Source organism: Xiphophorus hellerii, chromosome 19 (assembly GCF_003331165.1).
Source record: "Xiphophorus hellerii strain 12219 chromosome 19, Xiphophorus_hellerii-4.1, whole genome shotgun sequence".
NCBI lineage: Eukaryota > Metazoa > Chordata > Actinopteri > Cyprinodontiformes > Poeciliidae > Xiphophorus > Xiphophorus hellerii.
Genome location: NC_045690.1, coordinates 4,448,723 through 4,520,811, shown reverse-complemented (window position 1 = coordinate 4,520,811; position 72,089 = coordinate 4,448,723). Strand labels below are relative to the sequence as shown.

The window sequence follows — 72,089 nt, the reverse complement described above, 5'->3', positions numbered from 1 at the left end:
GTGTTAATGTGGCTTTACAGGTCCTGAGCGCAGTCTGTGCAGATTGCAGAGGATGTACATGACATCGTCTCTAAACATGCAAAGAGGGCCGCATCACCCTTAACACCCCTCAGACATGGTGTGTGTTACTGTATATCTATGACATTATATAAATGATTTTTTTTGTAATATCTGACTTACCTGCAATTCTCATATTCATCTAATAAAATGTTTCATATTAGTCGTCTCTAAATATCAGATTTAACTCATCCATAGAAATGTGTCATTTCTAAATAGCCTCTAAATGTGATTTATTTTCATATTGCATTTGAATATTTTTTTCCTATAGTTTTTTTATTTCTTATTTAAAAAAAAAATATTTACAGTTTTTAGATAAATTACAAGTGCAAGAATATTTCTTAATAAAAAGTGCAGTTTATCCGAAAAAATACATGGGAGTGAAATGTTTTTTTTTAATCATACATATATGATGCTTAATGATATACTTGTTGTTGTAGTTTATAGCGGTTTTTAAAATGTATTTCTTGTTGGAAATATATTTAGAAATCCGCTTGTGTTTTGTTATATATTGGTCAGGGATTATTGGGCGGCTCATTGATAGCTGATCAATGTTGCTGCTGTTCTCTGTGTCAGTTGTGCTGATACGCAGTATCGTTGCAACGCTGCGAAATTGGTCTCAATTTCACAAGAACAGACAATGAAGCCTCTGATAAGTAAGCATGCTTTATTTGTTGTGTGTGCGCGAAGACTTCATGCGGAGCTTATTGTTCCAGCTTCACACCAGCCCAAACACAGATCTAATGAGCGTTAAGTGTTTGTAACTTTTCTTCGATCGATCACTTTCTCCGTTAAAATCTGATTCTCTGGTCCCTAAAACCTTCGCTGCTGCTGCTGCTTCTGCATACACCCTGTCCCAGTTCCCCACCCCCCATCCCCTTTTTGTCAAATAAATTGCTATGTGACCTACTTCCCATTTTGCACCATTTCGCTAGCATTCAGATATTATTGTTTGAACATGAGTGATTTGCTTTGGGGCATACGGTATCAAAGAGGGCACATTGTACGGTATACAAAATAAGGCATGCTTTACTGTAAGTGGTTATAAATTAAATATAAAAATGTCAACTTCAGCGTGGACGGCGTTTTTGTTCTGAGTTTCATCTGTGGGTTGTTGCAGTGCTGCGGCCTCTTTTAACACGTTTTGTTTTTGAATTTTCTTGTGTGAATTATAATTAAAATACATGGTTCACATATTTTCTGATTAACACATGAAGTAATTCTCAGAGCAGAGAGGAAGTGTTTGTGATGACCATGGTCAGAAAATAAGGTAAATCAATTTTGCAGCCTAGCTAAGCAGAAAGCACACTGGTAATTTTTAATGATAAGCATTGCTAATTTATTGAGGCACGATGCATTTATAACCCAGTTATATCTGCACCAGTTGGCATCCAGTGTCCTGCCTTGACTTGTGGTGCAATTTTTAAAAACCCACACTGATGCGAGGATCCTGCATCCAAAATATAGTCGTGGAGTGCCGCAGCAACTTGATATTATTTTTGCACTCTTATTTTAGGTTTTGTTTGTTTTTTGGGGGAAAATTTTATTTCTACCTGCATGTTTAATTTTAATTTTAAACTGAAAAAGTCAAATATTTCCATGTGTACAGCTGTGAGTCGGTGTGTGTCTCTGTGTGTGTGTGAGAGATCAAGGTTTCTTCCTGCAGAATCCCAGTGATGGAGCAATGGCACCAGAGACCTCACTGACCCTGATTTATTGGGATCAGAATCCACATGACAGCAATTAATTTACGTCCATTAACCACATTGCTTGCTCTCCCCTTCTTGCTCTCTGAGGACGTTTTTTGAGCAACCAGTTCGAACGCTTTTCTCTTCTTTGACTTTTTTTTTTTTCATCCGCCAGCGGGTGATCCCGCTTTTCGTCAGTCACTACTACTGGTCCACCTCAACATGCAATGATTGTAACGTTGCTGTATTTTTGTTCTTTTCACAGAAACGCAACAGAATGAGGAACTTCTGATTTGAGATATTTTAAGGGGTGTATCCACTCTTTAATTAAAATGAAAAAAAACAATACATGGTGAAAAATGTGAATAACTTAAACACCGCTAAGCAAATTGACTAGAACTACACAAGGAATTGGATATTAACATTATAAGATGTGCATCTTCTGATCATGCCACGACGTTCTGCATTCTGTTTTATCATGAAAGCATCATTTCATTCAGGTTCTTATCCTCAAGGGCCTTTTTATTTTTCCCTTTACATTTAAGTTTCCTTATTCATCCTCACTGGCCTACATCTGCCGCCACTTCTGCAACTTTAATTCTTCTTTTCTACCAGTATCCGTCAGCCTAAGTGTTATTTTTTCTTTTTTTGGCCTTTCAACTCAAGATGGGAGACTTTGCTTGAGGGGGAATTTGCCATTTACGTCCACAGACAAAGAAAAAAGAAAAGAAAAAGAAGGGAGCATTAGCACTTTGGCTCTTTATTTGTCTCCTTGCTTTGTGCATCTTTGCTTTTTCTTTCTCCACCTATTATAAAAGCCTTCCTTCCTCCAACTCAGGCCTTCACATCTTCACTCAGTCCTCCAGCTAGAACAGAAATCACTAAATGCATCGGGAAGCCTTGATCAGGAGCGAAGACGGAAGGATGAATTGTTTAGTTATTCCGTCCCGAACTTGAGCATAAAAAAAGTCTTCATGGATGCAGACTTTCTATGTTTCACTTTGTAGAAATGAATAGATTTATTGTTTTATTTTAGCAAATTTCTGCAGACTGCCTAATTTCAGATTTATTCTAACGGAGGAGACAATCAGTAAAAAAAAATCCTTTGCAAGCATCTCATCGCTCGGGGACAGGTTCTCCCAGTGTCTGCTGAAGGATTGCCTGAGGACATGGTGCGGGAGGAAAAGTTGCAGTTGGCAGCAAAGACTCTGCAAAGGGAGTGGGGGTTTGCAGTAAAGGATTTTAAACCAAAGCCTCTTTGGTAAAGCAGAGGAAGGGAGGTAGGGTGGAAAGAATAGGGGCGTTGGGGGGAGGTGGATGAATACAGGATGACACAAGGTCCAGATTAACCCTAATCTCAGGTCTGCTGGTTTAGGTAAGGCCGGGGGACTGGAGGAGGCTGTGCCATGATGCCAGGTGGTCATGAGGAGGTTAAAGCTGGAAGAGGATGTGGGATCAGAGGGGGTGTTGCTAGGGAAGAAGAAGAGCAGCAAATAGAGTAAGGTTTTCGACATTTTTTTGCTATGAGCAAGCTTTTTTGCAGATTGAATTAAATTTTAAAAAATTAACAGACAGAAACCAGAATGAGAGAAGCTGTTGTGGTCTGGGTTTGGAGTGGGGGGAGGTTGTTCGGATATCAGCCCAGCAAGGGGGCTGCGACAGAGGCGGCAGGGTGATTGGGTGGTTCGTACATGGTGACAGTGGCACATGCCCCGGTGCATGGGATTAGAGGGACAGTCGGTAATCTGCTGTTTAGGCTGTATGTAGGGCAAGAGTAGCTTAGCCCAGCCGCTCTTAGCAAGGCTGGAGCGAGAGGGAGAGGAAGTGGACCGGCATTATGGAGCAGCACTCAGCTCACTCAAATCGCCCATCAGGTCGTTTTTTTTTTTTTTTTTTTCTGCTTTTATCCACCCGCTCTCTGTCTGGCTGCTTGTTTCACATACAGCAATGTGTAAAAGTCTTCACACCCTCTGAACATTTTCGCATTTTGTCACATCATAACCAAAAACTCGTAAAAATAAATTAGGCTTTTTATGTGATAGACCCTCATAAAGATAACGAGGAAAATGATGGATGGGTTCACATTTTTTAGAAATGCAAATTTGAGCCCCCTTTAAAATCCACATCAAACCTAATTAGAAAACACAGTCCGCCAATGTGTAGTTCAGAGAATAAATCAAGCTGTTCTCCGAAGGCCTCAGAGGTTTGTTACAAAAACATCATGAAGACCAAGGAACATAGCAGGCAGGTTTAAAGCAGAGTTAAGTTAGAAAATAATAACCAAAGCACCAGTAAACTTAATAAAATCATTTCTATTTATGAGCTTGTAAATTCTGCAGCATTAAAATGCATTAAAATAGCATTGTCACATTTCATCAGGAATATACCTCCTATGATGTTCAGGACGCTGCAGTCTCTCCAACCAGCAACCAATATTTTTTCCCAGCTGTTGTTTTCTTCGTGTTCTGCTTTAACATGGGTTACATGGTTCAGAAAGCTGCTGTTGTGTTCTCACACAGTAATACCTAAAATGTAGTTTCATCATTTATTTGCAACAGCAGTGATGAGCAGATAACATTCCAAAAAGGTCATGATCGAATCATCCAAATATATTTGATGACTAAATGCTTCATGGCATTCTGACAACTAAATGTTTACAAAAGTCTTACTGTGGAAAAATATATTTTCTAGAAAAACAATAGCTAAAAATGCTAACATTAGTTTCTGCTCAGTTGCAGTATGACCTGTTGATTCACCTTATATCATATTATATCATACTGTGTTAATTTTGGTGACACAAGATTAACACAGTTAATTTTGTGTCAACAGAACTGACACAAAAAATGGTTCTGTCCTCATAAATTTAAGCTTAGCTTTGAAAGTCATATATTTTAATGATTTTCATTTGCTCTTTTCCCACCACTCTCTCTCTCTACACACATTTAGCTGTCCAGGGATATCTTAACAGATCACATGACACAGAGATATAGCAGCAATCTGTTTCACTTGGAACATTACTGAGTGAAAAACTAGTAATTCCCAGATTTGTCAGATCAACAAAATAATGTGCTACATTCTTAAAAGTTGGCTCTGCCAGAGGCATATTGCTAGGCCTGCTGGGAGCTGCTGAAAAAACAGTCAACAGATATCAGAAGTTGAATTTGATCAGGGTCTCCAACACCAAGACCCAAATATGATCTGAATGTCTTACTTCATATTTTTGGCCATCTTTAAAAAATATGTAAAATTTTGTTTCTGAAGTCTAGAACATAAGAACAATATACCAAAATTACTAAACTGCAGATCTTGATGATCCTTGTGGTATTAAGTTTTGAGAGCACTCCAAATTTGAGTTAAACTGTAAATATTGACAATAATTTAAGAGTCACTTCATAAATGGAATTAATTATTTGAACTGCTGGGATAACAAATGCAAAACTAAGTTTAAAACGCTACTGCTACATGAGTCTAAAGTGAAGAACTAATTGGAAACCTGTCCTCAGAAGCATAGGAAACCTAAGGATACACTGCATAGGCTCAGTTAGTGTCAAATGAGAGGAATGCACACAGAAATATGAGAGCATGCCGTATGTAATCACTTTCAAACACAAGAGGTTGTGACAGCTTTCTTCTTTAGAGTGGAAACATTTCAGAAGTGACAGTAATACACTTCACTTAAGTTCAAAGTCGTTTTATATTTAAGAATATTTCAGAGGCAGTAATAATGTTACTGTGTTTTTTTTTATTATTATTTTTGCTTCATTTAAGTCTTATAATGATCAAATAGTTAATCAGTGGAACAACGGGACAAGCTCTGGGAAACATTTATATTAGAAAGGATTTCAATTATCCAACAAAGTCTCCCATTTGTGTCTCCTCTAGTTTCAAAATATGAACATGTCTGATTGATGGTTGAACATGACCAGTTTGATGGTTCAGAGATTAGAGCAGGGAGCTAACAGGACAGAAGGAAAATGGTTTGAATCCCAGTAGTAAGAACACCCCACGCCCATGCAGGGTTGGGTGGTTTTTTCCTGATGTGTCAAGTTCCTGCAGTCCAAAATTAAGCACTAGTGGACAATTGTGTTTCTGAGTTGGTTTGGTGGGTTGGGTGCATCTTTCTGCACTATTTTTGTCCACTTCTCTTCTTTAAAATAGACGCCTTGATAGATTTTCAGTGTTAGACTGATTTAGATTGCAGGCAGGCTGTTGAAGAAGTCAACCAAAAGAAATCCATATTCCTGAAGATTAAGAACAGTAAAAATGTCAGGAAGAAAACTGTGAAGAAATTTAAAGTAATGTCTGTCAGAGCTCTGCTAAATCCATCAACTGTAAATCTACCAAGGCATGGATGTCCACCAAAGCCGACAACCAGACAGGAGAGCACTAATCAGAGAAAAAGACATAAGGTAGCAATGGTAACTCTGGAGGAGCTGCAGAAATCCACAGTTCAGGAACGAGGATGCGTGACAAGAAAACTTATTTATGCACTCCACGAATCTGGCTTTTATTAAAGTCACCTCCTTCCAAGTTATTTCTCTCTCCCATTTATGGCTTTATCGCAACTAGCAACTTATGTATATTTGTAGACACCTTATGTTCACAATGTAGATTCTTCCTACAGAGCTGTGGGTTTCTGCAGCTCATTTTCTTACTCAGTATTTCAGTTTGAGAGGACTGACCTTGTCTTTGTAGGTCTGCATTTGATCCATCCTATGTGTATCAAGTACATGTGCAAAAAAATGAGGTACGATTTTCATTAAAACAGAAAATCTCAAGGGGAATATATGCTTTCTTAAATTACCATTTGTATTGAGCTAAACTTGTCTTTGTACAAATTCTAAATTTATTCAGATTTTATGAGCACAGGAAAAAAATCTTCCCTTGAATCTATAAAAGAAATGTTGAAAGTAAATCAACTTAACATGTCACTGTTTGCTGCATCATGATTTTCACTTTGTTACATTGTGTTGAGTGAGAGAAAAATGAGATTCTACTATAGCCAAAATGCAAGCATGCTTGCATTTCCAAGAATTTTCTGCAAATTCTTGGAAATGCACCATTGTCCAAACCACCCTCACCCTTCCAAGTCATTCAGACCAGTCTCCATCTCTTCCCATTCTCCAATAAGCCTGCTGATTTATGTCAAGCGAACTCAAGCACAGGCAGGCATATGAATGAAAATTTGTCAAGTTTGCTTTTCCCACTCTGGTCTGTGAATACTGCCAGAGAACCACATTGCCCCTAACTGCCTGTAGCAGCTTCAGCAGAGCAATCAAAGCCTTTGTTTTTTTCTCACCAGCCCACAATCCCACCTGCTTTGGCGAGACGAAATGATTCCTTTAAAAACACAGAGGCGGTATGATTTATTATTCTAATTAGTCAAAGTGAGACTTTTAAAAAGCCACAATTACACTAAACAAGCAAAGCAGTTTCCAGGTTGACGACCTCTTCTTCTGGTCAATTGCTAATATAAGTGCAGTTCTGGTCAGAAGCTTGCATCCACTCTTTAACTGCAGAAATGTCATGTTAATTTCAACTTTTAATGAATGGGGTTTAGGATGGATATTCAAACTCCAATTTCAGTGATGATTTTAAGCAAGAATTGTGTTCACAAGTCTGAATCTACTGTTGATTTTCATAAATTCATAGGGTCAAACTTCTGCATTGTAAAAACAAAGGTGGGCCAGATCTAAACTTTGCCATTGTATGCAAGTTTCTGGATCTAACTTATTTACTCACCTGAAATAACATCAAGTTGAATTTAAACATCACTGGTAATGGAGAAAAATCATCTTAAATTCAAATTAAGCTGTCTGTAGCATTAGCTTTGGATTAATGTTCCATTCAAACACCCAAGTGATCCAAGTTCACAACATCCAACTCTAGATTTGCTCTAGATGGAGTTAAAAAAAGTTGCAGGTAGTCTTCTTTCTTTCTAAACTTGTAACAGCCAAACAAACCCACAGCATGATGCTACCTCCACCATGTGACAATTGATACTGTGTTCCAGGCACGTGCAGAGGGGGAAGGCGTAGGGGGCTGGAGCCCCTGCCCCTTTTATCCTTGATGCCCCTATTGCCCTATTTGAGTTTTTTCTTTTCAAAATTTATATATTTTTATTTTAAATTTTTTTATTTGTATGTCAGAAGGCTTGCTTGTGCCCTTCAGCAATAATATTTAGCTAAATATAATAATTTAGCAAAATAAACTAGTCTGGCTGCCCTCAGTCTAATAATGACTCTCAGAGCCTCCATGTTGTTCAGACTCCGGGTCCATGGTGAGGAGGAGGGCGGATCTGTGTCCTCTAACTATCAAATTATGGGCAAGAATATTTTTTCATACACTGGTTTGTGAATAAAAACGTAGGTCTGATGTTGACGTTAGAAAAACTGTTTCTATTTATATTTTCATAATCGTCCTTGCAATAGCGGGAAAAACCCGCCTCGCCACTAAACACAGAAATGTTTCAGCTGCAGAGAAAACTTCTGACGTTAACTGAATCATTCTGCTAAAAGCCCGGTTTGCTACAGGCAGCTTGAGTCGGTCCCTCCGACAGATATAAAGAGTGTCTGTCTTTATATCAGACATCCTGATATAAGACACGGTACTGCGACTGTCACCTCGAGTCGCAACCCAGCTCAAAGCCCCGGTACCACCTGGTACCACCTGGTACCACCTGCTGACTGTTCGCTCTGCTTCTCCTTAACCTTACTACCAGGCAGGTTAAAGCTGACAGAATCTGGGCTTGGAGGTTTGCGGCTGTAAATAGAAATGATTGCAGAACTTCAAGTGGTAAAGGAAGTTTCAGCCCAGAGCATTTAGGGTTCACAAAATAAACATCAGAGAAAATACTGTAGCAATAATTAGAACCGCAGCATAAAGCCAAACTGGGCCTCAATTAAATGAATCAAAATGTCCCCAAAGCATCGGCAGACTGACATAGGGGCTACCGAGGGATTCCAGGTAGATTCCAGGTAGATTTCAGGAAGATTCCAGGTGGATTCCAGAGATGCGCATCGCAGCGGCTGTTCATGCAGGGCCGGCCCAAGGTTATATGGGGACCTTAGACAAACCCCCCGACCCCCGAAACCCGTCCTACTGAGAACCTCAGCATCACTAACATGTTTCAATATCAATAAGGTGAATCTGTGAGAGGGAGACCAGGTTTATTAGTGGAGTTTAAAATCAATCACTGATTATTGGTTATTTGCTGTGATGTATTTGTGAATAAACCCAACTCAAACACAAAGATTACGCCATATTGTTGCCATGGTAACACAACAATCAAACTATCAAGATGATTCTTTAAACTTTTACAAAGTAAACTTCCTAAATGTACAATTTTTTTTTCTCAGCTGAATGCATTAAATAAAATTTAATAAGATTGTCATTCTCTATAAATGATGCTACAGGTTTAAATCTATTGTCTGTGTTACAGTTAAACCATTTAGGGGCCCCTGAATATCTGGAGGGCCCCTACCAGCAGCTACTGAGTTTTCTCTGCCTTGATGTCCCAGTCTTCATATTCTAGATCTCAGAGGTGCTAACATCACACAATAATATAGAGTTAACCCCTTTGAGTCAAGTTGCTCTAGAGGTTAAATAAATATTATTAGGGCTTAATTAGTAAAATGGCAGCAAATAACTTCATAACCAGAGACCTTCTCTCCTCTCCTTCTGTTCAACAGTTACAGTCTCAGATCAGCTCAGACCTCCAGGACTGTCAGCAGCAGAAACAGCAACTTTATACCTGTTGGGGAAAATATACTACATTTACTTTGCATTGTCCCCACATGATGGCAGTGATCTAGTAGGATCCAATTAAATTCTTGATTAATATGGGTTGTTGCTATGTTGTTGTACTGTATGGTGTTTTTGTTCAATGTGCCCTTTTTTAAATTTGAGCCCCTCCAAAGGTCTCTGCATGGCCCTGCTGTGTTCTCAGTTTTGAAAGTCTTCTCTTGACTCCTATAAACTTACTTCTTGACATTTTGGCCAAACAAGTCAATATTTGTCTCATTTTGATCATAAAACCTTTCTCCAGAAACATTTAGGTTTGTCCAAATTTGATTCAAACTTGGAGAAGATGTTTGAAATTTGGATCCAGATGGTGATCCAATAGGTCCATAGGTCCAAGCCTGTTGAAAGCTTATTGAGTAGTCTTAAAAGAAGGGTCCCTCTTAGGAAATCACCAATTTAATGGAGCTCTGCCAAAACAAGAGTAATCAAAATCCATCCAGAATGATGCCAGAAATGTGTTGACTGTTCGAAAAAGTGTGTGGATTTTCTTCTCTTGCTACAAGGTATTAAAAAAACATTCACTGTGTGAATGTAAATATTTGAGCCTATATTTATCATTTGACACATTATGCATGGGGAAAAAATGTATGTTAAACTTAGACCTGTCCAACAATTTCTTGTTTTTAATATTTATTATAGTTTTTGATTTTAAAAATCATTCCAACCTGGAAAAGCAAAAGTTCAAATAAATCATTAAAAGCCCCAAATGAATTAAATTGATGCCAGTGATGAGTGAATGCAAACATTTGACAGAAACTGTATTTTGAGACATATAAAAAGTCTGTCTAAGCAGGGCTTTATGTCTTCATGAAGTGAATTACAAAAAGCATGTCGACTTACACCGCATATAGCAGGTATGTGACCTGGCTAACCAAGTGTCTCCCATCAAACCCGGGGCTTAACATGGAGTGATACCCTGGTAAAGTCTGCTGCAGTGTTTAATTCCAGGTCATTTCATAATCTCTTTGATAATCGCATCTGCACATCTCTCCTCATTCACTCTCTGACAATCAAACAGCTGCAAGCTGGCGTGCTCGCTAAATCTTCCGCTACTACACACCAGCTATGCAGTCAAATATATGCATGCAACCACTCCATGCATGCATGTATGCACAAGTGCTTGTAAGAAAGCATGTACGTACACTCATGGGCAAATTGCCTATGTGCACAAAAGCACTCAAGCACACACATATCCACTCCTTCTACATCTATTTGATCGCAGAAATTCCTTCACATTAAAGTAGATCCTTCTAAAATCACAACTCTGCAGAGGTTACAGAAATGATATTGATTGATTTTTTTAAAGTAGAAAGCGCATTTTTAGAAGCAGAGAAGAATGGGGAGAAAATGAACACAGTGTGTCTACTGTATTTATGTAGTGTCTTCACATCCCTTTGGTCCTCTGTACCTCATCCTTTCTTCTCTTCCCACACCGCCTCTCCAAACTCACAGTTACACCCCAATCATCCGGCATCAACAGGCATGTGAACCTAGCACTTGGTTCATCTCTCCTTCTGCCTTCCGCTCTTATTCTGGCTGCTCTGTTTTCATCTGTGTGCTTCCACTCTCCTAGCTTTCGGGTAATTACCTGGCATTTGCATTGCAAAGTCCCCCCGTTCAGCATTCAGCTCTTCCACAGGTGACTGAGCTTCATTTCTCTGGCAGATAAGAGAGAGGGAAAAAGGAAGACAGGGAGGAGGGAAGGGTTGTAGAGGAGGCTGTGATGTTATTTTGGCTTGCAGAATATGGGAACAATGCCCTGAGTACTTCTTTTTTGTTGTTGTTCTCATTGACTGGATCAGAGAACAAGGAATAATACTTTATGCTCCCACTGACAAACATTTATCATCATTACCGTCCCATCGCTATATCTTCCTGAAGTTCAAGTTGAAAGTAGTGGAGAGCTGAACCTTTAAAAGACTTTGATAGAAAATGTCATTCTTTGATATTCTGTTTTATTTACCCACTTATGATACATATATATATATATAATGTGAAAGCTCAGAGAATAGACTTTAAAATACTTCTGTTAGTTTATAAATCACTGAACGGCTCAGATCCAAAATATACTAAAGATCTGCTCTGGGAAGATCAACCTTCCAGACCTCTCAGGACTTCTGGATCTGGTCTGCTTCCAGAATCAAACATGGAGAAGCAACATTCAGCTTCTATGCACCACAATAAACTTTCCAAAAACTGTGAAACAGCTGAAACACTGAGTCCTTTTAAATTGAACCCACCTGCTTAGAGTTGCTTTTGAACAATAATAAATGAAACACTGACCAACATATTTGATATGTTGATGATTTTAACAAATTCACTTCACAAAACGTAATGTATGTTATTGGTTTTCACAATTGTTGACTGTATCATGTGTTTATTGATGAGTGTTTTATGTTTTCACAGCGTAAAGCACTTTGAACGGCCATGTTGATAAAATGTGCTATACAAATAAACTTGATTGATTGATTGATTGATTGATTGATAGTATACAATGTAGATATACCACTTTCATTAGCTTCTGAAATGATTGTTATCCAGCTTTCTGTTGAACAAATTTGATTTGGAAATGTTTCCTCTCAGTAAGTTTATATTTTAACTGTTATGTATTTGTGTTTATTTTTTACTCTATGAAACACCAGAATTTGCATAATTTTCTATTTTTGTCTGCCTAATGACATCATTTTAAAATATTAAATCAGATATTATTTACTCCTTACATGATCAAATAGGTACATATTTACTTTTTATAGTTTCTGCTTCACTTTTTTGTTGAGTAAAATTGTGTTCAAGTAGTGCTACTTTTACTTGGGGACAGATTTTGGCTACTCTAACCACTTCTGCTGGTTTCTAATGAAAACATCCAATTACCAAAACTTGCACAGACCATTAAGACTGGTATTTTATACATCTATACTTTAACCTGCTCCACCAAACGCACCTCCCACAAAACGGGAGCAGATAATTGGTGAGTGCTCATTTGCATGCTGAATGTGGTGGATATTTATTTAAATTTAATTTCGTTCCCGCACACGGTGCTCTGCAGGCTTTTGTGCCAAAGTCATATTAACCCCTTGACTAGTTAATATGCATCGCACGACGTGGCCCACGTGCCATGAATATTCATACATGATGGCCGTTTTTTTTTTTTTTTTCTCCCTTTCCGGTATCGCTCCCTCCCGTCCTCGCCGTTTAACGTAAGTCCGTGATGGAGGCCGTTATGAAACCTTCCCGGCAGGCTCCGCCGTACTCGGGCTGGTTTCCACAAACACTCAGAAAGTGCGCAGGGCTGCTGCTGGTGTACGTGTCGCTGCTCGCCGCTGACAGAATGACAGATAAGACCGAGCTGCCGAGCAGAGAGCGGGCTCTGAAGGGAAGGGAGGAGAGAATGGTCGTAGCAGGTAAATTGCAGAGTAACGTAAGTTTATAAAAGTTTATCAAAATTGCGGAGTTGGATTTTCTTCTGGAGCCTCGTCTGCTGAAACTATAAAGCTTTGTTATGTAACGTAGAAAAAAAAAAGACCCACACACACATTGACTGTAGAAGAACCGAGGTTCAAAATAATGCAAGATAACAACTTTATATATTTTTTTTCATTCAGAACTTTATAATATTTTTATGCATACCTAAATAACAATGGAAAGCTCAGCTTATTCATTTGCAGCAACAGATGGGCATGACATCATGAACTGAAACGACTTTAATAACCAACTCACTGGATATAAATTAGGTTAACCAACATTCTCCAAATACAAAATCCTAAATAGAATACGCAGCTCAGGCATAACATTATGACCGCCTACTGCACTAGTGTGTTACGCAGGCCTACAGGCAGATGGTCAATTAGATTTAGATCTGGGGAATTTGGAGGCAAATGCAACTCTTCAAAACTCCTCTAAGGCATTTTTGGCTTTGTGGCATAGTGCATTATCCTGCTGAAAGGAGCTACATCCATCCATGCAGGGTCTTGAAGCGCCGGGTCCTATCCAGCCTGTACAGATTTCCAGTCCATCATAGAAAAACACAGACAAACAGGACAAACAACAGTAAAAGCACAATAAGGTAAATTTTGAGTGTCATATTAACCTAACATATATACTTTTGAACACTGGGAGGAAGTCAAGCCATCCTCCCAAAAGATGTCCAGCTGCCATGTGTTTCCCAGGTAAACAATTCATGCACGCCCAACAATCTACTTCACGTAAAAGAACCAAGCCACCTTCTTCCATTGCTTCATTGGTCAAAGGTTTTAAGATGCTTTGATCCAAGTGTCTAGTCATCACAATTTGGTCCTTGCTAAACTCAAACAATCTCTTCTAACACACTAAACTTTCAGGACAATTGTCACTTCTAGTATATCCCACCCATTAGCAGATGGCATGTAGAGGTTTTCATATCAGTGGTCATAATGTTATGCCTGAATGGTGGTGTATATTGCTTGTCAGGGGAAGCTAGAAATGCAGTAGTTTTCTTATTTAGAAAAGTTGTGAAATGTCAGTTTTTATGGGTTAGCCTGCCCTGATATAGTGGCTCAAAGGTTCAAAACATTAAAAAACCTCAACATTTCTAAAACATCCCATCAAAACAAGATATCCAAAGGTGGAAGCAGCTGAAAATAATATTTCCTAAAATGTATTAGACAACAGTTCCTCAAAACAATCGAGGTCAGACTCCTGATGACTGTCCAATTCAGTGGAATATGATCATCATAAAAACACAGAAAAACATTTAGTTGTACTCTGTACGAACAGATTCAGCCAAATTTCATGGTTATTCTTTTCATAAAGGTTAAAGAAACATCCAGAGTAATGATCCAAATGAATCAGTTAAAGACAAATCATAACTGAGGATCGCTAATTTCAAGTTCAGTGAATACCGTTAGTTTTCTAGTTAAAATTGCTGTTTTTAATGTTCTATTATTAAAAAAGTACCTGTGTTCATGAATATATAAAAAAACGTGTATTCTGGAAACAAAAAGTGAACTGAAGCTACATTGATTTGATCAGCTTTCACCCTCTGCTGATGAACTTGAAAAAACAGCATATTTCAGTTTAAAGTTCTTTAAATCGAATGCTTCACTGAACAACACTGACAGTATAGTCAGTATCAGATCTCTTCAACAATAAACCCAGCATTGCAGTTGAATAACAAGGATGTGATTACATATTAACAGAAGATTAAACTTTGTTACACTTACTGCTACCTCTCTGTGTAGATATAAAACAGTTTGGATGCAAGCAATCACAAATAAGACTTTTTTAGTTTTGTGCAGGTGAGTTTAAAACACAAACTGGTGCATGATTGTGATGTGAAAATAGTACATGTTTTTAACATGTTTTACAAATGAAAGTCTAAGAAGTGTGGCATTCATCAGTATTCTGGCCTCTTTATTCTGATAAGCCTAAATAAAATAACATCCAATTTACTTATGGGTAATTTAACCTCAGTATAATTCAGGTGTTCTGTGTGATAAGTCAGTGATCAGGTTGTCAAAAAGTTTGGTTGTCACCTGACCAAATGTGGAAAGGTATGCTTTGTGATACTTCTGTTGAATATCTATCTTAGAATATGAGTAGCTGTAAAGTGTGTCCTGAAATTAAATTGGGTGATGTTGATTCACACATCTTTCAATCAACGGTAACTTCTAAAATTCTTGTCCAAAGTTAACCTTGGCAACCAACATGTATTGTAAAGTCTTTTGAACCATTGTAACTTTTTGAGATCTAATCTTTGGACACTGATAAACTCTTTTTTAGTGGTTGTAAGAGCCTACTGGGTTGTTTGCTGTTAGTAGTTGCTGTCAACAGTTTTATTACTTGGCTCATCGCACTGTGACACTTTCATTCACCTGCTTGGGTTTCTCTTATGAAACAGGATGGCCGGTTATGAGAAACATTATGCAATCTGAGTCGGCTGCTTGCATTTGTCACCCGTTCAGACACTTGCGTCCGCTAAGTGCATTGTGGGAGCCAGGCGTGAGTGCATAGGAGGAAGAGGTACTACAGCATCCAGGGGCCCATCTGGGCATTATGCGCATGAAGGCTCCACCCCGTCGTAAGTTGCCTCTCCGTCTGTCGAAGCAGCTCGGAGACACGGCATGGCAGAAATCTGTTCCTCCCCTTTCACCATGGGGGTGGCAGTTTAGATGAGGATGGGTTTTTTGTCTCCAGTGTGTGTGTGCGTGTGTGTGTGTGTGTGTGTAGTATCTCTGTGGTCCTCCAAGCAGTAATGATTTAAGGAGTGTCTTCACATGTGCCCAGTTCAGTCCCAGCCCTGTGGACCTGAGAGCGGACACCATTTAATTCCTCTCTGCATCGAACAGGACTCGTTTTCAGATTAACCTTTTGCCCTTGCACCCTGATAAAGTTACTCCTTGTCCCTGGTTCTGTTTCCTGTTGCCCTGCATTCCCTGCCTCACTGTGGTCTGTGTGATGTAGTCTGTGACCTTGGCAAGAATTATCCAATGACAGATTGCTACATGGTAGGGGCACAGTAGCTATTATTTTGAGTCAGGGCAGGATAGACTGCCAATATTTCTTCTAAACAGGATGGGGTGGGGGAGGCAAGCTGACTGAAATCAATTTCTGCTATGTGTTTCGCTGTAACTGTTATATACAGATTCATGGCAATGATATATTGCCAGTATTGTTTCACAGCTCTCTCTAGATGCCCTTTCTGTTTTTTATTCAGTTTGTGAGGAATGACAAAGTGGTGATGCAAGTTTACAAGATAGGCAAATGTGAGCCAAATAAAAAAGGAGGGTTTCCTAAAATGTAAGTTAGTCTTTTCCTTTTTGTACTGATATTGATATTGGAAAACCTCATTCAATCAAAAATATAGGTGAGTAAAAACATCACATAGATTTAACAATAGATGACAGAGAGCAAAAAATTCTAACTCTATACACAGAAATGGAGAATACGCTTTGTGACCTATAGTTGGGACTTCAATTTACAGCTCTGGTCAGAAGTTCATCCATCTTATTCCATTCACTTTCTGCAATCTGTTATGTGAAATATGTCTTTACATTATGTGGTCAACCCCATGCTTGGAAGTTGGTACAATGTTTTTAGGTTAAAGGCCTCACCATGACTCCTTCAGGAACACTTTCTCTTCTTTGTCTTATCTTGAAGTCAAAAGTTGAACTTAATTGTGTTGATTCTTTGATACTTTGTCTTTTAGTTTCTATACTTGCTGTAACATCAGTTGCCCATTTGGGACACAAATAAATCTGAATCTGAATGAATGTGAATCTGATTTTGGAGCTGGTACTTTTCAGTCCGTGTTGATGTTAAAAGCTGGCTTTGATTTGGACAGAGACACTGCTGTTCTAGTTATTTCCTGTTCAGGTTTTAGTCACTTGAGTCTTGGTGGCTCCAAGCGTCAAACCAGTCAAGCCACTGGGAATTCCAACTGGACAATCCCTCCAAACACACATTGATTCTTGGAAATCTCCTTTCTGTTCTAAATAACTATAGGCTCATCGCCAAGCTACTTGTCCAGGCCAAACTTCTCAATTTCCTTGTTAGTGATCAATTAATGGGGCTTTTAATTAACAACCAGGTTGTATATGACTTCCAGTCTGGGTTTAGAAAAAGGAAACATAGAGCAGTAACAGAAGCTCCTAAAGATATTAATAATTTTATCCATTATATTAACACACACTGAGCTGCCCTCTCTGTTGACCTCTCTACGGCTTATAGGACCACTCATTGCAAATGCATAATTTACCAGATCTGTCCACAGAAACTGTTCACTGGTTGGACCATTATTTGGCAGACAGAGCACATTGTGTACTAATGGTAATTCAGCTAGATACCTGCAGTGGTGTTCTTGGGGCTCCCATCTTTGGATGTCTGTGACTCCGATCTCATCGGAGTCACAGACATCCAATGACAGACATCCAATGTCACACTGCTTCCTTATAAACCTTATGAATACAAGTGATACACTGTGATACATTGCCCTGTGGTTGGCACTAAATACATCTTTTAGTTAGGCCTGTCACGATAGCAAATTTTGCTGAGCGATTAATTGTCTCAAAAAATTATTGCGATAAACGATAATATTGTCTGAAGACCTTTTTACACTGATTTAATGGAAATGACGTAATAATGCATGTGATTTCCTACCAAAGATAAATACACTTTATTTTCAAAAGAATATTTAACACTGCAACTGATAAACAAAACAACCAAAAACAAAATGGATTCTCAGTCTCCATTAACAAAAAATGTACTTGATAAAAACTAAACATAAAGCCAAAGTGGAAATAAATACTGCATTCAACCTAAAGACTGCAGATTATGAAGTGTGTATACTATGTTGCCCTTCAGTAATAATTAGATTTAAATAGAGAAGATGGGCACATCGACTACTTGATGCAATAGTTCACACTACATGATTTTTTGCTCCTATTTTTCCCCTTACAACAATCTTAAAACGTTGGTCTTTCTAAGATTGTGTGGTGTGTTACGGTAGATCCTCGTTGCCGCTCCGATCTAAATCAGGGGTTTTTCCCAGACTGGGATCTTAACGCAGCCTGTTGAAAGTGACAGGCAGCCAATCAGAAAGCGCGGATTCTCCTCGTGTTTTCTGAGGGGAAATTACGTCGGGGAATCCCAAACAGCTGACACAGCGCAACCCGAAGTCCAGCCGACGTGGAAACAACATTAATGTTTATTCAACATGCAAAGAATATAGAAATGACAAGAGGAGGAGTTGGAGCGAAATTGCTACCGCAGTTGATAAACCCGGTAACTTTTCAGCTGTTCTTCGTTAACGTGACGTAAATATGTTCTAATGATTTTCATTCAGTCAGGACTTTACTCTGACACTAGCCACATGCATTGCAGGTAGATTGTAGTAAAGCATTGATTAATGCCTGGTTTTAAAATTAGTTCACTGAACTTGCAGCCATTATTTTGTGCCCATTGTTGGACACCACACGGCAGGAACGAACCCGATCGAACCGTTATACCTAGGATTTCTGTCGGCTAATGTGTGATCTGTCAGGTTTTAAAAATGGGCCGACAATCGGCTGACAGCTCTAAAATCGTGTAGTGTGCGCTGGGCTTTACACTAAGGAAATGAGGAAGGGAGGAGTCAGTGGAGAGCACCGGAGTTGAGCCTTTTTTCATTCGGTGTCATTAACAGAAAGAGAAAAAGGCCGAAGAGACGATAATGCCGATAATTGAAATGACGTCGATAGTTTTAATTTATCGTACGATTAATCGATTTATCGTTTATCGCGACAGGCCTACTTTTAGTTACTATTGTGGGCTTTTCAGTGACATTGCTGTTTTATATATGCATGTTGTTGTTTGTCGCTGTGGTTTCTTGGTTCTTGTTTTTCTCTATTTCTGCAGGTGTTTACACAGATTCCTAGTATATTTTCTTGTCTTCTCTCAATTTGTCTCCCTAGGCTTGTCATAATAGATTTTACCGCACAATAAGTTGTCCCAGTAGTTATTGCAATAAATGATATTATTGTTTTGAGACCATTTTCAAGTAATTTATTGATAATAGCATAATAATGCAAGTTTGCTCGTCTCCCAGAAAAATAAACTAGATTTTTTTTAAACACTTAAAACTGGAACTAGAAAATATTTTAAATATCCAAAATAAAACACACAACAACAAAAAAAGAAAGAAAAAATAGGGAATAAAAACCACACACAACATAAACAATAATTAAAACTGATTATGTCTCTGTAAATGAAATTGCCCTAACATATTAACCATCAGGGTAGAAATTATTGACCTCAGTTTCAATTTATAATGTGATAAATTTATTAACTGCTTATTGCGACAGACTTACTTCTACCTCTCCTCTATTTTTATTTCCTGATTTTCTATTTATGTTTTACCTAACCTCTTTCCCCTTCTTTTCCGTATTTGTGTCCATTGGATTTGAAATGAACCCAAATCAATTTCTAATAATATAATATATTAGGGCTGGGTTATAATACAATAACGATATCAATATCAATTGTCACATGATCAATATTAGTAGAAAATATGTCAGGTAGAAAGACCTAATAAATGTAGCGAAATCTGTAATGCTTCACATGTGAAATAAATCTGTTGGGTTTCTCACTTAGTACTAAGTCATTTCTGGTTGCTACACTGCTGAACAGGACATGTAAAAAAAAAAAAACTGCAAAAAGATCATTCCTTGGATGTGGAGGATCGGCCGATTTGCATCATGGAAATCTGTACGATGCTGCTATCATGTCAATATGAATCAAAATCTCTTTGCCACTAATAATTTAGGCAAAAGAGGGCTCAGTCAGATACAAGCAAGGTGTACCTAATAAAGTGGCCAGAGCGTGTATGTTTAAGTGTTTCACAAAGTTCTCTGGGTTGTTGAAGGCCGCTCTCATTAGTTCCTTAATTTACCTCTTTGTGTTGTGTAAAAACAGATTTCAGTCTCCCCCCGTCTTTCCGCCCCCCTTTCCCCACTCTTTTCTCGTCCCTTCCCTTCCTCCCATCCAGCAGAGGGTAGTTGGCACCAGTATAAAGCATCAGCCTCCTCCGACGACTCGTGCCTGACTCCTTGCCAACCTGTGCGCAACTAGAAAGAGGAATGGCAAGAGGGAGGGAAGGGAAAGAGAAAGAGAGGATTTTTGGAAGGAAACAAGCCGAGCGGTCTGGAAATCAACCCAACGTCACCAGTTTGGCATGCTGGGATGGTACCTCTCCCCTGTCTCTATGTGAGGAGGCAGCAGCGCTTGGACTTCAGTTGTGCGGGTGAGAAACACAGAACCATAGGTTGAATCGGAAAGTATCAAAGGCTAAAAAAAAATTCACCACAAGACTTCAAACTGGGTGTTTGTTTTCCGCTGAGCACCAGATTGTTGTGCCCCTGAACAGTAGTCACCTTGATTCAAGCAGAATGGTAGGGCGTCCGGTCCAATGTTTTGGTTCTGATCCAGCCGCCTACAGCAGCTAGGCTTAAAGCAACAAAAGGTGACCAAAGGATTTTGCTTCATTCCTTACATGGCGTACACTGTGATCTGCACTTTCCAGATATCTGCAAAAACAAAGGTGTGCTAAAGAACTTAAGCCTGGATCCCAGTCCAAAACAGGAAAAAAACCTTTTCATGAGTCCTTTCCACATTTTCAGCCTGTTAACTTCTTTTGTAAACCCAGGCAATCCCCCTCCCCGCTTGTTTTTTATCGTCTTCTTTTCTTTCTTTTGCTGGCATAGTAAGGCAGCGTAGTGAGGGTATTCAGCCGGGTTCTTTCTCGATGCGTGTGTGTAAGATGGGGTAATTCTTGCAGAGTGGGGTGTGAGAAGGAGGGTGTGTTTGACTGGGCACAATGAAAAGTGCTAGCCTGGCACCAAGTGGATCCTCTGCCAGCTCCTCCACAGGAAAAAAAAAAAAAACAACAGCGGTTGATGCACCAACAGTTGTGCTGCAGATTGCATGCAAGTCAGCATGCAAGTGACTGTCAGAGCAAAGTGGTATTAGGAAGTGAGTGTGAAGTAAAGATGGAGAGCAGCTGAAACACTGCGGATATCATGTCAACAGGTTCTTAGCTAACTTGCCTTTTCTTTATTGTATATTTTCTCGTTTGTGTTTGTTTTCTCGGGGTTCTCACTTACATGAAGTGCTTCGTCTCTTTATAAGGTGTCTGAAGGTTTGGTTGTCTGAAAGCCAGGGGAGTCTTTCGCTTCCTCACCGGAACTTTAATATGTTGCTTCTAACTGGCGATTTACTTCTTTTTATCGTTTTGGCAGGCAGATATCTCCTCCTGCGACCATTCTTTCCTTTCCTCCTACTCCTTTATCTCACACTTAACTCCCTCTCACTCTCTCATTTTACCTCTCGAAGTCATTTGGCAACTCCAGGGGGTGATATCTAGGAGACGGAGAAAATGTTAGAAGACCATTTCTTCTGTTCTTCCACCGTCTGAAGTCGTCCAATGAGACAGAGAAGATTTAGCATGTCCGTCACATGGATGTGCTTTGATTCTGCAGCCGACTGTGCTTGTGAGCGTGACCTGGCAGCGCCAAACAACCTCCTGCTAAAAATAAAAAAATAAAAACACAGAATTGCCGCTCAATAGGAGTCCACGATGCGGCTGCCTGGGGGCATCCAGGCCTCCGTGACATTTTAGTCCTTCATGTGTCTGCAATCTGTTACTGCACAGAAAACCAAACGATTTTGTGAAATATCAAAAAATGCCCCAATACAACAAGACTTGTATTATCTGTTCAAGCGTTTTTTCTTCAAAAGCCCTTATCTTTAGAGTCCCAGCATGGGAAAACATTTTCTTGTCAGTGCTTCAGTGTGGTCTGTCTTTATCGTAATCTCCTTTAAGTCTGAAGCAACTGCAGGTAGCTAATGGTCTTTGGCCTTTTGTCACAGCTAAGGATCATCCCAGGCCTATCTAGGAAATGAACTATTCTGTCTGTATCAGATTAGTGATTATTAGTATTCAGGTCAGTGTCACACATAACGTAACTTAATCGGACAATAAGCGATCACCTCATGGAACTTGGAGTAAGCATCCATTACCGATATATAGCTAAGCTCTTAGTGTACGCTGTGGCCTGTTTATCTGGAGACGACTATTAGTGGTTGCAATACAAACCAGCCTTGCTGAGTGGAGATTTGCACGCTAAGTCACCTCAGTCTTCTTAAACCTTAATCCTCCTGACATATCTGAGGGCTACACACACAGACACGCACACACACCTCTCGTTTATTTCTCTAAATTCAGGCTGCACTGTTTCTACACTCTATTTATAGTTCAATATTTTCACTGTGATCAAGAAGCGGTTGAGATAGGACTACTCCATATAGCTGAAGAACGTATCAGTTGATATTGATAATTATTGATGAGTTTTTTTGTTTTAAATATTTGAATTAGTATAAAACTTATGGCAGTGACCTTTGCTCTTTTATCCACAGTTTACACTCAACATTATTAAGCATTTATGAGGCACAGTGGCAAAAGCGTAAACTGCTGCTGTGCAAGTTGCTCAACAAGTTGTTGCTAGGTAACCAGAGGGTGAGTGAGTTAGTTGATGCTACCAACCTTGCCTTGGATGCTACAACCCCTGCAGGAAAGGCTTTCAGCAACCTACATCCTTCAGAATGCTGTGTAGTTCTGGGTCAGAGTTCAGTGAATATTTTCTATACTGAATATTGAATATTCTATTAGACCTATTACCTGTTGATATTGATCACGTGTGTCGATATAATGTAAATCCTGGTGCCTTTCAAATATATTAATCGAACTTTACCACATTTTGAACAACAATAAACTTGAACTCATTTTTGTGGGATTATTGTGAAATGAAATGAAATCCCGAATAAAATCCTGAAAAGTGTGGTGTGCATTTGTACTTTATCCTCCTGAGTCAACATGTTGCACAACCACCTTTTGTTACAGTTACATCTGCAGATCAGGTGACACAATGGGGACACCTTGTTGTCTGAACTTTGACTGGACATTTGAGACATCTGAGTAATAAAAGCTGAACAATAATACCTTAAATGTGTGTAGTTGTATAAAGAGAGAACAGCAGGGAGAATCAGAGGGACAATCAAAGCTGTGTAATCTCTTAAATATCTCCTCGTAGCTCTGATCCGTCAGGATGTTGTTAAATGAGAGCCAGCTGAGGCCGACTCGACGCTGCTTTCAGGCTCTTTAACACACTGATAGTCACACTGTTTCATTTTACTGTTATGATCCCATAACACATTTTCCACTGTTTTACCTCACAGACAAGCATGCCGTTAACGGGAATCCCACTGTGGAGCCTTTTCCAGGAGGCATGGAAACCGATCATGTTTGGTGAGGTGGCACAGTCATCCGTTTATAAAGCCTGAAACTTCACTGCATTCATGAAATCTCTGTGTGACGCAGTGCAAAAAGGCCTAACTGTGCCTTGGTGTGTGTGTGTGTGGGCGTGTGTGTGTGTGTGTGTGTGCAGGAATGGGCTGTTTCTGGGGAGCTGAGAAGCTGTTCTGGCGGCTTCCAGGAGTCTTCTCCACCCAGGTGGGCTTTGCCGGGGGCTTCACACCCAACCCGACCTACAATGAAGTCTGCACAGGTATTGCACATTTTTTACTGGTATTTACACCTCCCACTCTCTGATTCCCGCTAACAGATCCTTCTACCTTCCTGCGAGGAAGTGAAACAGGTTGGCAGAATGTTTGACGCTGCAAGTGTCAAGGTTAAAGAGAATTTAAAGAAAAAAGGAAGCGGATGCAGAGGAAGATTGTTTTAAATAAAGCTCTCTCGTCTTGGTTCTTCCCTACATCCGCAGTCAACTACTCAGAATGCACTGCTCCAGATGGGCTGCACCCCCCCAACATCCCCACCCCCACATGACCTACTTGTGAGGATTTTGCTCTCTGCTATGCTGTATTGCGGTGTTTTTTTAGTAACAGAGGTTTCTGCGTCGAAGGCGCCATACATGGGCTTCTTTCCCACAGAATGTGATTTGCAGAAACAGATTCTGTTCTTGTTGATTGTAATGTTAAGAAAATTCCCGTTATGTTATTGTAGCAGTCAAATGGATTCGTAGGAAGGTGATGCATATTGAAAATGAAGATGATCAGCTGTTCGTTTGGGACTTTATGAGGAGGGGGGCAGCTTTGAGTCGAGGTGCAGACACAGGGGCATGAAGAGCACCGACAGGATGCTCTGTCACACGGTTTATACCAGCAGCCTCCCCTGTTGCTGCTTCTCTCAGCTTCTTAGAAGCACGATGGTCATCTGTGGAGGAAAATGGAGAAGGATGAGTAAAACGACGAGAATAAGTGCTCAAGCGGAATAAACTTTTTAAGGGAGGATTAAAAAAAAGCGTGAGAAAAAAAGCAGTGGTCCTGTCCATCGACTCAGAGAGTGCAGGCGTCGCTCCAGTGGCCATGACGGAGCAGAACACTGCGACGGCACATGGCCGAGGAGCTGTCAGCGCCGCCGTGGCAGGACAGACTGACTGAGAGGGCTGATGGAACTGTCAGACGAAACGGGAAAGAAGAGGCAGACAGGTGGATGGCCTGACTGACAGAAACAGGGGAGGATGGAGAGCAGTCAGAAATTCCCGTTGTAGAAGGAGGAGCATCTTATTATCAATCAGCATAATTTACCTCATTTATAGCACAAGCACAGTCTAATGCGCCAGACAATTGCAACGCAGAATGCAAAGCTGTGGATGGAAAAATGGTATTTACGAAGAACCTGGGTAAAATGATTGAACCAATAATACGACTTCCTGCCGTCTATTGAAACTGTTCTGTACTCTGCAATGAGCTCAAAGGCCCTTCTGGCATTTCTTTTTCTGCAAATCATTCAGAAGAGACACAAAACATGGTTGATGCCGCGCAGGTCAGGACCTAAATCTCTTACATTTACAGTTTGAAAAAAACACGAATCCTCATTTAGTTATGGAGAAAAAGGTTTCATGAACGAAGTTACATCTTCAATGATTACCAAAGTAATAAATTAAGATATATTTGAAGGCCCGCTGTTTAGAACAGCATAAGGTAAGGTAAAGTTACCATCTCTATTATAAGATGTTGCCTAAAATATGAAGCAGAATGTTTTTGTTGGAGATTGCTGTCTGAATTAACTGGGATTTGTTTTAGCTCATTTCCAGCTCAGTCTCTGGTGTTATTAATACTTTGGCTTTTTTATTTGTGAATGCATAAATAGCATTTTTATTTTATTAATTTTTGCTATGCTACATTGAAATATACTTGCTACATTATACATATATTTCAATTTTACTCTATACAGTGACAATTCCCAACAGGTGTTATCTCAAGGCACTTAAAAAGAAGGAAAAGATCCAATTTAGTAAAATCAATTCAATTATATAGTCACATTCACATTAAATTAAACACATTCCTTTTAATTAAATATATTCTAATTCAGTTCTTGCTAAAATACAATGCAGTCAAGTTCAGGTTATTATGCCAGCTGTAAAAAATATCTTTCCAAGGATGGTTGATTAAAATACTAATATAATTCATGACTTCAAGCAAAAAACTTAGTTCACATTTTATTTTGTGGGATGCAATCAATGACATGTTTTATTGTAAAGAAATAATTAACTTTTTGAGGGGGAGGAAAAATAATTATATAAATGCGTACAACACAAAAAGTGTTTTAAAAATAATGTAAGGGTGTGCACACTGTACAAACACATTATTGCATTATTATTTTCCAATTTATTTTTCCTTTTTTAAACGATTTGTTTGTTTTGCATTTCAGTTGTAAAGGATTATTGTCACATATGACTTTTTACATGTTTTTTGTTTACATTACAAAAACCTGATACAAAAATACAAAAAAACAATATTAGGAGCCAGTGTACTTCAGGATGTGTGAACATGACACTTTATCAGTACATCTTTGAACAAATGTAAAAGCTCTACTCTTAATTTTACTCGTTTTAATTGGTGTCCAGAGTTGCATTGCTTGTTTTCAGTGGCAGAGGAGTTAAACAGGCTGGCTTGTTGATTCTTTAGCTGACGGGTGACTGGTCCTTCAGCAGAACTTTAAAGCTCTGGCAGCTTTACTGGTCCTGATCTTTCCCAGCCTTTTTACCCTCTACATGTGGAACAAGCTTTGAGAGTCGTGGCACATGGTCACCTTTTCCTGAGAAGATCTTGTTTGTTCCAAATGAAATTGTTGCTTTTTTATGGCTAAAGTCTCTGCAGCTGCTACTAGCCCATACAGTTTGTTGCTGACAGTTTATAAGCATAAATACTCATTAACTGTCATTTCAGTATAAAACATATGTAAATGCTTCCAATAGATATTTCTATTATTGGTTGGCAGGCAACTGTTTAGGATTTTTTTCTTTCTAAGATGATCATATGCAAATCATATTTCACAAAATTTTGTTTTGTATATGAACTCAGTCATCTCCTGTAACCTACATTGTGTCCCTGTACATAGGTCTAAATTTATATTACCTCTACAGTGCTGCAGGATTTTAGATGATGCCTCATTTACTAATAAAATATGTCTATGTTAAAAAATGTAAAACACCTTTTCTGTTATAAACGTGCACAGATGCACATGCAGAACATATGAGACCTAAAGCAGCCTTCAGTTAGAGAGTGCCTGCAGGCATTTCGCTGAGGCTTCAGTATCCTGGCAGCTGCAAACAGGAATGAGTATCTGTGAGCTTTTGGCAACCTCCACCATAAGCTTCATCGCTTTCTTTGCCTTCATTTTCTCTCTCTCCATACAACCCTCTGTTTCTCTCTTTCTCCTCTGGTGCCATGAGAAATAACAGCTCATAGGAGAATCAGCCTGAATGTTTTCTACCTGTGGTGCATGGACTCTGATTCTCTCGTCTGCAATTTTAAACCTGGAATTTCCTTTTGTTTTTAATATTAAAAATGTTCAGTATTTGTAAATAAAGGGTATGAGGTGGATGGCATTGGTTTTGAGCGATGTCAATCTGTGATTCCCCCTCAGGTCTGACGGCCCACACTGAGGTGGTGAGGGTGGTCTTCTCCCCTCAAGACATCAGCCTGGAGGAACTCCTCAGACAGTTTTGGGAGAATCACGATCCTACACAAGGTAGGAGGAGCGCGCATCCAAACAAACCGCAGTCACCCTCCAAAAAGGAGCCATCCCAAGGGGGTGAGAGTGTATTAGAGCAGAAGGGTGATGCCCAGGCATGCGCTCGTGCATGTTGCAGTGGGGGGAAGGTCTCATGGGTGTAAGTCAATGCCAGACAGTGTTAATGTGTCTGAGACCCAGCCATCCATGATGGTGCACACCACTGTGGTACAACATTCAAGCCAAGATTGTGGAGAAAGTATTTCTTACATTGTGCACAGCTTACACTTTTTAAAAAAAAAAAAAAACAACAACAACTACATCTTGCAAAAATATACATTTTTCAAACTCGAGCCTCTTGGAGGAAATGAATTTAGCAAATCTTACCTTTTTAGAGTAAAATTGCACCTGATTTAAGTGTTTGCCTTGTGATACATATTGCTGCATTATTGTGAAGCCTGCCACATATTTGCCACCCACACGTGCGCAGCGTACCCATCCCCCACTAAAAGCCATCTCTCCATCTCTTCGAGTCTGGTGCTCTCTTGTTTTCTGTGCTCACTGGAGGAGGTGATGTAAGAACATTAATGCACCAGGAGGACACATGGAGGGTGTGTGTGTGTGTGAGATGGCAGGAACGGGCCAAGTGGCACTCTGCTACCTCATATTGAATGTAGGGATGGGTGGGACCAGGAGAGACGGATCAAAGATTCATAGGCCCGACCTTCAGCCCTAAGAGGCGTACGCACCTCGTTCAGTAACATCACTTTAGGAAGTGTCATAAAATACCTTACTGAAAGAATTCATATCCCTTGACTATTTTACACTTTTTTGTCTTTACAATCATAAATTTCAAGCGTTTGGTGTACATATGTATTCATTTAGGGGTATTTACTCTAATACCCCCAAATGAAATCCAGAGCAAACCATTGTTAAGCTCTTTAGTAAAGAGTCCATCCCCGTGTGTGTAATTTAATCTCTTTAATTAATCCAGCTATTCTATTGAGACATCTTCAGTCTGTTAGAGAACATAACTAAATTCAAATTCACTTCAGTTCAAAAAACTTTATCACAAAGAGAAATTAAATGCTGCCATAACTCTTATTATTCATGTATTCACATTGTCAACAGTGTCTTGTATCCTCTAAGAGTCGGTGATGCTGTGGGCAGGAAGGATCTCCAGTAGCAGTCAGTGTTGCAACAAATCTCAATAAGTTTCTGATGTGAGACACTGTAGATATTTAACAATCTCATGATATAGTATGTTAACAGCTCAATGTCAGGACGACAGAGATGACATTCCACAGTAACACGTCCTGGGTGACAAAAATATATCATTTCCTCTGTTAAGCATCATAGCAACTGTTCAAAAGCAAAAATCATTCCAGCTGCACAACATCCAAAATTAGAGTGCATAATTGTCCAAACATTCAATGCCTCAACCAAAAAAGAATCTGAACAAAAGTTTACAAAAAGAACAAATCAGAGCTAAGGTAACAAATCTACTCCAAGAACCGGCACAATAGTAGAGCAAACAACAGAATCACAGCACACAGGTTAAAAAACCATCCAAAAGGTTCACAAATACTCTGGAGGAGCTGCAAAGATCCATGAGAACTACTAGTGGTGCACTCCATATACCTGGTCTTTATGGAAGACTGGCAACAAGAACTTTTTTTTTTTTAAAGAAAACCACACAATGTTTGTCACAATTTATGTAAGCTGCACAGAAAACGCATAGAATAATGTACTTTAGTCGGAAGAAACAAAAAACTTTTTCGGCCTATAAGCAAAACTTTATGTGGTTGAACACAGAGTCCATAACATTAAACACAGAGTCCCATCATGCAGCTTTATATCAAAAGGGACATAGAAGCTGGTCAAAGTTGGGCAATCCTGGAGGAAAATGTAAGAGGCTACAAAAGACTTGAAAATACAGTGGAGGTTCACCTTCCAACAGGCTAACTGTACAGCTAAATCTACAATCTAAATTTATCAATGTATTAAAATGGCCCAGTCAAAGTTCAGACCTAAATCCGATTGAGAATCTGTGGCAGTCTTCAAAATTGACCTAAATCTGGTAGAGAAATACAGCCGAGTTAAAACAGGCAAAACAAATGCATGCTTTTACCTCTGGTGAAGATCTTTAGTTTTACTAAACCTTCAATATTTTTGTTTCTTTTCCACTTTATAATAACACTCTATTCTGTGTTGGTCTGTCACACAAGAACAGCAATAAAATATTTTGAAGATTGTGGTGGCATTATGATGATCTGTGAAAAAGTTTTGGTTGGTGTTGTAAAATAAATCAAACGAGTCATGAGTTGTTTTGTTGCTGCTGTTCGGGTTTAGGCCGTCCCATTGTTCGGTATGTTTAAGACGGGAGGCAGGGGAAGACATAGACTTTTTTTTTGGTTTATCTGAGAACCACATTCTCCTGATTAGAAGAGATTAGTCCCCTCTTCACAGTAGCCGAGGGAAGAGACACGTCTTACCACAGGCAAAGTCGCAGACAGAGTTGAGCCGACACGCCACAGGGCAGAGGCAGCGAGGCCAAAGGAGTCGTCATACATTTCCCCCGATCACACTGCCGTGGCTCATCTCATGTTTTATTAATAGCATGCAGCTAATTTTCTATGCACTCTGTTTTTGTTAGTCACAGTTAAAACCAACCGACATATTGAAAAATCACCGCAAACTCAAAAGTACTCGTATATATAAAAATTTTTCTAGGAGCTCTGCTCCTCACGCGTGACTTAAATGCGAATCGGTGCCGTTCCCCTGCTCTCAGATCCGGGGTTCACGTGTAGCAGAAATTCTTCTGATTTGACAAATGTAGCGTGGAGTGGTGGAAAGCGGCCCGCTGGCTGTGCCTTCATGCATGCTTAAGCTTCAATTTATTCTGTCCACCTTAGAGCTGGGCTTAAAAGAGAATGAAGAAATTAAAGAAGTTTTCTCTTTCCGCTTTGACCTGTGTAGATTCACGTGAGATGGTATGTGGGGAAAAGCCGAAGAGCGTTTTGGGATCCCTTTTCCTCCTGATGTGCTTCATTACGGAGGCCAGGCTTATTTAATAATCAGTGTTGGCATGTGATTGAAACCGTGCATAGGTACTTATTTAGTTGCATGTAATATGTGCAGCTGCAAATGCGTGCATGCATGTGCGCGTGGGGGCGGGCGAATGTGTTTTGATATCTGTGCCTTTGCTGCTTTGCCTTAGTTCAAAAGGGTTTAGTCCCAACAACGTGATGTCGGGCTGCATCGGCTCCACCAATCCCGGCCTGGATAGCAACATTAGCAGCCAATCAGAAACTCCCAGCAGCCTTTGCTGTGTGCCCTCTTTCCATATTCAGTAACGTTAGTCTCAATCCGCTGGCTTCCCTGGGATGTTGCATAAACCCCACCCCACCCCTCCATACCCCCCTCGATTCAACACGCTTCCATATCATAAGTTTCTTATGTCTGTGTTTTGACAAGCCCTCAGCAGCATACCTTCGCATGCGCGCAGGCACAGTTCTCAGGCACAAACAAATTGTCAACAAAGTGGCTTCTTTGTGTCAGAGGGTCACAGCAGTCCTGTTTCATCATCATGACTGAAAAGGTTGTTTGAATTCGGGATAAATATTCATGTGGCGACACTTTAACCAATGCACATGCACATAAACATGCAAATAAGGCCCACTAATAGCTTTATGTTGTATTTATGTTTATATTTTACCGTTTATTATTTTCAAATACCTTCAGAGGCCTGTAGGTCATGTTTTCCTTAATGATTTCCTTAAACTTTGTGGGCAAGCAGTGGAAAATGGATCATTTTGTGCAGCTTCTCTCTGTCATTGCATCTTTGCATCAGTTGCAACCCTCTACTTTTCTCTGTTGCCCCCCTTTTACCCTTTTTCTGGTTTTCCTCTTTCTCCCCCGTTTCCCCCTCAGTTTTTGTGTTCTCTTCATGTTTGCACATTTTCCCATCCTCCCCCAACTTGTCAGGTTCACCTGCACCCCCTTCCCCCTCCACCCTTGTCCTCTTTGCAGCGAACAGAGCGAAGGGGCGAGTGAGTGAGCAAACGGCCCGGAGCCCCTTCGGTACATCCGCAGAGCGGCACGCTGACTCGGCCGCTCCCTCAGGCCATCCGCTCATCACACAAACACACTCACATCCACTCGCTCCTCTTTTATCTCTTAGTCACTATCTCCTCCTGTTCCTCATCCTCCCTCCCCCCATCTTCCCTTCTTCTCCATCCCTTTCTTCAACCCCCAGCCGCCCTTCATCTTAACAACCTATGTTTTCCCACCCTCCTTGTTTCCTCCTGATCCCTTTTCCTCCCCTGTACTTCCTCTTCCCTCATTGCATTCATCCTCTCTATTTTTTGGGGCCATGCAGTATTTATGGTGTGGGCTTGCTGATGCTGCGTCAGTGCGCAGGCAACTCAGGCGTGTGCCGATAGACACAAAAACACAAATGCACAGCTAAAATGGCCGACGCAGCTGTCCTCATTTGATAACGTCTGCACGTACACGCACGCTCACACCGGTTTGGAAACATTTGTGGAGCGGGATTGCCGTGAAAGAGACATTCTGCATTTCTGTCTGACACGTTTTTGAGATGAAGTCGTTCACGGTTTGTTTTGACATTTCGCAAAACCTAGATTTTTAGATTCCCCTGTAAGCTGTGCAGCACCGATCCACAAAATGAAGATACACTTTTGCAGCTCATCACAGTTATAGGGTCAAACAATCAAACGGACATAAATCAAGCTGTCTTCCATCTGGCGGCAGTTTCTTTCTGACAGCTGAAATGAGCATGAATATTCCTTAATATAATATCTTTACCCCAGCTGGCTGCGACACACGCCAATTCCCTGTTGGGGTACCTCCTCATATCCCCCTGTGACACCCGTCCCTTAATGTTAGGGGTGCCCCTGCCATCTAAAGCAAACCCCACTCCCATGAGGAGGCCTTGACCTCTGACCTGTGGCCCCAGCCACCCCCACACTCTCCTAACCCGACCCTGTTTCTCCTGCTTGGTTGGCTGATGATGGCCTGCTCATTACCAGGTGCCAGTCATTACACTCTCACACGTGCTGCAACCCTAATTTATGGAGATTGCAGCATGAGTGTATGCATTGCGGGGGTTGAGTTTTAACCCCCATTTAATTCTGATGAAATACATTTTGTAATATATGTTTTTAAAGAAGTCTTGTGTTTCTAAGAACATTATAGAATATGATGCATAAGAATTAGTTAGACTCTAAGAGTGCATTCTGTGTAGTCCACTTCAATCAAACTCTAATTTGTTTGCCTGGAAAGTCCGGTTTGTTTGTGGAAGTGTGAATATGTAATCAAACTCTGATGAGGACTAAAAACAGAAACTCTGGTCTGCCTAAAAAGTTAGGTCTCAGTTTGGTTGAAGAGAACTTTGGCGCAGTTCAAATGCAAAGAGGAGATCGCTCCAAAAGCAGGAAGCGTACCATAGTGCAAGACATTCCAGGTCAATACGACCATAACAAACGCATGGGTCTAGTGTCAGCTGGAGGAATAGCAAAAGAGAAATCCTACAACCACTAAAATCTGATGCCACTCCATTTTTGTTCACAGAAGGAAGTTGCCCTCAGTTTCTTCCTCTGAGGTTTTTGTCACTTCCTTCAACGGTTCATGAAAAATAAATAAGTTCGCCAAGACTTCCACAAGTTTGGTTTAACCTCAAAATGCCTTAATGTGTGATGTTTATTTGTTGCTTTAAAATAAATAAGTGGAGTATAATAAAGACAAGAACATAAAATTGAAAAATAAAAATGGCTGCAACCATTTGAGCTTTGTTCAGATTTAAGGGTCAGCGTTTGTTAAAGTTATGGCCGAAGAGATTACATGTGCAGAACGCACAATGGTCTCTTAGATTTAATGTCAAATGATGCCTTTTCTGATCTGCTGCTCTGGTTGGAGTAACTTATCCGTCCAGTAAACTTTGGGGAATCTTCTCTTACAGCAGATAATTCCCACCACTCTAAATGTTTGCAAAAAGCACATAAGAATCTTGCTTCTATTTTTTTTTTTTTTACTTTTAACACTGGAATATCTCAGAAGAAGGTGGGGCTGTCCATGTGTTCATACTTCAAAATCTGGGCTGGGGTCTTTCTGCAGGGAGTTTACATGTTCTCCCCATGCATGCATGCGTTCTCTCTGGGTACTCCGACTTTCTACCACAGTACATAAAACCTGAAAATTTGGCAAAATAAGACCTGCAGCAACACAAGATCATGCTGTTTGACTCAGAGGATGGAAAGTCCAATATCTGATCTAGGAATTAGTTCAGTAATTTATGCTAATATGAGATCAGATTGGCTCCATCTCCTATTGTAATCTAATTTTAAAAGGGCAATAAATATAACAAAATGAAAATATGTGGAGTTGTTTTAGAATCCATTAATATTGATGAGCATAATTTTTATGGAAATCTGCCTCAAAAAAAGCTGCTGAGTAAAAATACTGTCTAATGTTGACGGTTATACATTTTGAGGAGTAAAAATTTTGATCTTATGCAGTGGCATCAAGCTTCACTTATTCCATTTAGAAGCAGCTAAAAATAAACAGTTAAGGGCCAGAGTTACAGCGTTCTGACAGCGTGCCCAGAACCATGAAGTGATCATGTTAGAGAGCGCTGCGCCACTAAAAACAGAAAATAAAGCTGTTTTTAACGCGTGAAGCTTCTGCAGAGTGTAAACTCAGCCTGCTTGTGTCTCTCTGTGTATTTAATGAGCAATCAGATAATAACCGAGCGAGATGTGCTCCCCTTTCTAGAAAACGACTGTGGTAATGTGCATGATGTGTCATGTGCAGAGTCACCGTTGTGATTTAATATCGCCTCTGTATGTGCAAGCATAACGTCGCATTCTGTTCCCCTTTCCTTGCCTTTGCATGCGTACGCAGCCCGTATGGACGCGTGTGCAGGTGTGTGTGTCCACCAGGGAGGCTCTCACCATCCCTGCTTCGTACTCTGCCTCTGTCTCCAGCGCGTTAGCAGCGGCTTACATAAGAACAGGGCAAAAATAGAAGTCGAGAGGAGAGAGGAGGAGGAGAGAGCTCTGCTGGCACGCACACAGCCGGAACGGGCCTGCAGGGCACGGCACAAACACTACTACTATCACACATGTACGGGGATCTCTGCATCTATCTGGAATTACAGGTCTTTCTGTGTATTTCTCTAATAAAAAAGCCAAAATAAAACCCATCAGCATTAAGTAATCTCCTTTTGATGTTGGAACAGATGTGGGGCAAGGTTACAGTTTTTACAGATATTATTGGGTTGATACTGCATTCAAGGGGAGGATGATGAAAGGATAAAAGGGTGGGGAGGAAAAAAGACGTAACAGAAAATTCATTGGATTGTTCATTAGCGTTCACTTTACCACCATCTAATTGGACAAAACTAGTGCAATAATTTGGAGATCAAATATTCTTCCTTCATGCTCAAAAACATGGCAGTTATAGAAAAACACCAACAATAACTGGACACCAGCAGTAGCCGGACTCCAGAGCTAGCTGTGTTTATCAGTTTCCATTACAGATGTGTGTAAAACTTTGTCAGTATTCCGCTAATGTTGGAAAAATACAATTTTGCAATTGTGCTGTTTCCATTAAATAAGAAATGTACTTAAAATCACATGTGAATAAGCTTGTTCACTGCAATAAATCATTAAAAATCACGGCGCGCCATCATCCTCCTACCACTTCCTGTTGTCGTCTTGTTCATGGTTTCCGCCAGTGGCAATGTCCGGTTGTTGATCATGTGACTCGTGTGATTGGAACAAAGTGTTTTGCAAATTTTGATAGTTGTAATCAACAAATGAGTTTTTTTCAAAATTGGTGTGTTTCCATTAAGTGAATGTATGTTCGAAATGTGAAATTGCCCAATTATGTACTTTTCTAAACGCAGCTAGTTACGTCAGAAAGAAAATAATAGAAAGTTCAGAAGCAAATAAAATCTTAGTCTCTCATTCCTTTCTCATAAATATCAACATCTTTTTCAAACTGATTACCTTCTTATTATATTTTTATCTTCTAAAATTGAACTGAGGTGAAACTCTATTGTGCTTTCTGCAAGACGAATCATCTCAAACCCCTAAATTTACAGGATCTTCGATTTTAGCTCAGACAGTTACAAACGGAGTCTAGAAGGACACATATTAACAAACGACAAGCCACGAGCTGGAGGAGAGTAGGAGAATTAGAGCAAAATCTGGAAGCAGAGACCTGAAGGGAAAGTTGGACATGGGGGGAAAATGACAGGCTTTTATCCCCGGCAGCCAGCAGGGACAACTTGAGTGGAGCCATTTTTTTTCCCTCCTTGCAACAAAAACACTGGAAGAGATTTTACAGAGCTGCGGCAATTCTCAGCGGGTTTGAACACAACCAAAAGTGTTTGCGTGTACATTTGTGTCCTAAGGTTTGTGCTTGACTGTCTCCAGGAGAGAGTCACTCCCTTAGCGACACCCCCTCCACCCGCTTCCTCCACCCCCCACTTCCTTTTGACTTTAGCTCCCGTGTAAGTTAAAGGAGCCACGTTAAAATTCTCCCGTTTTTGGGAGGGGCTATTAATTAATATTTTCAGCTCGGTGGGCAGTAGGTCAGTGACCCCTCAAGGCGACGTGTGCATGTGTGTGTGCACATGTGCGACCTCTGGCCCCTCCTCTTCTGTCCACCCCCATTACCCTCTGCTTTCAGAGGCAAGGCTCTCATGCATAATGCAGAGAGAACAGGGAGGTTCTCATTAATAATTACTGCTGCCTTTGATGGATGTAGAAAATAACGAAGGGGGCTGTTAAAAATGGAGAGAGTGAGGTGAAGGCGGGAGGTTTTATTTTTTTTCATTCTTTTTATGGGGGGTTTTGTTTGATTTTTTAGTCATGGAGACGAGGATCTTATAGAGACAATTATGGACATATATTTTACTCTGCTACTTTATTCTTCTACTACTCTCTAAATTGCATCATTTGCTCATTTTAAACTGTTATCTGTATGTTTTCTCTCGGTTTTTTACCTTCCTCTGGTCTGATGTTCTGTTTACCTGTGGTTGCTCCCAGGAGGAGCGCATCAGCTGAGATAATGCTGCCAACAACTAAACATTCCCCCTCTTTCGTTATTAACTTTTTACTTTTTATAACTCTGAAAGTCTGTATCAGTTTCTTTTTGTGTATCTGCTCTGACTTTTCAAACCTCCAGTCGTTCGTGGCGGATGGTTGCTTGTACTGAATCAAGTTCTGGTTCTGCTGGAGGTTTCTTTCTGCTAAAGCAGAGTTTTTCCTCTCCACTGTCACAGATAGTTTAGTCTTCAAATGCTTTATCAAATTACTTGTTAAAAGATAGATTTTTTGCTATAATTTAGACCCAAAATTTGGTCTGGGTCGGGCCAAAACTGATTTGCCTGATGGGTCGTGCGTTTTTTTATACCAAGAATAAAATGAACACATCTGGACTATATTTACTAATCAAGTGACTTCTGAAAGCAATAAGCTGCACTTGATTTTATTTTGAGGTTTGAAAGTAAAGGGGCTGAATATATGCGTGCCACAAATTTTAGACTTATTTGTAAGAATCTTTGAAGACCTTTTTCCTTCGTCCTCCTAATTTTGCGTTATGTTTGTTGGCCTATCAATTAAAACCTAATGGAACAGCATTAGGTTTGTTGTTGAAAAGTGCTAAAAGCAAATAAATCTTAGGATAAGAAAACTTTTACAAACTGCAACTGACTTTCATTTTTTAATTTAGGTGTCTGATCACTGCTAACGTTTTTTTTTAATGTTTTGTTTTGTTTTTGCTGGAACATACTGTAGTTGTGACATTGTTCTTTATGAACTGTCTACACTGAGAATATAAAAACTTTCACAGATTAACTTTAGTGAAGTAAATTTTTGCAGAATTGCATCATCACTCAGCAATATTTCACAGAAAACATTTCTATGCAAGTGCTAGAGGGGTGAGAAATTCTGCAGCGTTCTGCTGCCGTAATGTTAATGTAGGAAGTGGTTTTACTGGAAAACATCTGGATGTTGTTTGGGATTGAGATGTAAAGAAAAAACTTTAGTTCATTTGTAATGTTCTGAATTATTTAATGCATTATTGCTTCATAAAAGAATAAGGAAAGTTCTCCAATAGCAATTGATATTTAAATGAGATATTTCTTCTGGTTCTTATGCAAAAAGATATACAAAGTTACTGATGGCAAAATAATTAATAAGTTAATGTTGTTTTGTTTAAATAATTGTAGGATGAATGTATGAACTGATATCACAACTACAGTAACTGCTGCTCTCCTTCGTTTTCAAAATCTTTGTATTTGAAAAATGTTTCCCCTGAATGTTGTCAGCACAGGTTTCTGTAATTCAGCTTTTCCCCTCCAATACACATTTTCATCATATTTGAACCACGCAAGAATGTAGTTTTATTGAGGAACATTGAGTGAAGCAGATTCTCTGAGGCAGCAAACATCCCTTATTGTGAGTTTATTCAGTGTGTGTCACAGAGCAGCCGCTGGTTGCTTGTCTGATTTGATTTGAATGACGACCAGATGAATACTTATGGCCGTTCCGCTCCAGCAGGCTGCTTCGCAGATAGGTTGTGACATTCCATGATGTAAGGTAACGTTTAATCTAAAGACAACAAGATATGCAGATTACTGTGTCAAGGAGACGTTTTCTGTGTCAGTGGAGATTGTTACTCTCCCGTGGTGAACACAGAAAGGCGACGCAGCAGTACTGCTGATGCATTACATCAGGGTTAACTTACAGTACTGTGATCACAACTGATCCATTCATTACAACGGATAAATACAGGCAACATAATCTCAACCACTGCTTTGAGGCCTTGGTTTCAGTAGTCAGGCTTCGGCCATTCTGCGATTAATGCAGCCAGAAGTAACAAACATCTTAGTTAAAGTGCTTAATGCATCCTCTGGGTAATTCCCAGGCTTGCCAAATGTCATGCCAGATTTTAAGATTCAGAGTAAATCGCACTGAGGTCAACATAAGTCCTGTTGTATGAAATTGCACAAATGTTGAATTTTGGTATTTTTCTGGTCTAATTTCTCACTTATATAGGAGTTGACAAACAGAAGTGCTTTACTAGGATGCAGCTGGACTTTTCTCCTGTTTCTTTTCACCTTTCGCCTCTCATCCAAACTTTACAGCTCAGCGTTTGGGAAGTTGTTGCTTGTCGCTAACAATGCCATGTGAGCAGTTTTGGACACATGTCCCAATGTGTGAAGTGCTGACTCGTCTCTGGGGAGAGAGCCTGAGCTACAGAGCCGTCTTACATCACTACTACCTCCGTCCTTCTGATTTTATTAAAGGGGCAATATTATGTGTTTTACAGGCACATAGTACCATTTTATAGTACATTAAAGTAACTATGTTACCTTCAGTTGTTATAAAAATGTTTCGTACATCAAACAAGACGTAAAAGAAATTTGACGTTGCAATTTACCACTTTGAAAAACTAGCACTTCTGCAACCTGAATGGCTTTCAGGGGAGATTGCAGGATGTCTCAAGCATGCATGAAAGAATCAAAGGTATGTTTTTGATGAGGGAATAACATTGTATTGGTAAATGGACTGAATTTATATTGCGCTTTTCCAGTCATTTTGACCACTCAAAGCACTTTGCACTAGAGTCACATTCGCACACACACCCTATACACCGATACGCAGATCAGTAGGCAATTTGGGGTTTAGTGCCTTGACCAGGACACATCGACATGTGGCTGGAGGAAGCTGGAATCAAACCTACAACCTTGTCAATCACAAGACAACTACTCTACACACAGAGCCACTGTCACTGTGGGTAGACTGTGTATTCATAAGTAATGTAAATATTTGTTTATTAAAGTGTGTCGGCCTATCACAACTCTAATATGGATTGATATGCATTTCTTAGATTGATGTGCGCAGTATTATGAAATGGGATTACTATGATTGATATTATTAACCAATTTGTAAAATGATTTACACTTTGTGTTATGTAAAAGATGTCAAAGCTTGATAAAAACCATCAACTAATTATTATCGTTTTACACAGAATAAGAGTTTTGGTTTCTGTACCAATACTTACATCTAGTTCAGTTGTAGCTCTGGCATATGGCAGCACTGAAAACATCACCCATTCTGGACACCCTGAGTTACTATTTATTGAACGTAGTAGAACATTTAGTGATTGAAAAGCCAATGACTTCACTCAGGAGGGTTTTTTTTTAATGTTGAAACTCAGATTTGTTGGATGAGCTCAAACACAGCTTGGAATCCAGCACTGGTGCATGTTTGATGTGCAACCAAGAAGCCGTTTGCCAACTCGTTCTCACGTCATCTTTATAAGGTGATTAGTAATCACTGTTGGGTTTACAGCTAGAGCTTCTCCTTGAATTAGTGCCAGAAAATTACCTAACACAGTAAGAAACATTAGAGAAGTCCTGAAAGGGAAATGTGCCTCTTTAGGGGAACGCTGCAGTTGTAATGAAGTGAGCTGATGGTGCGTTCAGTTGGCTGGAAGGCGTATCTGTTACAGCCTCCACTGACTGCAGCTCATAGCAACCAGTCAGAGATGGAGAAGCGGCAGCATTTTCCAGTTATGGATGAGCATAAGAATCAGACAAAAAGCAAACGGTGCAGCCAGCAGAGAGTTGCACACTGATGCATTCCTTGATGCAAGAGCTGCTCAGGATTGTAGCTTCTTAAAACCTTAGAAGTGATGGAAGCTGTTTAGCCCTCTAAATCAAGGTGCTTTAGGCCTGGCCTCCTTCCAAACCCACTGATGTAAACCTGATGAAAATGTTGAGAGCGTCTCTCAGATTACAGGAGACAAAAATTCATCTACCTACAGTCCTATTTGCTCCTCTGCAAATTAAAATCTGCTTTTACTTTTTGTGATACTTAAAGATTTCAATAAACAAAGCTTAATATCAGGCAAATATAAACCACAGTTTTTTAAATGGGAATTCGATTTACTAAGAAACAATAACTATCCAAACCAATTTGGCATTAATTAAGAAATTCAAGAGCAGATGGTAAAGAAAAGTAAGTAATATCTATCAGAACCAAATCTTATGTTTAACTGTGTTGTGAAAAGATTTTTGTGAATTCTTCTGTTTTTCTTTTTTGCTTGTTCCAGGTTGCTAAGGTAATTATATTAGAAGAAGATAATCTGAGTACATACAAAATGTAATTTTCAGAAAATGCTGCTTTTAAACAAAATGTGGCCTACTTTATGTTGTCAGACAAGTTCTACTGAAGGGATTTCTAGGTTGTACATGTCCTGGGACTAATCAGGCCTGAGCGTTGCAAATGAAATGAAACTCAGACTTGGTATTGGCAGTTTTTCTCATTTCATAAAAATGCAGTGTGATGACGTATTCATGCAGAACATGTCCGTCCTCTGATTGTCCTTCCCTTGTGTGGCTTCTATGTTCATCCTGCTTTTTGTTTTCTGCAGGTATGAAGCAGCACAATGACAGCGGTACTCAGTATCGTTCAGTTATTTACCCATCCAGCACAGCTCAACAGGAGGCTGCACTGAAGAGCAAGGAGGCCTTCCAGAAGGTGATCACACACAAACACACACCAGCCAACATGTGTGTGTGTCCCGTTATGATTTTTCTAAAGCTGCATGAGCTCACAATGGTGATCTTGTATGGCACTCATTAAATCACGGTATTTGCACATTTTTAAAAACTCTTTAAAAGTTTTAAATACATGTATCTAAAACTAAGCTTAACTTACTAAAGTCTAATTTAAGTATAAGGTTGAAATCTGCTTTAGTTACAGGTACAAAGTATTTGATTAAAATGGCATCGCCATGTGAGTTTGAATTGACGAAAGGGTAAAAAGAAACAAACATGGCGGACACTTCAAACAAATAAGAATAAGTTCATGCAGTTGATGTCTTTATTTCACTCATTAACCGTTTTTTGTTATTTGAATCACAATAACTAGTCGGTGCTTTCAGTTTTGACCTCTTCGTTTGAAAAAACGAGTTCTGTTTGGATCAAACTCATCTCCATCTTTTTAAGCTGAAAGAAGGGGAGAGGGTGAATAGGTCATCCTAACTGATTTCCTTTCAGCAGCACACGCGTTCCCCTTTTGTTCTTTCAGTCCATCTGTCCATCCATCCATCCATCCATCATTTAAAATTGATCCCTGCATCTTCTTGGCTCATTCACCTCCTCTCAGCTCTAAATGGTATTCATGGACTAGCTGACGGGGGGGCAAAGGAGAGCAAATTATCATCTTCCTGGTTACGTTGGGCGCTCTGGGTCAGCAGGCAAGGATCAGAGGGCTGCTATGTTGTCGTGGCAACAACCTCTCAACCTTGGCCTTGAGCTGGGGTCAGGGGTTAGGGGAGCTTTGGCAGCTGGGACCAGAGGGACAGGGAGGCGGGGAAGGACAGCAGAAAAAGCTAAAGAGGGAAGAAGCCATGTCAGGGGGCCGTCACTGCTGACAGGCTGTCAACTGAAACACACACACACACACACACCCACCTTCTGTGTTTATAAACCAGGCACCCTTAGTGTTTTAGGCATCATGAGACTAAGAGATGTGCAACTCAGAGTTTCTACATTCACATCAAAACCTGAATTAAACTAAAAAATTTCACAAAACCTGAAGAGACATTTCTTTCTCTTTCTGCTGACCTAATGTCCCACACTGACTTCCCGAAACACATAAACCTTATTAAAGCTGATGTGTATGAGTTTTAGTTACTTCTCATGCATTGAACTGAGCAGCTAAATCATGAAATGTCAATCAAAGCCAATTAAAATTCTGTACAAAATAGGTGTGTAACAAAACATCCAGCAGGTGGAGATACTGAGTTCACCGGAACAAGGCAAAATGAGGTCAAAACAATATTTATGAGTCTTTCTTTTTATTTTCCAGACATGAGTGTTTAAGGAATTTCAAACGCTTTTTTAATCTGCAATCGGTGTGGAATATTCTAGTCTGGGATTGTCTACAGAACTAGTTTTTGTACCTAACTCAGTTATAATTCTAGAGCCAAATAAAGATGTAATATTTCAAGTTATGTTTTAAAATTTATGAGCTTTTGTGATTTTTGAACTTTATATTTTTTAATAATTTTGGTTTTATTCATAGGCTAATTTTGTTGACTTCTATTCAAAATGCATTTTTAAGACCCTACCGCTGCAATTGGATATTTATTTTTGTTTTATTTGTAGGTGTAAAATAAATCTCTTTGTGTGTGTGTGTTTTTTTTATTAATTAATGTATATTTTTTTTCTTTTACTATTACCACCAATGAACAAAAAAAACACTATTTTGTGCAGGCAGAGCAATTTATTATAATCAACTTTACACTGAATTAATTATATAATAATCAAGGTTGCTGCAATTTTTGACACTTGAAGGCTTGCAGATTAATGCCACAAAGAAACTAAAAAACATACATTGGGCGATGATGAAAAGTCACCGCCCAATGTATGGGCGGTAACGTCAGCTTCTCCAGATAAAAAGCATCTCCAAAGCATGATACTCCCAGCACCGTGTTGCCTCATGAGTTATGTTGTGCTCAGATTCTTCCATCCATTTTCTGTCTCTAACAAACTGCAAACGAGTTCTTATTGCTTTCCTTCAACAGTGGATTTCCTCTTGCCGCACTTCTGGAAAGAAATGATTTGTAGTTGTCCTGGTAACGGTTTCTCCCACCTGAGCTGTGTATTTCTCCAAAGTTTTAAAGGCTTCTCTGATTAAAACTCTCTTTCCATCATCAGAAGATGGATTGAGCAGAGCTCTGTAAGATGCCCATACCCTGAAATATTGATTTAATACCCAACATTTATTAAATCATCTGCATATCTCCCTCCTTGACCTGTCTGCTGTGATCCTTTGTATTCCTGATACTTTCTCTCTAATGTTCTATCTGAGGCCTTCACAGAACTGAATTACACTCAGGTGGACTGTTTTGGATTACTTTTGAAGGCAATTTGTTGATAAAGAATTTATTTAAGGGTATCGGAGTAAAGGAAATATATCCACACACATATAGTTTTGTTTTATTTGATACTTTTAGATAATCTGGTGCACAGAATCACCATACTCCTACCTAACTACAGTAATAACATGGATCAGAAGCTTATAAAACCATGCAGGGACATATTAAAACACAGTTGTATTATTTTGTTTTATTGATTTCAAGGAAGGTTTACAGCAGAGACTCTCAAAACACATTTCTACACACATTCAGACTCGTTCCTTCCTTCTCCCCACCAACGCTGCTGACACAACCAATCTGTCAAGCACTTTAACGTCACCTCGCTCCCATCAACGGGCCACTGGGGCTCCCATCTTCCTAAAGCGGCTAACACAACCCCAACCAAGATGGCAGCGCGCTGCTCTCAAACACTTGTCTCAGAACGAAGCTAGATGAAGGCGTTCCTCCTGCGTTCGGGGTCTGGAAGACTTTCGTGGCAGAAACGAAGCCTCGTTCACTGAAGTGACAAGAGGGAGTGGATGATGACCAGAGATAAGACAGGCATCGCAAAAATCCAGATTCCAGCCCACTGCCGCGGCCGTGAGTCATAGACGTACACACACACGCACGCAAACATACATCTGGCACATACACTCGCAGCCCAATGAATAATTAACCCATATGAGGAGTCTCCTCTGCAGGGCTTTCAGTTCCTTAACTTCAACGTTGAGGGGGAGGTTTGGGTGAGGGGGGGTAAGAGAGTGAGGCAGAAAAGCTTGTTTAAGCACAAGAGCGAAGAGGGAGGGAGGGTTAGTGGAGGAGGAGGGGGGAGCGCTGGGGAGAAGGGGGTTCTCTGTAATGAAATTTGAAATTTGCAGAACATCAAAGGCTTCTGTAGCCCAGCCGCTGTGGCAGCAGAGCAGAGAGGAGGAGTGCTTCTCTTTCTCCGTCTCCCCGATCTCTCTTCTTCCCCTTCTTCTTCATCCCTCCCTCTCTGCCTGAAAGTGTCTCCCCAGAGCTGGGTGAGGGGTGTAGGGTTTAGTGGAGGGTGAGAGAGAAGGGATGGGAAGAGTTGATTAGGAGGAGACGGAGGTGGCGGGTGGGGCGGGGGGCTTAGGGATGGGTTAGGGGTTTGGAGAGAAAAACGGGGGCTCCTATATGTGTGTGTGCATGTATGAACAATAGGATTTATCAAGCCAGCTTTGAATATGGCGTGCGTGTTTGTGTGTGTGTGTGTGTGTGTCGGGCCTTGGAGGAGGGAGTGCGCCCTCTGATAAAGCATCCCAACTTAATGAGCTTGAAAACGGGATGAAGAGGGAAGGGGGAGTGAAGTTCTGATGATGAGTGCAGGGGAAAAAAAGGCATTTGAGGTTAGAAGTGACATGCAGAAGCCTGAGGCTGGGGAGCATCAGCAGGTTTTGTAATCAGACTTCTAGTCACAAGTTTATTTTTGCTTTTTATTTTCCGGAAAGTTCAAAAGTGGGATTTTGATATTCCAATTGTTCCCCAATTTCTGCAAAAGTTATTGCCATCTCCTAAACTGATTGGTATTACTGAGAAATCCGTTAATGAAATGAGTTGTTCTTAATCTGGGATTTCTCTTCAGACGCGTTTTAACGTGAAATCAGGACGGACCTTCTGAGATTTTCTTTCTTCCGCTTCACATCTGCCTTAAAAAAACAACAATAAAACAAGTTTAAGCGCTCATCCCCTCGCTCCAAAAAGCACGTGCATCCCTCTCTGCTCCAGGGATGTAGGAGTGCTGGCTTCCTCGCTCACAAAATGTAGGAGGGCTCGGCGAAGATTAGAGCCTGACTAAAATGGATCCTGACCCGTACTGCAGCAGGGAAAGACGGATGAGGAGAGCAGAAAATAAAAATCTCTTCATCCGTCGGGCACATTCGGGATGCCTTCTTATCTTCCGTTCCTCTTTTTTTTCCCCCCAACAGCTAAATGTGTTTTATTTGCATTCATTTCTCTTCGTAATCTCCCTCTTTTCATCTGTTTCTCTGCGTCCTGCCATCTCTGCCTCTCTGAGGTCACAGAGGGCGACCCCGGGGCTGCAGCGCGCTCGTCGGCTTGCACCATGTCAGGCTTTTTCATGTATTTCCAGGCTGAGCCACAGTCTGTCTATTACTAGCGCCTCTTCACCGTAGAGCAGCTTTGATGTGTGCAGTGCGTGCTCAAAAGTGTATTTACATTTTTAAGATGTTGAAGGGCTTTTTTTTTTTTTTTTTTCTGAACTCCAGAGTTCAGGTGTGCAGCTGCAGTCGACGCCACTCCGGTTTTAGATCAGAGCAAAGGGAATCCGGAGCAGGATGGGAATGGAGATCCCTTCATCTGTTGTCTTTTTAACTTCTAGATTTATTTAAATGAACTCATCTCGGTTGGAAATTTGCAGTTTATTTTCATTTTTTAACTTTAGCGCTACGTATAGTGTTTATTTTAATATATAAACCTAAAACCAGCTTAATTACCAGGTTTAAGGTATTTGAAATCCAGAGAAATTCAGAGCCGTGCTCAGAGGACACCAGCTGTACGTTGCTGCATGTGCTGGAAGTTTAACCCGTTTAATTAATGAAATGAAAAAAAGTGTTCATCAAAATACATTTTGCAAATGTTTGGTCTGTTTTCTTAACACATGGTGGACAAAATAAAAATTTTTGATTGCACCTAGAAAACATGTTGTTACACAGAACTCAATTTTGTATTGTAAAAATAATACAAGATTTAGCAAAAATTTAATGACCTGGCATCACGGAAGTGATCCAGCAGATTTCATTTTAAATTATTTCTTCATGAGGAAAAAAATCTATATATTTACTCTGATACATCTAAACTTTGCTACTAAGACTTTCTGCTTCTTAAATGCAAACTAAATTCAGTCCCTAGCTTTAGTAATGCACTAATTTTGTTTTGATTCCTGTTTTTACATTTTTTTACCTTTTGCAGTTATTAAACCCCTTTAATTTATTTACATTTTGTCACAATACAACCACAAACTACAACATATTCATTTTATTTCGACACAAAGTAGCTCATAATTGAGAAGTGAAGGGAAAAATATTAATTTTCTTTACCGATTCAAATCTCAGAGGTGAGATTTCCACTGAAAGCTTTCTGGGTATGTCTGCACCATCTTTTCTATTTTTAAATTTAGTTTTAGGCAGTCGAAACACACAAATATGCTTTGATTCAAACCATTTCATGATCGCTCCGCTGTATGTTTAGCATCAGTTTTCTTCTAAGGATTCTTGCGCATTTAGTTTCACCCATTCTTCACTTCAGCCGTCCTACTGCAGAAACGCATCCCCACAGCATGATGCAGCCATCACAATTTTACGGTGTTCGTTTACAGCTGCGCTTTGCATGTACAGTAGGTCCAAAAGTTTGATTTTAGTCTCATATAACTAGAGCACCATCTTTTTGCTCCAGTTATATGAAGTATCAGAGTCATGAATACGTTTGAAGTTGCATTGCACAGCAATTTTTACATTAAATAAAGAAAATTAAAGACTACTCTGACTAGCTTCTTTATGAGTGTATCTTAGAGAAACACTGTCTTTAGTCAGAGGCGTCTTCAAATTCGCTGTAATACACACCGCTACAGGAGATTGTTCCTGCCATCACCATCTACAATAACTCTTTGAAGAATTTTGAATTAATATGAGTTACAACAACACTTAATTTACCTGTGGGAACAATAAAGTATTTTTGAATTTGAATTAATTTATGTTAGTACCATTACTACTTTGCTAGGAAAATATACTGCAAAAAATAAAATCTTACGTAGTAGTTTTGGTATAATTTTAATGCAAATCTTAGTTTACATGAAATATGACAAAATTAGCTTAGAAGTAACTTTTCAGCAAGACGTATGAGCTTGTTTTAAGTAAATAAAATTTCTCAATATTAATAAAAAAGTACAAGATCCATTGGCAGATTATTTTACTTATAATGACACATTTTCCCATGTTATAAGTGAAATAATCTGCCAGTGAAACTATTACTTTTTTTTAAACAATATTAAGGAATTATTAAAACAAGCTTCTGTAAGATAGTTTTGTCTTATTTCAAGAGTACTAATATATTTGCACTAGAAACTAGACTAAACATACTTTTTGTGTTTTTGCAGCAAAGCTAAGAAAACAGTCAAATTGAGGTCATATCCATTTTCAGATGTCTTCACTGAGTCATGGAGTGTCACAAACTCTACGTCAGTGCACTTGTCTTCCCCACCGCTGTTCTGCTGAAGGCCCTCAGAGGGAAGGAGGCACAGAGACAAGACTGTGGGGTAAAGAAGAGAAGAAGGGAGAGTACATGTTCTTCTTCCTCCCTCCTCTCCCACCTCTGCCCCTCTCTCGGGGTGTCACGTCCTATTTGTGTCCTGGGGTCGCCTGTGTGGCAACGGCGACGTTGCTGGAGGGCGGAGGGGTTCTCTCGCTTGGCTGAGAAGCAGGGAGGACATTGGAACGTTGGTCTGAGGGAGAGAGAGAAAGCAAGAGAATGAAAATCCATCAGGAGATGGAGAGAGTGGAAGAGGAGGAGGAGGAGGAGGGATGCACCCATTCAGCCATGTCTTTGACATGGGAGTGTTTCCGACAGGCGTGAAGAAAGGAAGGGCTGACTGGGCTGAGTGAGCGCCTCTCTGGCCGCACACACTCAGGGATGTTTTTCTCACTCAGGACGACTTAGAGATTTTTAACTCTGAATTTAATATTAAATTTAACCACATTTGGTTCACATCCGACTCCGGTTTTCTCCTAAAACCTCCTGAGCCGAGGCGGAGATGCGCTTCTAGTTTACATTTAGAATTCATATCCCAATATTACGTGTGTTGAATGGTTTCCAGAGATGATTTCTGTCGCTTTTCGGACCCTCTTCACCCACTAATGCACAAAACCCGAACAGGTCCACCAGTTTCAGTCCAAACGTCCCGATTAGCATCAACCTGAAGACGTCTTGCTAACTCCGCTGCCCTCCATGTTTGACGCTTTTATCCTCCATATTCTTTCCTCCATTCCTCTGCCGCTGCTGCAGTGAGAGAGAGAGAAAGTGAAGCCACATAAGGTTATACACAGTGGCATGACGCCATGCATTCTGATTTATAGATCTAAAATGGCTGCCGTGTTGTGACTGCTGTAGAGGCTTGGATGGAGAGCGAGGGAGTGGTGCGGGGGCGTCAGGGTGGAGGTGTGTGTTTGGCTCGGAATAGCAAACCTTTCCTTGCCCGTCCAGAACGCCCCAGAGGGTTCTGCGGCGTTGACTGTGGTTTGTTGGTGATAACTGATTAATTAGGCCACGGCGTGCAGCTCTGCACTTCCGTCAGCCGGCTTTCCACAACTGCTGCTGAACTGAAATCATCAAAGTATGGCCTTTCCTGGCGGTGTGTGCATAGTGTGAAGCGGTAAAGTGAATCTGTCTGCCGTATTTGTTAAAGGCTGCGCTGGTTGGATCCTGCAGGGGGACCAGAGCCCTCACTCTGAAGCAGCAGCCACTGAGGAGTTAGAGGTCAGCTGCTGCCTCAGCCTCTCTGTGGGGCTCAGAGCTTTGATTTACTGACTCCTCTGCATCAGTCCCAGCTCTGCCACTCCGAGCCGGTGCGACACTGCCTCCATGTGGACAAATATGCACACAACACGGCTGTTCTCTAACAGGATGTTACTCTCAACCAGCTGTGCCTTCAAACTGAGCTGCTAACGTTTCCATCATAAAATAAGTGTGCTGGATTAAATTAAATGTAATCAAAAAGTAGTTTATCTTTGTTTTTCCAATCAAAAACACAAACTATATATAGATTTACGTGATTTATTTCTGTTAAATCGAATGTTACACTAAAACACAGAATCTTTCCAAGTATTTCTGGTTTAACTTCTAGTGTAAATATTTCAGTACACTTGAAATGAGACATTGTTGGCAACAGTGGGGTTACTATTGTTCACCCCAGCCAATAAATCACCCAGTTTATTGGGATGATTTATTTTATCGGTACACTGTAGCTTGTGTAAAGCCATGGGGTCATTGTGATTGGTTGGTCAGCAAACAGGAACAACGTCACCACCAGAGCCTACAGTGCAGACAAGCTGAGGGTCAATAATAAAGCAAGAACTACAGGCAGATCCTTCCATGTCACGCTTGCACTGATCCACTAATTCATGCTAAAGAAGCCACAACCAAGCAGTCATAATGTCTGACTGCACAGTACAAAGGAAAATCTTTCAGTTGCCCTACATTTTTTTTATTACTGTTGCCATTTTGTCAAATTTTCTGAAACTCGACTGGATTTTCATCAGATTGTAAACCATAATAATCAAAATAAGCAAAAATAAATGCTTGAATGCATTACACGGTTTGTGTAAATTATAAATGAACATTTTCAAAGATTATCTAATTTGTTCAAATGCAGCTATAAGCAGTCAAAGTTCAAATTTGTGTTTTTCAGTGAGAAGACATAATTGAGGTCAATGTTTTCCTCAGACGAGTTCAACAATGTTTCCTTTTCGTCTGTTAGGTTTTCTTGACCAGTTTCTGATGGTTATCTCACTGAAAGGTCTCACGCTGCCCACGGCTCCATTTTCAGAAAGCTGTCTGACCTTTTCCTCTATAATCTCATCTTAATCCTCTTCAAATAAAAATTTCCTTTTACTCTTAGATGAATCAGATCGCGGGGCTGTAATGAATCTTTAAATAGAGCTCCTTTCATTAAAGTTTAACACAGCCGTTGTTGAACTTTTTTTGCGTTTATCACCAGTTCCTACAAATCTCTTGTAGGTACAGATTCAAAACTTGCAGAAACATGCATTCTTTCTTTATCTTCTGGTATGTTTTTCCCAGCAGCATGAACATGTACTACACACTTCTCATATGCAAGCTCTTCATTTAGAACAATTCTTTGATTCGGCAGCATTTAATGCTTAAAGTTGCAGACTTTATACAGCAACCTTTAGCAACCTTAAAGCTACAACTTTGATCAAAACTTCAAGTTAAAACTATCAGCATGTCGTGACAGTAGATATGAGACAATCTGTGAAAAGCTCGATCTCCTCCTCCTCCTGAGCTGTCGAAAGAAATGCACCGCTCCCAACCAAAAGCAACCAATCAGAGCCAGGAGGTGGGTCTTAGCGCTGTCAATCAACATTGTAAATGTTCTGATGGTGGAAAAACAACTGCTTATCTGCCAGCTAAACTTAGCATTCACAAGTTTAGCATTCACAACAGGCTCTGCTGACGGGGAGATGCTGTAGCCAATCAGAGAGCAGATGGGTGTGCCATGTGAAGGGCATGATTGACAGCACTAAGACCCGCCTTCTGGCTCTGATTGGTTGTTTTTAGTTAGCACTGGGAGAAGGCAGAGAAACTCAATTTTCACTGATTATCTGTCTCATACCAAACTTGTCACAACATAGTGACAGTTTCAACAAACATGTAAACAAATATTTTTTATATAAGTGACATACTGCCACTTTAAAATAAATTGCCATAGAATGCATGCTTCCCTCAAATAATTTAAGTTTTGTTTGTCGGCCAACTTTGCAAACATGTCAAATATCAACTTTTGTCTCCTTATCAGGAGCAAAATATTTAAATCCTACAGAAGGCCGACGTAGGCTGATGAGAACAACTTGAGCCCATGTTGAACACGCTCTGCTTCTTTCTCTTGATGCATGCTGAACTTGGACGTACTCCCTCACAAAGCAAAACAAACCTCCAGAGTGCTGCAAACTGTTCTGACGCGGAGAGACCTACTTGTTGCCCACAAACAGTCTCAGTGCTCCTCCAGCTTGTTTCGTCAGCTCCAGCAGCAGTGATCTATAGAGGACTGAACGCTTGTATTATTAGATGGAGAAAACCACTCAGCGCAGCAGGTATAGCTTTGATATAGCTGTTAGAGGGCTCAGTGTGTGGAAGAAAGCGTTGTTTTAGAGCGTTTGAAGGTTTCTGTCGTCATGTTTAGAATAAGGTAAGTGTGAAAATGTCTCGAGGAGTTCTCAAAGCGAGCAGATACTCTTTGATGCTTTGTCCTACAGAGAGCCGCAGAAGACATGCTGCACTATATGAAGACGCTGATATTCCTTTCTAGTGTCACTCAGTCACTTTGCAGTCGGACTGAGGAGCGTAAAATGAAATGTTGAAAATTCACAAGCTGTGAGGGTAAATTCAACACATAAATAAAATCTTTTATATGCTTTGTAACTTATATATAACAAGTAAATTCAAATAAAATTACAATTCCTTCAAATAATAAACAGATTTATCAATATTTAAATGTTTCAATGAATAATTACACATATTGTGTATTTATGTTATTTAAAACAAAATTAGCATGATTCTGTTTTTATTATTTAAATAAAACTATACAATATAGACTTATTTAACTATCTTGTGTTCCTTGTGACAGTCATAGTAGTTGTTTTCAAATATGAAATAATTAAATGTTGAAATAATGCAGTATGATTTTAACACCTAATTCAATCAAATTGTAATTATGATTTTGGTGTTTGATTATTCAATTGTGTTTTTAATACATTTTAATTTTAAGACATATTTTAATTGTTTTAAATACATGCATTTTTATATATTTTGTGTATGTTTTTATTACATATATAAATAATTATGTAAAAAGACGACATATTAATTGAATTATGGCACTTTTTGGCCCAGAGTAAAGCACAACTGAATGTTTGAAAGAAAAGAAACTTAAAAAAAAAAACATTTCAGCATTCAAAGATTTAGGTTTAGTGACCAGTTAAATACAAGACTTTCTCAAATCATTTAGATAAATGTATAGTGAAATAATTCATGTTCAAATAATTAGAACCATTTTGTTTTTGAGGTATTCTGTTTGATTTTATAGTCATAAGTGACAGTCAAAGTGACACAATTTAAATTATTTTATGATGGACAGCAGTAAAGAAATAACAAAAAGTAAATTAAATGAAAATAAATAATTACACAATTCTGTAAGAATAATATTTATCTTTTTATTATGAGGCTTTTGTCTCTTTATATTTCAGTATCAACATACTTCAGATGAAAAGACGCGTTAAGAGCCGTTTTGGGAAAAAAGGAATTCTGAATGTTTGGAAGGAAACCACTGGGAATGCTCTGCTGCAAATGAAGACATTTCAGCACTGATGGTTTCATTTGACTTTTTCTGCTGCTTGGATTTACGTTTTTGTGTTTTGTCTTTAGGAACTGGATAAGAAAGGCTACGGTCCAATCACTACTGAGATCCTGGAGGGACAGGAGTTTTTCTACGCGGAGGACTACCACCAGCAGTACCTGAAGAAGGTACCCAAAGGATACTGCAGGCCTTAAAGGGACCGGGGTTTACTGTCCCACTGGAGGCAGCAAGGAGGAGCTGTAAGGCATGTGTGGAGGCAATTAAAACTATACTGATCCAAAAATCAATTTTGTTGTTTCACATCAGCAAAAAGCAATAAAATCAAACCACATCCCTAAAATATTAAAATATATGTATCATAAAAACATTTCAAATTTGTGAAAATATTACAGTTTAAAAGCAGTAGACTGAAAAATAAAACAATGGAATAAAGTAAAGAAACCTAAATACTGAAGAAAAGTTGAGCTTTGTAAAGAAGGAAATGGAATTAGTGACAGATTTAACTTGTATGTAGCAACAAAACCTAAAGATGTGAAATGCAACAGAGAGGTTGAAACAGAAATAACATTCAATGCATATTTACTCTTTATTATCTTCTGTATATACAGTCTGAAAAATCATACGACAAACTGGAAAATATTGGTGACATGATTCCAGTCAGAAGTGGGCAGATATGACAAGAATACACCATGAACCTTTTCAATTTGTTTTTTACACCAAAGTCAGAATCACCATTTTATCACAATTTCCTAACACTAAGACAGAAAGATGAAAAACATAACAGGACATTTAAGACGGAAGACATCTTCAAACAGATTAATATTAGTTTGCACAATTTTTCCAACTTGTGGGAAGAAAAGAAAATGACTTCTAGTCAACAAACGTGAACACCCTGTGATAAAATGCCAGTTTTCTGTGATGCAAAAAATGACACCATGGTGAGTCATTTAAAAAAATTTCCACCCATTTGATTTTTATCCTGCACAAACACCCAGGTTTCTCTGCACTGAGTTACTGTGATGTGATTGGTTGAGTCACAGTTCATTTTTTCAGGTAATCTAACAGGCATACCTAATAAAATGGCCAATGAGTGTACATAAACAGTGCTGTTTATATAATTTTATATTATTCACATGTTTTGGAACTATTAATAAACCTGAAATTACATATTTAGAATTTCAGCTAAAGTGTGGAGATGTGCTGCAAAAGTCACATTTATAACTACGAAAAAAGCTTCTTTTTCTTTTACAAAAATTAAAAAAAACCTTCAAGATGAATGAATAAACAAAAGTAAAACAGAGACCTGATGTTATTTTAGAGAAAAAGTCAAAAGTTTTGGACTGCAGCTACACTCAATGTCCACACGGTGGTGGTATTTCTTAAACATGATCGACTTTCACTTGCTGTTTTCATGTTAAAAATCATCATCAAATAAACTCATAAAACTTTTCTTATGTAAACTTTCTAAACTAAAACAATCTAGAAAACAAATATGAAGGTGCTTTGAGTCAGTAGACGTACAATAACTGTGAAAACATTTTATAACATTAACAGAGATTAATTGCTTTATGTACAGTTTTCTATTGTTATTGTTATTTTTAACATATCATATAAATTTTAATTAAAGCTGTCTCGTAAGCTGTCTTTCATATCTCATTTGAGAAACAATAAAATTAATCTCTTTCATATTTTTGATTGTTGCATGGATGATTTTGATCTAAGTGTCAGTATTTGTTTATGCACACACCTGCCCACTATTTTATGCTATATTTATAAACTATTTTGTCCCGTCTGAGAAGGGACGCGCCACAGCAGCGAGGGAACATCTGTGACTCAGACACGCGTTTAGAGAGGACTCATTTTAGAAAGCAGAATGAGAAACTCTGAGCCTCTATGCTCTTTGTCTGGTTCGGTTTTTGCTGAACCCCTCACCCCACTTCATGCAAAACCACAATTAGGATAAAAAAATAAAAAAAAAACTTACAGCTGAACGTCTTAAAAATACAATCATTCAGAAAAGAAACAAGAAATCCCTGGAAACCGTTCTGCACGCCGTGTTTTTTAAAATTAAACACGCGGCTGTGAAAGTGTAGTTAAAAATGAAAATCACACTCATGGTTAGAATCCAAAATACAGAGATGATATCTAGAAAAAGCTTTCTGGTCGACCGCAGTAGTGTGATTCACCCCGCTCTTGTTTTTCCCCCTCCCTCTCCGCTATCTCTCTTTCTCTGTCTGTGTGTATGTGTCACATCCTGACACCTGTGTGTAGGTGTGGACCAGGGCACAGGTGCAGGTGCAACCTCCCCGGGCCTATTTTAGTATTGGGGCAGATATTTTTGCATGTGTCTGCATGCAGGAGCCGTGCGTGCAGGCGTGCGTGCGTGTGTGAGTCGAGGCATGTGGAGCTGCGGCTTGCTTGATCGAACTGCTCTGAGTGGTATGTGGTTTGGCCAACAAGCTCTTTTCCAGAGCCTGCTTATACTTTGCATGTCAGTTTGATTTTTTTTTTCAATCATTTTTAACAGTAGATAACCTTTTAATAAGATGAGCTTGTTGAGTTCCTCAGGTTTTGATGGTAAGCGAGTTCTAATCGCAGGCTGGGATCAGTGATCGTCTTCTCCGCCACCTGCACCGGTGGCCTCAGCGAGCTGCTGCTGATTTCTGCCACACACACTAGGTTCAGAATGAGTCGAGATGTGCTGCGAAAATTTCATGCAAAAATGAGTCACATTTAGAAATAGCTGCAGGAGTGTGTGGTGTCTTTGTGATAGGTTAAAAAGGGGCATGGAAATGCATGGTACTGTCATATAGGCATCCACACACAAACACAGTGGGGCGAGGCAGGACAGGAACCAGGCTGTGTGTGCCCATCAGACAGAGCCTATTGTCTGCAGATGGGCTTATAATGGCCCCACAGCTGGCCACAAACTGCGTCTCTCGCTGAAACATTTTAAAAATACACATCTCTTAGTTAATAGGTTCAATAAAAACCCTCCTAATGAAGGAATGAGCAGGTTTGTGAAAACAGGTGGCGCTGTGAAACAGTGGGCTGAGACGTGGAGATAAAAGTGTCGGTTGTTTATCGGAGGTTCTCTGCACTTTTACCCACACATACACACGCATTCACGTAAATACACGTCTCCACCAGCAGCAGCAGCAGCAGCAGCAGCAGCAGCTCTGAACGCCGTCCTGTACCGCCGCCTAATGCAAAAGGGGAGCGCCCACGCAAAACGAGCAAAAAGACACCAAAAAGACACCTTGCACAGCCGTGCACCCACGCAAAATGTCTTGCACTGATACGCTCTCTATTGTGTCCTCCTTTTCACAGCTTTCTATTTAGCTTCCCTTTGACGACATCAATAGATCTTAACTTATTTTTGTGTGGTATTTATTCACATGATTGAAAGTTGCTTTGTTTTTTTGGCATTTCCTCTTCATGTGCTTTGCAGTAACATAATTTGTTGCTTCAGACACCAGCACAACGTTGTTTGGTAGGATGTATAAATAGAACAATAGCTTGGAGTTGTGCTGTCCTACCAGCTGGAGAATGGCTGTGCCTTCTTGTTCTGCTCCTCACATAATTGCTTCATCCAAATTGTAGAGCTCCAACAGGCAAGCTTTAGATATGTCTGTTTTCTACTCTTTTTTTTTAATTGCTTGTACATTTATCTCCTGATGATATGAGCAGCTATGTGCGGGGTTTTTCAGATGCCAGATGTGTTCGCATCCCCTCCCATGCTCTCCCTTCCCCTCCCTTTGGTTCCTGCAGGGGCACACGGTCTCAATCAGAGCGTCGGGGCTCCAGGAACCAGAGCACAGCGGCGTCTCTGTGTTGCCCAGAGAAGTGCAGCCTTGTCTGGGTTCCTGCATCTGCGGCTTGGGGGCAAGCTGGGGAGAGAGGGCAAATCCTGGTGGCCCCTGCAAGCTGGTTAAACTCCAGGTCTGATCTGTGGGTGATGATTCAACGCCAAGGGGGAAGAAGTAAATAAACGCAGCTACTGTGCATGTAGTTATGTGAAAGTTAATAAAAAGGTTATCTAAAACAGGTTTGTGTGGCGCGGCGAGCTCACACATGTTCACACACACAATGGTTTTTAATTCCACTGAGGAAATGTGACAGAGTTTGTTCTCTGCCCCTCTGGGACTGGAGCCGTGTTTCGGGTGGAGGGCAGCACGTGCTACAGGGCCCAGTTGACTACTAACTGGCCCACAGGCTTTCTGGCTGACGGCCCACTCTGTGACATGCCGCACCTGTGAGCCTGTGTGTTGTCAGCCATGCTAGCTAGCTCAAGCTACCACCGCATGACACACAGGAAACCCAGAAATAACTGCTGAGTGTCTTCAGTGCAGTTACTGTGCACTGGGGGCGGGCTGCTGACAGAAAGTGGCTGAAAGAGGCATTAAAGGAACAGGAATACCGGCTGGAACGGCGCGGAGCGTTAGCGTTTGGGAGCAGGAAGAGAAAACTGGAAGGGAAAGTGAAACACGGAGATGCTCAGCCTCTCTTGCACCTGTGCATGTAGCTTTGTCTGGCCTTGATTCAAACCGGGGGATGAAACATTCATATGGTGCGCAAATTTGCCAGCATATGCAGCATCCGTTTATCATTTTGATAAGCGGCTTCAAAGACCATCTCAACCATTGACATTTTACAACCGAGACGCTGATGCAACAATCAAATTTCCAAAACATCTTCCTCCCCATGTTCATCTTGAATCTTTATCTGCTCTGTCCATCTGCGTCTTGAGTCATCTCAGCCTCACCTCACACAGCTGTGCAAGTGGAGGAAAGTTTTAACGTTGCCAGCGAGCGCCGCGATTAGAGCTCGACACAGGAAAATGTTGTGCAATATTCAGGCTTTCAAGTGGTGATGTGCTGATGTTTCACCATTACGTGGAAAGGAGGACAAAAACAGGACAGACGCACAGGCACACACACACACACACACACACGTGTACGCACGTTGTGTTTGCATTGCAACATGCACTAACAGTTTTCTGTGTGCATGCCAAAGCCTGCTCATTTCTGCCAACGGTGCAGATTGAATCTCAAGTGGAGCCAACATGAGATGGTGGTGTGATACTGTCTGTTTCTCGCTGTGTAGGAGAGGAGCAGATTTTTTGTTGTTGTTGTTGAAAAAAGGAAAAGAATAATTAAACGTCAAGGAAATGAGAAGATGGAGGGAGTGAAAGAGAAAAAGGGAGGAGAGCTGGTGCTCGCTGCACCAGGAGGAAGCTAGGTCTGATGCGTCTCCATGCAGCTGTTCCCAAACACCCACACTCTTCCTGTTGGAGTGTGTGTATCTGAGCAAGAGCTAAAAAAGTACTATTTTGTCTGTAGTTTTGGTGTTTTGCTTCCATATATGGAAGGACAAACTCATGTTGTTCAGATTTGGGTGTCTTTTTTGTAAGTAACCTCATATTTATTGTCTTAAAGTTGGAAGAGACGCATGAGAGAAGTCAGCTTCATTAAAATGTTGAATTTGTGTCTGATTCAGATAAACAAAAATAATAAAAAGCTAATAACAGGTGATTTCAGTCAGTGGAAACAAAAGGTGAAGTATCCACCAGAAAACGCGGCTTTCTCCGGCCCCCGCTGAGGCCTTGTGTTTCTTCAAACAAAAGCTGGCCTCAAAAAACATCCGCTGGTGGAAAATTTGGCCTGTTGCTCAGTGAATGGAAAGGTTTGAGGTGAGAGTGTGGCCACACTGAGGTGTCAGCAGGGTGTGTGATTGTGTATGCGTCAACTATGTGTGTGTGGCAGTCTTTTCAGGTTTCGTACCCAAAGTAATGCAACGACGTCTTTCGTGGACCGCATTGCTGCTGCAGCTAACCGATGGGTGTTCTGCATCGTTGCTCACTGACCTCAGAGAATCACCCCCAGATAGCTCCTTCCATATTCTTCAGCATGATTTAAATATGATTCACTTTTTACCAGTTTATGGTTTCTGATCAACATATGAGGATTCGTAATAAGAGCTGTGAGTGTTAACAATGCTGTAAGATCATACACAAAAAGCCATAAATGCATTAACTTTGTTGTGAATTCCAAATGAGCACTTTTCAAAAAAATAAATTATAGCAGCAGCTTGTAAAAGAATCTTTCGTTTTGACTGACATAAAGTCAAAGTTTTTAGCTCAGATAAAAATACGAAACATTTATTCAAACGTGAACCTGTCGGTTGTAGATCATCGGATTAAAAGTTGAACAGAAACTAACACGTAGATTTGAGCTGCTGCTAGTCATACGTCTGTTTATCATGACGCTGTTAATGACCATCTACTTCACACTGCAGATGTGTTTTAAGAAAAGGTGTGATGGGGCTGTTATAGTCTTCTAAGGTCAACTAAAAAAAAACTTTTGTTCATTTGAAACTTAAATAAATAAAAAGCAGATTTATGGAAATGTTGCTGCTGTAATCAACTTTATAGACTCAATTTAAAATGCTGTTTATTTAATAAACCAGGACAAAGTTGAAGTATTTTCACGTTTCACATTTTATCACATCACAACTGAAAAATTCAGCTTATTTCACCACAGCCTCCTTTAGTCAGTATTTTATAGATCTCCAAGTGTTTCTACCAGCATGAAACATCTAGAAACTAATATTTCTGTTAAAGCCTTTAACATTTAACTAAGTTTATCCAAATGTGGTTTTCTGACACTTTTGATTGCAATCGCTCCCCTTTCAGAATAGAATTTTTTTTTCATAATTTAAAATATATGTTCAAAACTTCAAAAATAATGCTTGTTGAAAAGGTTACAATAATGAAACTTTTTATTGAGTCTTAGAAAAAATTTATTCCATTTTGTAAATGAGCAACTAGTGTTAAAATGATCCATTTGAAGTAAAAAAAAAAAACAATTAGATGTGAATAAATGTTAGCAGCACCATCTGTCAAACATACAGTATAATTTTTATTACACCTTTACAATTAAATAAAGGAATTTTGCACACCTTTGTTTAAATAAGTAAAGATAAAAGTTCTATATTTTTAATGCTGACTTAAGTATTGCTGAGTCCCAAACACTTGCAGTATCAGCCTCAACTGTAAAAAAAACCTAAAATATCAATTTTAAACTTTTTTTTGAGAAGCTCAGACTCAATATTTCAGATCCAGATTCCAGTCCTGAACTTGACTGACTGCAGGAAGTAGAAAGTTTAAAATTACAGCATAATCAACAAAAATACATTTTTCACACATTTATAGCTAACAAACATTCAGTGATGCCTAAAATGTTTGCTGGATAAATTTGGTTGTTAATTGTACTTTCATATTTCAAACTTTTGACATTTTTGTTGTATTTTTGTTACTTCAGAGTAATAACATTACTCAGATTTTGTTCTTCTAAAATCTTAAAACAATTTTCAATGTTAGTTCAGTCAGATAAGTTAATATATTAACATTTGTGCATCGTGTTCATAAGGTAATAGCACATTCATTAATGTTTAATAAACAGTGGATAGCAACGTCAGAGAATATAGTACTCTGTCACTATTTAAGTACTTTGATTACTTGTATTACTTGTCCATAACTAATATAACTGCCTGATAATGGTTTTGAAAGTTTTCATAACTTCATCAGTCAAATTAACCAGTTACAAATAAGAAGTAACTAGTCAATTCCTATTTGTTAAACATTTATAAGAGGAGTTTCCATCAATGCTGAACAAAAAGGGTTGATACATGAACCTGTCTGTCCTGCAGACGGGTTCATGAACACTTTCTCAGTGCAGTCGAAGGCAAAACGAAAATATTTTAGCATATTGGCCCCCCGCGAGAGTTAGAACCACAACCACTTTAGTCGCGTCTAAAAATACTTATAGCAGCCTATTTTAGTAGTTAAAATATATTATTTCAACAAGAAAGAATGAGAATAAAAAAACTTCTAGTTTTAATCATATTGCAACAATACATTCATAAAAAAATGGGAAAAATGTTACATGTAAGTTAAATTCACAATAATAATGGCTCTGAAGGGGCACAGATTTTTCTCAAAGGCTTGGAAAACCATTTTTAGTTGTTAGGGTTAACCCAAAAATAAGCAACCTAGCCAAATTTTGTGCTATTTGCACCAACACAGCCAAAGTTATTCAAACATAAAAATAAAAAAAACACAAGGAAATGTCAAGATGGACAACAAATGAAGAAGAGTGCGTAGAAAAGCGGCCAAATTTAGATTTATTACAGATTTTTAAAAATGATTTCATATTTCAGATAAGTCCTAATGAGAAATTCCCTTCTACTTCACCTGCTCTTCATCTCTTCTGCACATTCTGATCTGTCTTGGCCTTGTTCATTGACATTTTCTTTCTGACACACACTTTTCCCCCTTGTTCTCTCAGGGCCTTGTGAGATCAGTACAAGACACAGGAGAGTGTGAGCTGTGGTGAGCCACAGACCAAAATAACTGGTACTTTTTTTTTTTTATAAAACACATGTACATCCACCCACACATAAAGTCACACATGCGTGCCCCGCTTCAGACAGACACTCGCTCTCACAGAAGTTCCTTTTTGCGCGATGATCCCGGGGAGAGACGTGCAGCTGACTGTGCTCGGACCCTGGACGGAAGTGAAACTGTCCACATGTGGACACCTTTTAGGATGGAAAGTAAAAGCAAAAGTTTAATTAGCACAAATATTTCTTCGTATTCCTTGAGTTTCCCAGAATTTGGCGAGACACTACCCTCCATCTGTCTCACTTTCTCACTTGGTCTTTGTCGCCTTCTCTCGTGACAGATCCTGCAGCCTCCCTGTCAAGCTGGCATAGTGGCATCATTCTAAAACTGGTATTAGGCATTTCCTGCTGCGTCCGTTGGCGGGTGTAAGGGTGTGTGGGGGGGGTGTGCGTGCGTGTGTGTGTGTGTGCGCCTGTGGGCGTGCGCGCTCGTGTGTGTGCGTGTGTGTCGGGGCGGAACGCACCTGGTCCACGCAGCTGTGGGGATCCTAGCAGGGGGGAGACAGAGAAAGAGAAAGAGATAGAGGAAGGAGAGAAAAAAAGGAGGGATGGGAGGAGATCAAAAAATGGGGCCCTGTGTGCTGTAGTGGGGACCCACCAAGTTTAAAAAGAACGAAGAGCAGTGGGAGAAACTGGAGGGTTTTAAGGCTGTGGCTGTGATTTTTACACACCGAGCTGAACGATGGAAACACTAGAGACGCACTGATCTGATATTTATATCTGTATCGATCCAGATATTGCAAATATAAATTATTGGGTATCGGTCAATGTGCCCGATCCATAAGGGGATATCTAGTTAATCTAATTCTATGCTTTATTCTCTGAGCGACATCAAGATTTATTATTTATTCTATATTATATTCAGAATTTGCTCTTTCTGAACCATTTCAAAGGTTGGTTGCGATTTTTACATGTTTGACCAACGTACTCAACCTTTTGTTGTTGTAACATTGGTTGTTATATTCCTTACTACACCGACTGAACAAATCAAACGTGTGTTGGTTTCCATGTTTGACTAAGCTTCTGAAGCTATTGGTGTTTAGCTGAGCTGTACTGGTGCCGCAATATCAATTAAATTTGTATTTCAGTAAAAATTTATATCTGTGTTTAAAAGAAAGAAACATTTTAAGTCAATCTGTCACTGTTTTTCTGTATCGGCTGATACTGAATTTTAGATATCTGTGTTGGTATCGGAAGAACAAAGTGGATCGGTGCGTCACTAGTGAAATACTTTTAAGAACTGATCTTGAAACTCTCTTATTTCATGGAGAATTGCTCTGAAATTGTGGATCAGGCAGTTTTCCTTCACAACATCTGATTTAAGCTAAATTGATCAGATATGTGTATATAATTATCAAAATTATCTCGATTTGCCATGTTTGTGCACACAAATAAGGAATTTAACATTAATTCAACATTCCTCTGAACAAATATATATATAAAGATAACATTAAACGTTTTTTTTTCTTTCCTATATATGAAATTATATAAGATGGAATTAGTGCAAATATGAATGGTAAGAGTCTAGACACTGACTGTTCATCAGAGAGAGGGAGGAAAATGTCTCTATAACACTGACCTGAAGTTTAAGCTGTTTGTGTCCAGGATGTGTGGGGTCTGCAGACATGCTAGCTGCCCTTTTCCTGACCCTAGACATGTACAAGTTGTGGGTAGAAGGAAGGTCAACCCCGATGATCCTCTCTGCAGACGTAATTGTTCATTGCAGTGTGGTCCCGTCACACGTTATGGATGAATCAAACAGTGATCAATAACTTATAAAATCTGTTCAAGTTGAGCTCATTAGTCTGATTAAAATTACCTGTTGAAAATAACCTTTAGGGATGTATAAAACATACTTTTCATTAAGCCCATATTTGTATATAAGAGTTTTTTTAAAAATTGCTCTGGTGTTATATTTTGATCTTAAATCTCATGTTTTCATTGACTGTAAATGGGAAATCATCATAATTACCAGAAATTAAGGTTTAAAAACATCAGCCTGTGTGCAATTGAGTCATACAATGTGTTTAACGTAGCAAATAAATTCACTGAAATTAATGAAGCTTTTATAAATATTTATTGATGATATATTCAATATATAACTGAAATAAATAAAATAAAACTCCACATGATAAATAACCATATGAAATATATGCAATATTTCAAAAGACAATGTTTGTATATTTATATAAAATCCTTTGAAATGGTCAGTCAGTAACACAAAGTAAAACATTTACTAGATATGTGGACTGTGGAGCTTCTCACAAAAGATTGAAACTCTTACATAGACTTTAAAAAATCATAGATTTTGTCCTTGTATCAAGTAAATGTAGTTAAATTAAACTGTCTACATGAATGCAGTTCCTCTGGTCCTCTGCAGAGGGAGCAAGGAATCTGAGGGGAAAACTATGGAGCAGATTTCACCTTGCAGACTGAAAGCCGGGACAAACGGGCCAATAAATCAGGTGGAAACAGCTAAATAGTCCACATAATAGGTTCTTTAGGCGGTAAACAAATGTGTTTACTGACCTTTTTAATTTTATTTGAAGAGCACAAAGCTTCTTCAGGATGCAGCAAGAGCACAGATGTGCTCAGGCACACACAGAGATTGTTTCACAGCTGGATGACCAGGGAGTCGTGAGCACTGGAAGGGCCAAATGGCTGGGTCAAAGGTCAAACCACAGAATACTGCAACAGAGGAAAGAGGAGCTCAAGGGTATCAAGATCATGGTACGCAGCAATGCGCGTGCACACGCTCTTATTGATGTTTTTGTCAACACAACTGCAACTCCTGACCTCTCAATCCAGATGGGCAAAGAATGCAGAGAAAACACTCCACCCCTGCTTTAGCATGCACAGCATTTACATTTACACATTATAGCCTGATGCATTTTCTTGGGATGCATTACTCAAAGGATGTTTGAGTGTAGTGCAAAGAAAATGTATTTGCACCTTTTGTTTTGTCCCTCTTCGATATTTCAGATCATCAGAGAGTCTGACCACACACTAAAATCAGTTTTCAAATGATGATTTAATACGAAACCAACCAAACTCTGTATCAAACACAAAGTTTAGCCAAAAAACTGAACTTAAAGTCAATCAAATCAATCAATCTCCTGCTGACCAGATGCCTGATGGATTGCAGAGTTAGTAAAAATAAATTTATATTCACTCTTTCAAGCACCTCACTGAAAAATAACACATGGACTCAACTGTGTCCCAATCAGTGCTGATCAGACAGAACCATTAAATCTCTTCATCTGCAGACACAGGCCTGGGTGAACAAACACTGCAGCCAACAGCCAGATGTCAGCGCCGTGTGTTGCCTTTTTATTTTATAATTTTGTAAAAAATAAATTAATAAGATTGAGTTTATTTACTTTATTTAGTTAAAAACAAGCCGAAAAATTTTATTATTTTTAAGTGGAAACACAAAAAAATATATATATTTTTTCATGTGTACCTGCTCATTAATAAACTAAACATCAATTTTTTTATATTTTATGATTTTATTTTTATTTGTGAGGGAACATATTGCCCCAAACAATTAAAAAAATACCCATATGTGCATACAGGGCAAATTTGAATTTATTCCAAGGCTTAAACGGCTCTGGGGTTGGATATTGAACACCACTGTTTGAATAATTTTCACTAGTAGATACGGTATCATTCCCTCTGTCACAAAAATGAAATATTTTATTTTTGAGTTCAATCGTAAGGCAATGCTAGAGCCTGAACTTTTGACCAACGCCCCTACAGCTACAGGCTGCTTGTTGATGATGCTCAGCAGAGGAAACGACAGGACTTAATCACAAAGAGGTGACCGGACTAATGTATCACAACCTGATGTTCTAGTTAGTGCTCTAATTACAGCAAAGTGGATTTAGTGTGCTATTTCTAGCCAGCATGACCTTGAGCTATACATTTGTATGTGTGAGTTTGTTACTCTGTTTATTCACGCCCCTCACAGATAATTTAGGAAATCTATTCTTAGACAGAAGTCAAATTGAATTTCCAAAGATTGTGTTTTAAAACTCTATCAACCTTCAGGTCTTCAGTCTCCTGTGTTGTTATCATTTGTTAACATTAGTCAAATCAGCCTGTTTCAGCGGTTTTTATTGTAGCAAGCTGTGAAAAAGACTTCTGATATGCAGCAGATAGCATCTGTTCTCGTAATCTAACCAGTGACACCTACAGCAACTCTCATTTTCCGCACTTCCTGGTCAGTTTGTGAGGAGACTTCAAATTACCTGTAAAGTACACAAGACCTCTTATCAGTGCTTTAGGAAATGCGAACACTCATGCATGGGCAGCGATGCATGCTGGTGAACCTGGACTCAGCATGCTGGACCCTGTTGCAGCACTGATTCATTCAGAGAGGGATGGAGGCTGAGGAGGAGGAGGAAGAGCGTGAAACGAGATGTGAGGAAGGTGACGCTGCAGCCGGAGTGATGGATGGGCGAGAAAACTCAGAGATGGGATCTTTGCAGGCTTAATGGTGCCTGACCCAATCAATAAAGATCCGGATCAGGTGAAGAGAACAACTTCAGTGGTTGTTTTTAAACTAATAAAAGTCTGAGTCATGGGACGAACACACTGTTTGTGTTTTTCTGCTAGAAAAAAGTCTTAACAGCTAAAAGGAGCTCAAACCTGCATTTTCTCCATTTGATTTCCCTCTTTTTTCTTTACATATGTCAAAATGATGCACGAGGCAGCTTACATCAGTTTGTGTTTAAATAGTTCAACGGTTCCGCATAATTTTTAACACTTTAATATTTATTTGATGAATATGGTGTTCAATGAGAAAGAAGAGGTGTACAACCCGGAAGAGTACCAGGACAGGTTTTGTTTTTCACACACACACACGCCCATATATATATATATATATATATATATATATATATATATATATATACAGTACAGACCAGAAGTTTGGACACACCTTCTCATTGAATTCAATGAGAAGGTGTGTCCAAACTTTTGGTCTGTACTGTATATATATATATATACAGACAGACAGACAGACAGACAGACAGACAGACAGACAGATAGATAGATGTGTGCATATATCTATATGCACACATATTTGTGTAAGACTTTGATGGGTGAAAATGGTAAAAACCTCAAACAGCAGGAACAAACTTTAACTCTTACGGTTCATCATTTAGTTTTTCTCCAAAAAGAATAATAAAGTAACTCCTGTTGCATTTTTCTATTTATGTGCACTTATGTCCTCAGTACGATGGGAAAATTTAGTTGATGCATTTTATAAATAAGAAAATATTTTTCTTCATTTTTCTTCATTAATTCTGTCAGTCAGAATTAATCAAGTGAAATTAGTTGACTGATTTATCATTGTATAAAATAGAAACGTTGTCAATCTAATTTTAATTTTAGAATATATACTGAAGTAAAAAACATTTTGATTTTGTATCATAGGTTTTCTTTTTGCTTCTCTCTTTTATATACAGATCAGGGAAAATCTGTTCAAAGTGGCTAAACTTTCAAAATGTCTTTTGTCTGTTTCAAACTGAAACTTAATTAATCTGATCCTGTTTAGTTATATATTTTTCATTGTCTTCACTTTATTTTTGAGCATTGCAACAAAAGTCTCCCATTTATTTTTATTATATCAGGTAATCTTTTTCAATTCAACTCAATTCTGCTTTCTTATGGAGGGCAGATTTACAGCAAATGTCACCTCAACACAAATTCAATTTAATTTGATAAGACCACATTCAATTCATATCCAGAAATATGTGCTCAAATCATATACAATTCAGGATCAAGACCCATTTATTACAGCAGATGGTAGGTGTTTTGTTTAAGAAGAAAACTGTCACTTTTACAACCAAACTGGTTCTTTGATTTGTCTTTTCTTTGTTTCTTTTCACTATCTGAGATAGATCTTACCACCAGCTGTGTACTACCATTCTTAGATCAGAATAAGTGTGAAAACAGCCACTTAGATTATTATGTTTTATTTGGAGTCAGGAAGATGTCCTCTAACTGTATGTAAAGATTTTAGGATTTTCTTAGCCAGAGCTTTCAGACCATACCTCCAAACATCTGTTTAAGGTTTGAAACATTTGTAGAAATTGGACTAACAAGCACCAATACATAAACACATGCAGTCATTGTAATCATGTGACATAAAAGATGTCAAAACTTAATATTATAGCCAGGAGATCTCAGATGTCAATGAGCTTTCAAAGAGATTTCTTCTCAAACATGCATCAGCCTTTTTTAAAGTAACATAAATTAAAAGTTACAAACTGATTAAAGACGTGGAGCGTAACTGAAGCCCAATACAGCAGCTGAACCTGTAAAAAAAGTGATATATTATTTAGGCATAAGGAAAAGGAGTACGCTTGGGAGCACCCTGTGCCCTCTCTGTCTCCAGCTAGTCTACTCCAACATCTGGAGCTCACATCAGTTCTCTTCAGAGACTGGCACTGCTGGAGTCGAGGATAAGAGAAACGAAAGAGAAGCAGCACCTTCTAAACAAAAAAAAAGAAAAAGAGCAGAGCAGTTTAGTGTTGTTTTTCATCAGATTACTGGCGTTTTTTTTATCCAGAAAGAAACGTAACTTTACAAATTAAGCATGAATTCAACAGCAGGCTGAACAGTAACTGTTTGTGTTCATGCAGCTGTGTGTGTGATGTGTTTGCTGTGCTGATGATTTTCCAGTGATCAGCTTCACTGCAGAGCAAAGAGCACATGAAGGCTGGTTAACTTCTGTGGTGAAACATGCAGCATGGCAGGAAACAGAACAACCTGTGATCTCTGCAAAAAATGCTAATGGAAAACCTCACTCAGATAGACAACATCGGTATGAGAGAGAGAGAGAGAGAGTATGAGCACGACAGCACGAGCGAAAGTGAGTGAGCTTCAAAAATTCAATTAAATTAATTGAATTTTAATTTAATTGATGTTTCCACAAGGGAAATTAGATGATGGAGGAGTTTTCATTATCAAAGTGTCTTCAAGGGGTAAATGATGGACGTTTGAAGCTGTTTTGAGGGAGACACCGATTTTTTAAAATATGTTTCATAGACTGCTCTTACCACGTTTTTCTTAAGCTGTCTAAAATGAGATTGGACACAAAATGAAGCTGCTTTTACAGCATTTCATGTGTGAACCACAGCCTTTCCTTTACAGATAACAAGTGAGGCTGTGCAAACTGCGCAGGCTTGGTTGCAAACCCTAACCTTTAAATAACATTTTAGTGGGAGTTGGAAAAAAAAAGAGACTAGACGCCTCATGCCACTGTTTACACAGCGTGGTGCAAAAATATTCACACTCCTTGAACTTCTTCTAATTTTCACCATGTTACAACCTCTAAGTCAGTCTATTTTGTTGGGATTTTATGTGACAGAGCCAGACAATTTGTGCATCATTGTGAAGATGAATGTAGTTTTTTTGCCAATTAAAATTCAGAAAAGTGTGGAGTGCATGTGTCTACTCCATTTTAATATGACAGCCCTGAATAAAACATTAAAAAAACAAGTATTTTTAGTCTAGTTTCTAGTGCAAAAATCTTATTACAGTTCAATTAAGACAAAACTAACTTACAAGTAACTTTGCAGGAAGATGTGGGAACTTGTTTTAAGTAAATAATTCCTTAATATTGTTGAGAAAATACCAGTTCCACTGGCAGATTATTAAGATATTTTCCCATATTGTAAGTGAAATAATCTGCCAGTGGAACCAGTACTGTATCAGTCTACTCAGATCAGCTTTTCTTTGTATAGTGAAATTGATGTCAATGTGAAAAATGTTCAGTATTATCCAATTTTAAGAAGCTGTACAACTGTAACAGTTTCCTGGTTAGTTTTATTAATACTCTCCACCACAACCAGTTCTTTGAGGACATTCATGATCTTGGTGTAGCCAGAAATGAAAATAATCCCTGTTCTAAACAAGCACCACTTTCCTGATAACACAATAAACAAATCAGCACTGTTAAATCTAGGCTTTCATAAAGATCCCGATTTCTGCTCAGTTTGTTTTTTACTCTCCTTAAAGTAGGCTTTAAGGAGAATAAAGCCTCTCTCCTTTACTGCCATCACTGCATCATCTGAGACAGTGATGGCAGTGCATCACTGTCTCAGATGATGCAGTGCCATCTGAGACAGAGCAAGATGTTCTCTGGTGTTCAAACAATCACAGGAAACACTTCAGCTTATCACCAGTAACACAAAACTTTAAAAATGTCGTCCTGAGATACGATGAATAGACATTCTTTTTTTTTTTTTTTTTGCCATGGTTATTATATTAAGTGCTAGATAACTTTTTTATATAAATTAACTTCTGCTCTTTAGTGCTGGTCTCAGAGCGTTCACAGGAACTGATCTGACTTTTTTTTGTCTTTTTGCTAAATCGAAAATATTTCTTAATAACTGAATGTCTACAGCCACAATCTGACTGACTTATTTGTCTTTACTTAGAGTTTTAGTTGGGTCAGCAGTTCAAATAGCACGCTCAAATTTACTCATCTAGCCGTGTGAGCGGTGGCAGTGTGTGAATGCGTGCGTGGGGTGTGCGTGTGTGTGTGTGTGTGTGTGTGTGTGTGTGTGCAGGGGTGGGAGGTCACAGGGATGTTCTTGACTGTGTCATCTCCAGCAGCTGTTTCCCTCAAACCCTGCCTCGCCCACTCCTCCCCCTCCTACTCTATCGTCTCACAATGAAACCAATACAAAGGGACAGGAAGTGCCTCCCGTTAACTGGGGCCCAATCAAAGCCATCATTATTCCTGTGTCAGAATTTTTACAGGAAATAGCTTCTCAGAAAATATGCCAGCTGTGCAGAGAGTGTGGGATTATTGTCTTTTAGGTCTTCTCTGTTTTTTTGTTTTTTTTCCCCTCATCTCCTCAGTCAGTGCTAACAAAAGGACACATAGGCCTGTAGGAACCACGTGCACGGCACACTGCCACAGTGTGCGCTCGCTCCGGCACCAGGTTCTCCGGGCCGGGTGGGTATTGTGCGCCGTGTGAAAAGGGCTTCCCTGCGGTGCATGCTCCAACTTCTCTGGTTCCTAATTGTCTCTCGATGCTCTTGAAAAAGCAGACAGCAGAACCTTTGCAGGCAGGCAGACACGCACGATCACACACAAACACACAAATACACACGCACAGGAACGCACACGGCTTGTCGAGCCGCATCTGTGAGCGTCCTGCTCAGGTTACAGCGTAAACGGCGGGTTCAGGTGAAGCCTAACATTTGCCAGATGCTGCGGTTAAGTCACCAGGAGGTTAGCCCAACATTGGGGTGTTGTTGTTGGTAGGGGAGGGGCTGGGGGATAATCTGCCTCCCCAACAGGAGGGGCACACATCTGGCATGAAAAGAAACTGAACAGAGTATGGATGATAATGATATAAAAATCACACTAGTAGCTCCGAGGGCCTGTGTGATGTAGAAAATATAATATCACCCATAATGTGTAATCCTTTCAGATAGCAGGGCATTCAATGTTCTGCTCTCAGTTGTTTTATTATAACATGTACTCACTTGACACAATATATCTAAATTAAATTCTTAGTTCTGTCTGTCACAGTAAGAAAATTTTCTGGATGAGAAATTGTCCCCAAAATTATTGCAATAAACAATAATATTGTCGTTTTGATACTAGCTTCAACTAATATAATGGTAATGGCATAATTATGCAAGTTTGACCTCCCAAAGACTAAGGCTGTGTTCAGACTGCAGCCTGAAGTGACCCAAATCAGATTTTTTTGACTTGACCTGTATCTGATCTTTTCAGGACAGTCTGAAAACACGAGCCACGCTGCTTATCTGATCTTTTAAAATGTGACCCGTGTCTGTGCGGCCAGGTCGCATCCGTCCAACCTGAATGTCACTGATACTCGACAAACGTCACTATTCTGCGTCCTGGTGCGCTGAAGCAAGAACAAAACGGCAACTATTAAGTTGGTAATGTGCTGGATCCAGTTGGACAACAACTTTAACAGAAATGCTCCACCTTTAGCATCCATGTTTACTTCCGTAAACGCTGAGCGATAAACAATACACAGTATCACTACGTTGATACTGTGTCCTCTACTGCGCATGCGGGAAACTTTCAGGTTATTTGCAGTTCACACAGGAGATCACACACATATATTCGGAAATGTGAACGTAGCCTAATAAACGTAAATTTTTGACAGAACACTCAGCGCTGGAACTGGAAGACATTTTAAATATCCAAAGCAATACAAGCAGACAATAAATAAAACAGAAATAAAAACCACCTACAACTGAAACCATGAATAAAAATGGATTATGAAGTCTTTTTAAACAAAATTCCCCTTTAATAAATATTATTAATCACAGTGGAAATAACTGAGGCCATTTTAATTCATAATGAGCTTAACTGATTATTTACTTACTGCAGCAGGCTTACATATGAGGATAGTTCTTTGATGTCTTCTTTCTTGAATGAATGGTATGAAACATTTGTTTTAATGCTAGTCTAGACAGATAACTGTTTGTCCCAGCCTTGGTTACATTGAACTCAGTCTGTATGAAATTCCCGACCTGGATTATTGTCCCGGTCCGCCCCTGGTGATAGCAGTGATGCTCCTGCTGATGAGCCTGAGACTGAGTAGAGCGAGCTTCTCTGTTTATCTCCTCCTCGGTTTGTCTTCTGTAATCTCTCTGTCTCTCTGAGGAATTGCAGACGTCTGGAGGCCAATAATTAACTCACTCAACACGTTGACACAGGTGAGCTCTACTCCACTTGTTAAACAGTCATTATGAGGGCTGTTGTGATGTGAATACACACACACACACACACACCCCCACATGCGGACACACACACACACACACACACAAATTGAATGACCTCCAACGTTATCATCGCTTGTCTGTCACGTTAGGCTGAATCCCATTCAGTTACAAAATGCCACTGTTGACAGTCCTTGCACTGATTAGATAAAGGTGAGTTTCCATCAGCCAGAAACCTTTAAAGCTCTTATCCTCTCATGGCATTCAGGAGAAGAGCTTCCAGCTCCTGTGAATACAATCCAGAGACGTGGATGTTCACTCATGCCGCGTAAACCGGGCCTGTCGAGCCTATCTCCTGTTTTGACCTGAGGAGCTGCTCTGTGTCCTTCACAGAGAAGATTATCTGCTGTGTTTGAAGCGTCTGTCCTTATCTGAATGCTCCGTGTTGAGGTCATCAGCCTGGATGCCTTCACCGTGCATCCGTCCTTTCTCCATTTAATCTTAGAAAATGTGGGGTAATTCATTTCAGCAACAAATTGCGACAAATGGCGTCTCAAGATACAAAGAATTCTGGTCGAAATTCATGCAAGCCAGTTTATTCTAATACAACCCAAATGTATTCTCTGAATCAAATTGCACTGCAGATCTGATTCTAAGTGCAGTTTACAATCAAGCTCAATTAGCGTTTAATCTTAAGTTAGATCAAAATATTTATTTT

The 72,089-nt window shown here is 39.5% G+C and overlaps 1 protein-coding gene across 1 annotated transcript; it reads left to right on the top strand.

Moving 5' to 3' along the window:
- The first annotated feature begins 12,704 nt into the window (after positions 1–12,704).
- LOC116709426 (mitochondrial peptide methionine sulfoxide reductase) lies at positions 12,705–62,643 on the top strand. Its single transcript, XM_075074308.1, is given in 9 exon segments — positions 12,705–12,949; positions 23,292–23,366; positions 23,501–23,620; positions 27,007–27,111; positions 40,567–40,673; positions 52,252–52,368; positions 52,370–52,422; positions 54,455–54,478; positions 55,955–62,643. Coding segments are annotated over 9 exon segments (1,014 nt in total). The 5' UTR covers positions 12,705–12,756; the 3' UTR covers positions 56,175–62,643.
- The last annotated feature ends 9,446 nt before the right edge of the window (positions 62,644–72,089 follow it).